At 40.4% G+C, this 72089-nt stretch overlaps 4 protein-coding genes across 4 annotated transcripts; 2 read left to right on the top strand and 2 right to left on the bottom strand.

Annotated features, from left to right (window-relative positions):
- Positions 1-29447: 29447 nt before the first annotated feature.
- Positions 29448-40707, bottom strand: tmem59l (transmembrane protein 59-like; the record flags this gene model as incomplete). The annotated part of the gene is given in 11 exon segments (XM_083887431.1): positions 29448-29606; positions 30892-31009; positions 31746-31860; positions 31954-32059; positions 37264-37416; positions 37555-37649; positions 38959-39064; positions 40331-40600; positions 40603-40653; positions 40655-40680; positions 40683-40707. Coding segments are annotated over 11 exon segments (1206 nt in total). The 5' UTR covers positions 40690-40707.
- Positions 40708-44465: 3758 nt separating this feature from the next.
- On the top strand, positions 44466-55587 carry crlf1b (cytokine receptor-like factor 1b; the record flags this gene model as incomplete). Its single annotated transcript, XM_083888215.1, has 7 exons — positions 44466-44523; positions 47566-47844; positions 49279-49408; positions 49594-49766; positions 53500-53657; positions 54033-54201; positions 55346-55587. The coding sequence occupies 7 exons, from the start codon at positions 44466-44468 to the stop codon at positions 55585-55587; spliced, it is 1209 nt and encodes a 402-aa protein (XP_083744341.1).
- Positions 55588-58389: 2802 nt separating this feature from the next.
- On the bottom strand, positions 58390-64834 carry rex1bd (required for excision 1-B domain containing). Its single transcript, XM_083887681.1, has 5 exons — positions 64699-64834; positions 64126-64208; positions 63397-63601; positions 59290-59378; positions 58390-58751 (listed from the first exon to the last, which is right to left on the bottom strand). The coding sequence occupies exons 1-5, from the start codon at positions 64768-64770 to the stop codon at positions 58679-58681; spliced, it is 522 nt and encodes a 173-aa protein (XP_083743807.1). The 5' UTR covers positions 64771-64834; the 3' UTR covers positions 58390-58678.
- A 1469-nt stretch (positions 64835-66303) lies between these two features.
- On the top strand, positions 66304-71664 carry fam78bb (family with sequence similarity 78 member Bb; the record flags this gene model as incomplete). The annotated part of the gene is made up of 2 exons (XM_083887416.1): positions 66304-66665; positions 71142-71664. The coding sequence occupies 2 exons, from the start codon at positions 66304-66306 to the stop codon at positions 71662-71664; spliced, it is 885 nt and encodes a 294-aa protein (XP_083743542.1).
- Positions 71665-72089: the final 425 nt, after the last annotated feature.

Genomic DNA, 72089 nt, shown 5'->3' with positions numbered 1-72089 from the left:
TTTTCCAACGTCTCTTATTTGCCGGCTTCCTGCAACAGCGCGAGTGAAATTGCAGTTTATATTAAATATGTAATATATATATATATAATATATATCATTTATATATTATTTGTATTTGTTCTGTGACAGACATGATACTTCTTTGTGCAGGTGCACTGAAATCTGGACTTGGCGATATGTATAAATAACCAATGCAAGGCAACCCTCAGAAATAAAACGTCTCATTTAATTAATAGAATTCAGTTAAGCTTTGTCTCGCAAAATAGCTGCTATCAAAATATTGTTTCATCTGGCCATCTGGATGCAAAAATTGACAACACATGCTGGAATGAGAACTGTGATGCGGTGATTTATCAGTTACAATATTTTGGGTGACTTGTGACAGATTGAATCCAAGCATTTTGGATTAATATTAGAGCCAGAGGCCGTGATATTGATATTTAAACCATAAGAACTCTGCGGAGAATGAAGAAGAAACTGTTTTGAAGTTGACTCACATAATCTTTGTAAATATATATAATGGTATATATCGATATGGAGATATTTTATTAACATGAGCTGTTTTTTGCCTATATGTGATGGTTAGTATTGATTTCAGGCCACATTAAAGCTCCCATAGAGTGGTCTTATCACATATATATGTTAGTTATGGAGGTCTACTTACATACATTAACTTGTTTTTATGGTCAAAAACCTCCTATTTGCTGTAAATGAGCCGATAGAAATCTCTCCTCACGGAAGCCAGCGTAGAGCCTTCCCAACTGTCTTGTGATTGGCCAATATGTGGAAGTGACGTAATTAGCACATCAGCTCTCGGAAGTGCAGCTCCCCCCTCTGGAACGGTGGATGCACTGCTACTCATTATCAAAACATTGTTTTAACAATGTTTAAAAATAGCTTCGTCATGACTCCCCGCCGCAGTCCCTTTTATGACTTTGACCGGACACAGAGTCAGAAGACACTGTCACTCGTGAAACACCTCCACAACAGACGTTCTTCTTCTTCTGCGGTTAAATGTACGCAACCGGATGTGCCCGGACTAGTGCCTGGAGCAGGAGGATCTGCTGTTGAGGAGACGGGATCCGTACGTAACGATGTCAGGCTTTTTCAGACCACTTGCAGAGCCCGAGAATACAATAAAACACAGCGTTCTCAGCAATGGCTGAACTGTTTGTTTTGAACCTTCAGGGCTTCTTAAACAAGGTAAGGACGCAGATACACACCAAAAAACAGCGTTAATTGGAACTTCCGGTCTAGGTCCGCTTTAATGGATGCCAAAAGCAATCGTCTGAAACAGGTGATTTGCAAGAGTAAAATCCTAAAAAAGTATAAATTTAGCCAAGGTCACCATGTTATCAGTTGTACAACAACCTCATTGTTACTCCACCAACACTGATCTTACTCAGACTAGGGGATTAGATTTGAGAAACAGTAAAAAACAAGAGATACGATTTAAAAACCACGACAAACAGCAGACATCTGCTAAATCTATGCTAAACCCTGTCAGCTGTGTTAAACCAGTGAAAGTACTGTCCTGGACAATGATCCACAATGCTATGTTCATCAATATGGGAAGTCACTGCTATTATGACTTGACTTTAGATGCTGTTATGAAATGTTTAGTCACCAGTTACAGAGATGTTAGCAGCATGGAAAAATGACATTAAAGTGCGTGTGAGCAGGTTGAAGAAAAACTGTAGTAGTACGGGGCTTGTGAAGTTTAGATGTGCAGTGGGATCTTATAAAGTGGCCAAAATAAAGAGTATGAAGAGCAAAATAATAATAAAAAAGTGAGCAGGAGACAACTGGAAAAAAATAAGACTGAAGCCAAATAGACGTCAGATTGGTCTGCACAAAGTGGAGAGCAGTGGGGGGGAGATGTGGAGACAGAAAACAGGGAGGACACCGAAAAGAGCAAGAGAGGCAGGAAAAGAAAGAGGGAGGCTGAGTAAAGAGGTCGTGGCGTAGTTACGAAACCAACTCTGACCTAATCTTGTGTTTTTGTTCCTCAGTGTTTTCCTTTTTTTTTTGCTCCGGTCGCTGAGATGCAGGCTGGAATTAGACAGAGCAGCAGCTTAGGGTGAGCTCAAAGAGAGGAGAGAGACGGACAGATGGAAGAATAGAACTGTCCTTTTTAGTCAGATATGCAACTCTGTATATGTGTGTGTGTGTGTGGAGGAGGGGAGATCAAATACACTCAGAAGCCCTCGAGGTTGAATCTTGCAATCATTACAATGTTTTCCAACCATTTACAGTGCATATTATTATTAGTGAACAGCGGCGGCCTCACACCTCACAGCCAGACGTTTCCTGTGTTTTCCTCAACGTCTGTGTGGGTTTTCTCCAGGTAGAGCTTCCTCACGCAGTCCAGACACATGCAGATTTGGGTCAAGTTAACTGGAGACTCTAAATGGATGTTAACTTTGAATGTCAGCGTGAATATGGTTGTGTCTCTGTAAAGCGGTGATTACACTTCTGCCCTCATAGTTCTCCGTTGCGGTGCCGGATACGCACTGCAATTTCCCTGCACGATCAGTAGGGGTCGCTACGCAAGGTTGTTGTACTTCTGGCGACAGTGAGCAATGGCGACCGGGAGGGAAAGACTGTTGTTGTTGTTGCAGCTGAATAACATTGAAACACAGATACTTTTAACACAAAAATGGAGACGTGAAAGACTTAGGAGACGTGTCCGGAGGTGGTATGTACGTCCACTAAATGTACCGAGACTGATGGCAGGCGGATTTAACAGTCTTACTGGACCGATGAAGGACATGGACGAAGAAACCCACTTCAGGTACTTCAGAATGTCGGCTGGCAAATTGGATGAACTCCTATGCCGTGTGCTACCTCATATTAATCATCAGGGCACCCACCACATGCTCGGTGATGCTGCCCAGAGACTGGCTGAGGACCAATCGCAGCCTTTGCCATCTCCGTTGTCCCTTGACCGATTTACGGACACTTAAAAAATATTTCATGCAGTCGGAGATGACGGAGAGGCTCTCCGTAACCGACGTAGAGCACTTTACGCGGGAGTATAAACTGGGCTTAAGGCCTGATTCACATCCGATATCCTCTGTCCTCAGTGATCCAGTCACACGTGTGACTGTTCACACCTGGCACCGTCCTGAACCACATGAGCTCAGATGTGATTAACCCACCCTGTATTCAAATACACACTGATGTCACGTCTGTTCAAAAAGAACAAAAATTATGTTTTTAATGAGCCTGACTGTACAGATGTGATAGGGAGAGACAAAGTGAATCAAAGCGCCGCTCACGCTCATGTCACATGAAATAAGCTTTTTACGCTTTAGAAATAGAGATTTTGTGATGATCACAGCTGCTATAGTGGCAGAGGCTACAGATAAATGAAGGTTTGTTCGCCTCTTAGAGTAAAAAAAAAATGCAGTGAAAGTTTGGATGGTCAGATGAGGAGGGCGTGCTCATGCTTTTGTTCGTGCACACTCAGGAATGTAAACACGTGCATCCTCGAACCACCTGCGAATGTGGTTTTTGTGATCAAATCTAAGGATATACTCGGGATGCAATGGGAGTGTTCAGACCTGTACTTGGCACAGTGTGCAGATGATAACTCAGCACAGATGTCAACACCAGGTCTGAAGCGGGTTCACTGTGACCTGTCCAGGGAGAAACCACCTCTCTCACCCAATGTCGGCCAGAAACGGCTCTGCCAACGACCTTCACGGGATTAAGTAGGACAGATCGCGAATAGATGTTCAGGCGTTAAAGAAAACGCAAACTTTTCTTAACAGTTACTTCACCAGACATCTGGTGGATTTACTTGGCTGACAAGGCAATGATGCAAAGCTGCCGTCTGTGGGAGGACTTCCGCCAAGACGTAACAATACACAGGTAAATCTACAGACACACTTTTGGCCTCCAAACAAGATGACCACTTCACATGTGACCTTTGCCCTTTGCAATCTTCCTTTGAGTAGTAGGTATCATTAAAAAACAACAAACATATTATTATAATCCATCGTTGTAATTTCAAGTGTGGATGTGGCTTTACATGACTGTATAGATCACAGTGCTGCTATGTGAAGGCTAAATAATCCAACTGCCATTTATTTATCACCCTGTAGCACGGCTTTACACAGGGCATTACTTTCACCCCAGTGTGTGTGTGTGTGTGTGTGTGTGTGTGTGTGTGTGTGTGTGTGTGTGTGTGTGTGTGTGTGTGTGTGTGTGTGTGTGTGTGTGTGTGTGTGTGTGTGTGCTTGAAGTGGTATGTACCGAGTTTATGCCAATTCCGTTACGGATGTTGTAGCAGGACGACCAACGTGGGTGGGATTTCTCCCTGTGCTGCCAATAGTGAGTCTTACAATGACAGACAGGTCAATGTGTTTGTACTTGTGTGTCTGAAACGAGAGAGAGTGACAGCTGGGCGAAGGGCACTGCTCTGTCTTACATATATATATACACATATATATACATACACATATATATATATATATATATATATATATACATATATACATACACATATACATACACACAAATATATATACATATATACATACACACAAATATATATACATATATACATACACATATATATACATATATACATACACATATATATACATATATACATACACACAAATATATACATACACATATACATACACATATATACATAAATATATACACACATACATATATATACACATATACACGTTTCTTAAAAACGACACTTGACTTTGATAGAAGTTAAAGTCACCTATTATAACACTCCTGAAGTTAAAAAAAACCACTTAATGGTCTATTCAGTAATACCTGAGTATTGAATCAGTGAAGCAGGGGTTTCAGACATTAAGAATAAAAAACTAAATACATTTTTATCAGCAGTGGAAAACCATACTCCACATGACCTGCTGCCACTCCACTGTCACAATGAGAAGTGTTCGCTTTTCCGCAGTAACGTCGTTGCTCTAACTAAACTACAGACACCACTGTGACACTAAGACTCATTACCTACGATAATCTTTCACTCCGACCTAAACGTGCGCGAGAGTGATCGACCCTCGCTCTGAAAGCTACAAGAATGTCGATTGGGGAAATATGCAAATCTGCGATGTTATCAAGATCTCAGGAGTTTGTCCACTGACGGTTTAATAGCAGCCTGTGAAATCTGCTATATATTACCCATTACAGAGACAGCATGCTGATTTGTGTGGGTGTGTGTGCGCTGTGTGTGTGTGTGTGTGTGTGTGTGTGTGTGTGTGTGTGTGTGTGTGTGTGTGTGTGTGTGTGTGTGTGTGTGTGTGTGGGTGTGTGTATAATTACTGGATGCAACACATTTGTGCAATAATTATGTTCACTATGTATGCACATACACAAGGAAGAGAGACAGACAAGATTGCAGAGATGGGCACAGAGTGATTTTACTTGTCACTCGTGGACATTTTTCAGATTCAACTCTTGGAGGATTTCAAATGACGCTCAGTGGAATCAGACCGAGATCGGCCGACTGCTGAGGGTTATAACCCTTTAAAACCGAGTTAATTTAACCTTTAAGAATGACACGTTTGCACAAACGCGAAGATTTCGCATGGCTGCAATTACACTACGAAAAAAATCCAGCGGTTTCTGAAAGCTGAGAAGTTGCGCGTAAAGACTGTGTGTGATTATTACAGTAATCAGCGTCTCTGTCCTCACCAGAGGAAAGAGTTGGAAAAATGCCTGTTCATAGTTTCCATTTTTTGGCCCGTTTAATTCGTTTTCTGACGTAACTGGCAACCCGCGGTTGGTCTGCAGCTGAGACTCTACTCACTGCAAGGATTGGTAGACGGCGGTAGGTGGCGCCACATGCCAAAACATGATTTCAAAACATAAACATGATTTGCAGTCCGCAAAATATTTTTTTTAATGCAAATATTTTGGCTGTACTGTTGTTGTTGGTGAGTTCAGTTTGTTATATGAACATTATTCCTGAGTCTCTGTGACATATTAGGAGGATTTTGTGGCCAGTTGCTTTAGATTTATTACATAATGCACCTTTAATATACTATTTTAACATGCAGTAAATTGTAAAGAAAGAAGTCCAGATGAACATTTTGAGGCTTAGGTGTTAAAGGGTTAACGCAAACCTCCAATTCCTTGTATTTTTACAAAGTTCTTACCAAATCAAATACACCAGACTATTCTATTCAGAAAAGCAGCACCGACTGCAACACAGGGACAGACGGAACATTGACAAACCGTTTAAGCTCAATAAAAAAAGATTTCTGGTTGTTTTAGAAATGACATTTCTATATTTTATGCTGCATTTATCTCTGAGAATAGATGTTGATTGAAACAGGAGCTTTTTACCCTTTGATAGAAGTAAATATCATCATCAGCCTGTCTGACAGGTTCCATCTACATTGTTAAATCTCTGATGATGAACTTCACTCTATAGCGTTTACTCACAGTTGACCTGTTGTCACAGACATGGGCTGTAATCTGGATTATAATGACCATGGACTGTGAACACAAACTCACCACACATTTGTGACTTAACTGTCGTCGTCCACCTGTGTTTATGATGATTTTAACTGTTAGGGTTGGTCCTCAATCTGTGTGTGTGTGAAAGAGAGTGAATAAATAGGGAAATTTTCCCATAAACTTCCATTCAAAGTTCTTTTTACGCCCTCATAACTATTCACTATACTTTTACTTTTGCTTTGGAGAAATTGGAAGACTCCATCCATGTTTTATGATATTTACTGTCCAGTCTTCACCAGTTTGTTTGATAGTCTATGTAGTAATGCTCAAGCCAACTTTGAATCAGAATCTTGTCTTTGTTTTTCCCTGTTTTCCTCTCTGCTTGCCACACCCAGCCACAAACCCAGCTTCCCTCTGATTTATCTGCCCTGGACCCCAACCCCACAGTTACTCCCCTCAGTGCACTACTACTCTCGATTTTATATTAAAAACGATTTGATTATTTTTGTGAGTCCTCCATGGTCTCAATCTTGATTTCCTTATAGTCAACCCTCACCATTGTCTTGTGTATCTGCCACATGGGTTCCCTCTGTTATTTCAAGCTTTAGCTGACCATTAACACTACATGTACTTAGAGAGCTCATATGATCACACACAACTGCAGTTTAAACTGAATCACTGGCCTTCTTCTAGATTTCATTAAAAAAAAGTAGCTGCTGCATCATCTTGGTCCTTAGTTTATCTATCTATAAAGCAAGTAGTGGCTGTGTGTCTGTGACAGGCATCTCTCGTTAGTCAGATCGCCCTAAGACTTTGAATATGGGTTGAGCATGGCCTGATGGTGTGCATCCTTGATTTTCAAATTTTTTGGCAGAATTTTAATTTTCACTGATTTATCACGCTACACCAGACAGGCAGCAGCTCATCAGCAGCAGCTGCGCTGTCTGGAGCGGGAAGGTGGGAGTGAAGAGGCTGTCCTCACGGTGGGTGAGACATTTTCACACGGTTCACCGCAGAAAAATGGTGTTATACTGAAACGACAAACTCGGTGTCCATTCGCCAATACGTGAGCACATATTTATTTTGCATTAGCATGCTGCTACTTTGCCGCTAACTTGGCGAACCCGTTTCCAAAGGTAAGCTACCGGGGCTATGATTAGCATTAGCGTAGGGATAACATAATACAAACACTGTGCAACCACATATAACACAAATCTTTTAATTTTCGATTAGCATTAGCGTTGCTAGCTGGTTTGACGGTCAGCCATGCAAGTGGCATAACCAAACCATGCATTACCATAACTGAAAAAATCTTCTTCAGCTCCCATAGGACTACATACTTCCTATGGGCACTGCACTAGTTTCTTTAAAGTTCTTATCCGTTGCTTTTGATGGCAAAAATCATCAAATGCAGTTTCTGGCTTAATTCCTCTTGCCTTGACCACTTAACCCTACCCGTCCATTTTGTGTGTTTTCATGAAGGTGTATGTACAGATTCCTTTTGAGGTAGAGGATTTAGGTGTAAGAACCAACTTAACTAACACATATTGATTGAGTTATGTTTAGTCCTCAAGCCTTAATACATTTAAAAACAGAGCCAAATAATAAATCAAGGTCAAGGGACTCAGCTGTCTCCTTTGCCCTGGGCACATTTGTCTCAGGTGATGCAACAACTCCTGGAGTTTTCTTGAACATCCCATATTGCAGCATTGTCTGCTTTTAGTACTGAAGACTTCATTCCCCAATAATGTAGAATAGCTCAAACAACAAAACAGCACTATGATGACACAAATGCTTTCTATGTAATGAGGTCATACTTAAATGATGCTGTATAATTGAAGGTTAGTTCATGCTACTAAACATTTTTTTGCCAAAGTCCTCTCCAACATCATGGTAACGGGGTTATCGCAACAGTGATATATTTTTGAAGAGGCACCAAATTTTCTGTGTTGGTGTGTCATCACAACCTCTCGTCACATTGTGATTATATCAGCAGTGGGATCAGGCCAAGCTGCTGTAATATAAACCACGTGTTGTGCCTCGTCCAGGAGCTGAAATTCATTAATAGACCCAATAGTAGAGAGAGTGTGTGCGTACGTGTGTGTGTGTGTGTGTGTGTGTGTGTGTGCGTGTGTGTGTGTGTGTGTTTGAGTATATGCCTTAATTTGACTACAGTACACAACTCCTCACAGGGCTGTGTTTGCCTGCTTCACCTTCTCAAGCATCTGTTTACAATATCTTTATGATCATATCAACATGCAGCCCCCTGCCTCACAACCTCACACTTTGATTAAAATGTTTATCATGTCTCCACGATGTGCTTTTCAGTTCACGTGTGTCATGTGTGCCGTTTACTGCAGGGGGAAAAAGGGCCACCTAACTACATTCAGGTTTTCTCTTTTCTCCCTTACAGGGCCTCTTCAACCCCCACCCCCTCTCTTCCTACATACAAACACACCAAATCTGTCTCTCTCTCTCCCTCTTCCTCTCTCACACTCACACAGATGTGCACACACACACACACACACACTTCAATGCGCACAACTTGTAAGACACACAATGACCCATGTATGCACACACACACACACGTTTGTGCTATTCTTGCACTGCATTGCACTGACTTCCATTTATTTGGGCAGCTCAAACACAATGTTATCCCTGACCTTAACCAGAACTAGTTGATCCCTAACCGTAACCTTTAACTTCACCACAATTCAAATCTCGGTCCCAAACTTAACCATCTCCTCAGAAATGATATGTTCTGCCTCATTAGGACCAGGTTTTTTGGTCTCTGTGAGGACTACTGGTACTGACAAGGTCAGTGTTTATGCCAGAAAACGTCCTAAAGAGGTAACAAATACGAGTACACACACACACACACACACACAGACAGATAAATTCCTACCCACTTGACTGAGACGGTATGTGAACAAACCACAGGCGAGGAGAGGTAGAAGACCAGGCCTCCTCTCTTTCTGATGACTGCAGGAGAAGAGAGAACAAATCTCTCTGCTGCCTGTTACACAACTGCAAGTACAAATGCAGACAACAGAACATGCAGGTTACCACACATAAAAAATGAGATGCTCACTCACAGATAATATCAGCGGATCTGTTGACTCACCCTTTCAGACACACACACACACACACACACACACACACACACACACACACACACACACACACACACACACACACACACACACACACACACACACACACACACACACACACACACACACACACACACACACACACACACCACACACATATAGGCTTAATGCATTTACAGCTCACAGTCCCCTGCTTCCACACCTCTCTGGCCTTTTAAACCCCTGTTCTAACACCCTTGTGTTTATAGAGTCATGCTAACACACACACACACTGCCACACACAGTCTCAATTCTATCATTATTTTCAAAGCTATACCACACACACCGCCGCACTCATGTCGGTACAATGTCCACTGCTTTCATGAAATAAGGGTTCCTTATAAGGGTCCTTCTACAAGGGCTGAGGTTCTACCTGGAACCATTTGCTTCTGAAAAACCCTTTCCTGAAGAAAAGGTTTTTCAAGGGTTCTTGGTAACACTGATGGTTCCAGTAAGAACCATTTTGATCCATAGAACCCTTTTAAACCCCTTTTCTGAATAAAGGATTTTAAAAAGGTTCTTGGTGGAACCCTCCAAAAGGGTTCTCCTATGAAGACAAGCCGAAGAACCTTATATGGTTATTCTTAGCACTTTTATTTCTAAGAGTGTACAGCAAGTTAATTTGCCTTGTAAACACAAAGTGAAGCAGAGGTTCTCAGATATTGTCATTTTAGTACGGAGGTTATCTTTTTGTCCAGAACTGAGGAAAAAGAGACTTCACTCTCCCACCACTGTATTTCAGTGCCGTGTCAGACTGAGTCTATGCTCCGGTCATGGAGAAAGTACTGAGCTAATCTTTTTAATTCACTGATTCTAATGATTCAGTTACACTGAAAACAACTGCTTTACAAGTCATGAGTCACTCGTTTGTGTGTGTCGCGTGTAAAACTGCAGTTTCATGCAGCCGTGCAGTGATGACTCCGCCCACATTGACTATTTTTGGTGTGGAAAACCAGCCTAAACCATGATGTGCCAAGTCGAGGCGAGCTGGGAAATGACAGCTACACAGAAACCCCACAAAAATCATGGTTAATCATGGATTTTTATTTCAAATTGTTCTCCAACAATTTATATCAATGTGCATGTTTGCATTGGTCTACAGGCATCTACACATGCTTCATATGGGAGACCACCGTGTTACAAGCTTCACAGCCAGGATAGAAGATGATGTCCGCCACTGGGTAAATCCACCATTATCCATTCCAGATAGAATAGCAATTATTAAAATGACAATACTTCCGAAAATAAATTATCTCTTTTCAATAATTCCAACCCAACCCTCTCTCACCTGGTTTAACTCTCTAAGCTCAATAATCGCTCAATTCTCCTGGGAAAAATAAAACACCAAGGATCAAACTCCACAAACCCAAATCACAATTACTGTTCTTTGGCAAATCAACTGCAGTATATATACTCCAAACACTCAGACCTCACCTGGCTAAACACAGAACAAACACTCTGTAACGACATCCAGATTTCACACATTCAACTATTTTCTGACATATCCTTACATACAAGTTTCTTTAGGACATATTTTACACCAAAATTCACTGGTGCATGGACTTTTCTTTAACTTTTTCTATTGCTTGTATAATGTCGACCTTTCTGTTTATTCCCTCGCTGAGTTGCTTTCGACACAAACAAACGTGGCTGAAAACAGAACATCCCAAAGTGTTGAGGAAGGGGAAACCCAACAGAAGAGAGCACCGCGTTCACGTCAGTCGCTCTTTCCAAATCAAACAGCAGCTGAAGGATTTTAGATGAAAGGTGCACTGTCTGTCCATGTCCAGATTGTCAAAATAAAGCGGGGGAAGAAAGCAGTGGTGTGTTCACCCGGGTGTCGTGTTTCCATCACTGCTGATTGGAGCCACAGCCAATAAAAACCTGACTATTGCAGCCGTTTGACCCAGGACTGAATGTCGATTGTATCCATTCCCTCTGCAGACAAAAGCCAGATGTTAGTGGGTGTTGGTGAGCTTTTTTTTTTTTTTTTTTTTTTTGAAACCATGAAACGGGTTCCGATGAATAAACAGCATATACCTGAATATGACCCGATAAATAGAACATCTGCTCCAGATGCATGTAATCTGATGTTCACAAACAATTCCTCATTTTCTGCATTTTTGTGTGTACATGGTCATTTTGGCCAGAATTAAAGCCACTTCCAGACTCCGGTTTATTTTCCCCTTTTAGCTGTTGACTAACAAACTGACATTTTATGGTGAAATGGTGATCATTATCGTCACTGTTTCTGATCACATGAAGACACAATGTTGCCTCGCTAGTCTCGCGAACGCAGATTTGCCTTTGCAGAGATTAGGGAAGCATTAAATTGTGGGGCAGACTAACGGAGGGAAAATGCTGAAATACAAATGTGCAGTGTTGTGTGCTTCTCTGTGTGTTGATGGCTGGAGCTTGGCATCACACAGGGTAAATGTGGCATTGAAGAAGAAAAAACATCTCCATTTGCATGTATATTGCAGACATAGCGATGCATATGGTTGAAAGGTTTCTATATTCCTCAAACACAATCTCTCTCTCTTTCATTCAGCTCTACATCACCTCACACCAACCGTCTCGAAAATATTTGCAGATTTTCTCCATTTCTGTGGTTTCTTTTCTACCTTTTGTCTAAAATATATTAACACGCTCCTGTTTCTCTCTCTCCCCCTTCTCGGGTCTTTTCCTTTTCTTTCCCTTCCTGCTTAATTTTCCTTTCCTTTTCTCCTCTAATACGGCTTTTATCTCGAGCCCTGTTTCTTTTTTATGAGCAGCCCGGAAAGCATGACATTTATGTGAATCGCTCTTGGAGTTTCTCCTCCCTCATTGTCTCTCTGTGGCGCTGCAGAAGCCTCAGCGCGCTGCGTCCACACAGGGCCAGCTCATGCCCTCTGTCGCCGCTCATAATCCTCATATCAACCAATGAAACGTCATATCTCCATATCAACCATCGCTGCCTTTTAATAAGAATATGGGAAACTGCTGGTCTAGGCCGGTGCTTGCAATTAATATATTCTGGATCTACATCAGCAGGATTCATTAAGGCAGAGGAAATAAAACCTTACAACTATCGTTTTTACGAAAACAATCATTTTGTAATTAAATGACAGTGGTGATTGTTTCTGCACACACAGCAAAAAGGCCTTTTAATGTGATTCCTCTACATTAACGCACACACTCTTTCATGTACAGTGCAGTTATGATGAGTGTGCAGGAGATTTTAATGACCACAGAATATTTCTCCTCCCACTGCAAAGTGAGCAACCTGGAGACTGAACCTGTGTGTGTGTGTGTGGGTTTATGCCGGGCACATGCACACATGAACAGACACAGCTCCTGACTGATCTGTTTAAAGACACACCAGCCACTCTGATTACCGTCTCCATAGCTGGCCATAAATAATGAGATTTAGCTCAATTAGAATCCTCTTGAGGTGTAAAACATGCGGAGAGGCTACAATCAGCCTCCAGTAATCCACACAGCTCTCGCTCAGCCTGCGAGTGGATAACAACCTCAGGGTCACTGTTTATCCTTAACGCAAACTAGCTGCTGTGCTGTGTGCGCTCGCGCTCAGCCCTGCACACAACACGGCGACCAATAGAACAGACACCTCCCCGGAACGATAGCATCTGACCTCTCTGCTACACTTGACGAACAACAGGACATTCGCAGCTTTCCACCTTCGCCCTGCAGCGGTACCATCGCTGCCAGTCCTCCATCCATCTTCCTGCTTCCTACTCTGGATCCCTGTCTCCACTGCGCACACACGGGGACTGCAAGGGCAACTCAATCTCAGTCACATAAGCTGAGAAATGGCCGACACCTTATACAGAGGGCGGTTGACCATAGGCCACATGCGTGTAACACTACACAGGAAGTGCCACACAAAGCATGACCATATAGCGTTTCTGGACCTATTCTATGTGCAGCGTTCATTCTCCCACACATCTATTGTGTTTATTCACACACTGCCTATACAGCCACAAGGAGCATTTGGGGTTAAGGGCCAGGGTCACACCTTCTGCATCCACATGTGAACACAGAATATAAGGAAACACAAAAGAGGCCGATTACCTGCTGGATCGAACCCTGACCTTTCTTGTCTGGAAGACAACTTGTTCTTCCTCATTCACAGCTGTCCTTAAAAAGGTTTTTCTTTGTGTTTTAAATCAATATGTAGTTGATGGAGGACGATTGGACTGGATGCCTGCCCAAATATGGTAACAAACCAATACTAGAAGTGCTGCATGTTGAGGTTTAATGTACACTTTGAAGTTGTAAAGAAAGGATCAAACTTCTTTGAATGAGGCTACATGTGACTGCTTTGACTGGTCTGAGTCTCAGCTGTCCAGGGTGGCCTGTCCCACTTTCTGCAGACAAGCTCAGAGTCTGAAAATCCATTGTCATGTCCAAATCAAGGTTATAATCAGCCCATGTAGGTCAAGGCAGCAGCCATGTTTGAAGCACATTTGAAACAAGCCATTTTTTTTTGTTTACTCAAAAAGCCTTTCACAAGTCAACAAAGTGCACCAGGTTAGGCAGCATGTGCACTATTGCAAATCCATGTACTCAGACGACCAGGGTAATGCAATAAACATGAGTATCAGATGACAGCGAGAAAGCCACAGTGATGACCTAATTGCAAAGATTTTATGATGACCTACGCTGAATTATCATGCAAACACAAACCACTCGACAGTCAGCGCACTCGGCAACCTCCGTGATCGACAGCAACAAGCCTTCGCAGGTGAGAAAGGCTGAAAACCTCTCGATCGATTATGTGACCGAAAACTGTAGTTTTGCACGGTCGGAGAGTGGAATGTCTCCCAGAGGGGTGTGGCCTGTCTATCTGTATGTCTGTTGGACTTTTGGGCTCCCATTTTTATAGTGTGTTGGTGAGGCCCGACGCATATATGGTTTCACTCCTCTTGGCAGAGACAGGCCCCGCTGCTGACAGCAGGTTTTATTTGATGTGGATGTCCCGTGTTGGGTTTCAGCGCTGGCTTCAACATATGATCTCCATTATGACCAGAGGAGGAACGCATGCTGGTGGATGACTGGTGACTTTGGGCAGACAGGAAAGAGAGAGGGGGGGGTAGAGGAGGAGGTAAAGCAACACATGGAGAGTATGTTGAGGTAGAGCGAGAAATGGATCAGGTGGACAAAAGTAGATGAAGAAAGAAGAGTAGAAATAAACTCAACAAGATGTGAGGGAATTTGAGTGTCAAGTATTCAGCGTGACCTACCCTTAAACTTCAACAATGGCACGACCCTGACTCTTAAAGCTGGAGTTTGTACAGTTTCATGTCAAAGAATATCTGCAAAAAAAGGTCTACTGTGTTACACCAGGTTTATTAAAGACATGCTTGAGCGTTTACTCACACAACTGATAATATATAAAGGCCAGCTTTCAGTCACCCTATTCCAATCTAAATGCCAATGATCACAGAATTTGTGTATCTGTAGACCAGAGCTTCCCAAACTGAAAAGTTTTAAAGGTGCATTATGTAATAAAACTAAAGCAACTGGCCATAAAATCCTCCTAATATGTCACAGAGACTCAGGAATAATGTTCATATAACAAACTGAACTCACCAACAACAACAGTACAGACAAAATATTTGCATTAAACAAAAATATTTTGCAGACTGCAAATCATGTTTATGTTTTGAAATCATGTTTCGGCATGTGGCGCCACCTACCGCCGTCTACCAATCATTGCAGTGAGTAGAGTCTCAGCTGCCGAGCAACCACGGGTTGCCAGATACCTCCGAGCTACAACGGCGGAGAAAACAAAACCTAAAAGACCTTGATATTTAGAATTTTAGTGTAGTGACCTTTTTTGGCCACATTCTTACATATGGCGCCTTTAAGGCCCTCGCAAAAACATCCAATGGCAACTTTCGGACGTGTACATGAGCAAAAATGTAGTGTGACATTGAAATAACAGAAATAATCCTATCTCAGTATTGATTAAATCATTGTTATAACTATATTGGTCGTAAGTGAGAAGTCAATATGACCCTTTTTTTGTCTACTAGATTGAAAGTACAGTATATGTTTAAACAAATTTGGTAAATGTGTGGATACAATACCACCAAGAACTACCAGTGAGCCTAATATATTTTTAGATAACAGATTAATAAAATCAATAACTGATGCATTATGAATAACCTCAAGGTGTAAGGAAACCATAACTGCTCAAATAAAATGCGTCTGTTCTTTCATCACATACATCATATACTATATTATATTTGTGTTATTGGTGTTTCATGACACTGAAAGATGTATCCCTTTATTTCAACTTAAATAACCCACTAATTAATTTTTTTCCTACTATTTTTAATAAGTCATTTAGTCTATCAATTTGAATATTTAATATTATAATAATATTAATATTTAATTCAAGATCCAATTTAAGAATCAAATCATTCTTCAACATTATAGCACCCCTTCCTGGAGCAGTTCCGTTTAGCGCAATGAAAATTACATATTTTAAGGCGTTTCAGTGACCAGAGATTATAGATTAAGTTTCATTTAACTGCTGCTGACTCGCTCTCTGGTCGCTGCAGAATTCAGAGATTATAAATCAAAATCTTAAACAAAAAATGTGAGGTGAATTCTTCCGACCTCAACACAAGTTCAAGTCTGGCAGTAAAACTTACGAACCACGTCGAGCATTAGTGCACACACACACACACACACACACACACACACACACACACACACACACACACACACACACACACACACACACACACACACACACACACACACACACAGAGAGAGAGAAAAAAAAAATGAACAAGTCCATGGTTCAGGATTCACTCTGATACAACATGTACTATGGTTCATGAAGCTTAATTACATGTTGGCATAATACTCAGATGTTACCTCTGAGCACAGTCCTTTCAAAGCTACAATATGTTCATGTAATAGTTTTAAGGTGTCGAGGTGGCATTTTGTTGAAAGGGTGAGAAATGAATTGCACACACATGCTCACATAGAACCTGCTGTGAAAGGTCAAAAAGATAAGTGACTGAAGCGCGGCAAACAGACGTTTTATTAATTTTGAGTAAAGACTGCTCAGAAGAATTACTTTTTCCGAAGCGCACGAAGATCTGGCGTCGCTGTGAATGCACCGTTTTCCTTTCCATACTGTCAGAATCCGTCGGAGCACAATGATAATTGACACAAATGGAAGCAGCAATCGCAGTAATATGAGCACGATATTATAATTGGTAACGACGTTAATTAGTGATTATTATTTTATTTTTATTAGCCACTTTGAAAACCTACTGCTCTTATTGTTGCAGAGCAAATTGAATCCCTTAATAATCGGGTTGAGTTGCATCTTCCTATATGTTGATAAAACTTGGGCCAACACCAATGTGTTTAATGATTTGATGGAGGAGGGATGAGGGAGGGGGAGAAAAGTCATATTTATTGGATTTAACTGTTTGTGGGGCTCTCTCTGCGTTAAATTGAGCCTGCACATCATTCTATAATTCCTTCTTATCGGCCAGAGGCTTTAGTTATTTACTTTAAAATGGACTAATTTCTTATTCCAGCAGAGGGGGGACCGGCCGCTGACTTGAACAGCTGCTTCATGACCCAAAAAACTGTCAGTCTTTCCCTGGAATAAATTGTGGAATGTTCCACTTTGCGGCGCGGGGGTGACACAGCCACGAGGACGACGCGGGTTACATCGAAAACCACCGTGTCGCTGTGTTATTTTTCGAAACGGATGATGAGGTTGAAGTATAGGTCAGTGTACACTGTGTGACACGCGGTCATATTTGGACCCGGGCGGCGGACGCACGTGCCGTTTCCCGGCGTCCTCCCCCGCGCCTGAGAGGAGAGGTTCGTGTAGGCTCATAGTAGAATCAATTCACAGAGAGGGCAACTTGAAACCGGCCGCTCATGCCTGTGCGCTTAGTTTGGAGAGAGTGGCGTGTCGGGCAGCTTGGAGTTTAATAGTCCGGGTAGCATCCGTGTTGTATGTACATGTCTGTATCACCATGTGCACGTGCATGGATGAGAGAGGGAGATGTGCGCGGAATAGTGAATTGACATGTTGTTAGAGCTCTGATTGAATCTTTGTTTCAGGCGCAGCGGACGTTCATGACAGATGTCGTGGTGAAATAAAAGTTTAGAGGATGTCTCCCTTCATGTGTGTGAGACACATCGACTCCGATAAAGAGACGGAGCGAAGAAGAAAGAGAAGATACATTCTAGCTAGGCGTGCCGTGAAGTCCACTGTGTGACATTCAGATAATTGGATATTTGCATAAACGTAGAATCATTTTTAAAATATTATTTTGTTTTAGTCCCAGAGCATATTTTTTACGTGTGCGTGTCCTCAGAGGTTTCTAGTGTCCGTGAGACTTAACAACATTTCTCTGTCCAGTTGTTGTTTTGTTCAAAAGAGCCAGCAAAATGGCGATAATAGGCTACGTGTACAATGGAACTTCCGCCTAGCAACCGAGGCTTCAGGTACGCTAGGCTGCTTTCGGGAGGTCGCGTTGTCGTCGTGATTTCCCATAGACGCTAGTGAAGTGCTAAGTCGTATAGTCAATTTTATTCATAAAAATTTGCGTATTTCGGATACAAGAGAGACGATTATCGTATAAAAAAGTCAGAACGCCAGCCCTACATTGTTGTGTACCCCTTTGTACAAATTCGTCTCAGTACAATAGTACAATAAACTTTCATAGGTTTCCGGTGGATGTGTGAGTGCGAGCCGAATGGATGGTGAGGGTACAGTGGGACGACTTCACACAAGTTTGGAGCCGGCATTTCAAAAAGGACGATTTTGTCGGGGGAAATTGACGAGGTTTAAGAAAGGTGCCGTTCCTGCTCTTTATACTTGGAACAATTCCCAAGTGCCAACACTGAGGGCGACTTTTAAAAACGTTATTCAAGGATGAGGACGTATAAACTCGGATGTCCTCGTCCCGCCGTACCCTCACATTGATTTGTATCCGAAATCCGCTAATTATTACGAATAAAATTGACTCTACGACTTAGCACTTCAATAGCATCTCACAACGACAACACGACCTACCGGAAGCAGCCCAGCTCACCGGTTGCTAGGCGGAAGTTCCATTGTGCATGTAGCCTATTGTAGACACTTCTTGAGCTTACACAAGGACAAAACCTCCACACGTGCACAACCCATCACTGACAGAGTACAAGGACAGAAAACACCACTACCGGAATGGAATGTACAATGGCATGTGCATCCCTATAATACTATAGCTGTTTCCATCAAGGTACGATGCAGTTTGGTACAGTTTGGAATATTAAAGCTCCAGGTCAGGCTTGCGTTTTTTTACTTGTGGGTGTGGGCTGTGCTCGATGGACGCATCAGCATGATACGTAGCGTGACGTCGCGAACAACAAACAATGACATCAAATACAACAGACAACAACACAACGAACAACAAAGGAGGACATCCAGTAGCTCGTTTTGTTTGTGGCTGTCTCCACAAGACATCAAGAAACAACGATCACAGGGGAGCAATGCTTTGCTCTGTCCTGGGCGGAGCCGGTCTAGCTTACCGTTACTCTAGTAAACCAAGGGAAGGGTACCGAAAAATGGAATGGTTGGGGGTGATTATGTTGGTACTATTGCTAAAGGAAACGCAAAAACAAAAAACTAGAGCGATGTGGACCCTCCTTTAGTGTGAACAGGAAAGTGGGCATGTAGAGGCATACAAAAATGCGAACTAGCTCTCCATGGATAGAAGACAACGCGATAAGTATGATCCAACCCTTACAACAAGTCTTTTTCTATAAGGTATCGCTCCTGAGCCAACATGTTTCTACAGCAGCCCAGACTTGTATTTTGAGGAACAAACTTAGTTCGCCCACATAAATCCACCATGTATAGACCAACAAAGAAAGAGGAAATGACAGAGAGAGTTGCGAGTGTGTACTCTCAGTACATTTACATGCTCACTTTAATCCAGCTAAAACCGTAGTCTGATTAAGACAGGCAACTTGCCAAGTCCGAGTATACATGCGGAGGAGAAAATCGATGTATTGGCCGTGTACGTATGACTCCGTCTACATAGGTGACGCTGTATATCTCTGTAAACTAGTGTGAAGTTTAGGGCAGCAGCTATGGAATATTTTTGTCATGGAGTATCGAGAAAGCAAAACGCGAAATTATTATTACTTTTCTTTTAAGTCTGATTACTTGATTAATCGAGGAATAATCGGTAGAATACTCTATTACAAAAATAGCTGCAGCCCTAGTAAGCTACATTAAATCAGCTAACATCAATGTTTACATTAGTGTGTGCCGACAGCGTTAGCAACTGGATGCTATCGGCTCAGATGCTGAATCACTGAGGACGTGCTGTTGTGGTACACCAGTTGTCGTTTGCCGTGGTTACACTGCACCTTGTTGGCTTCTTGTTTGAAGGTGCCATATGTAAGAATGTGGCCAAAAACGGTTACTACATTCAAATTCAAAATCTTTTAGGTTTCGTTTTCTGATGTAACTGGCAACCCGTGGTTGCTCGGCAGCTGAGACTTTACTGACTGCAATGATTGGTAGACAGCGGTAGGTGGCGCCACATGCCAAAACATAAACATGATTTGGAGTCTGCAAAATATTTATTTTAATGCAAATATTTTGACTGTACTGTTGTTGTTGGTGAGTTCAGTTTGTTATATGAATATTATTCCTGAGTCTCTGTGACATATTAGGAGGATTTTATGGCCAGTTGATTTAGATTTATTGCATAATGCACCTTTAAAATTAAATGGTTGTAATCAAGTTACTCGAATTACTCAAGTAATCGTTGCAGCCCTAGTGTGGTTTCCTGTTAATCTTTACATCACAGAAAAATAAACAGCAAACGGCGAGATGGAACGTGCTGTGTGTTGTACATGCTAATCTTGAAAAGTCAAAAAGTGGTTCTTCTTCGTAGCTTTCGTTCTGGCCAACACCATCATGTTGTTTGTTCTTTTCCGCAACAGTTTAATTTTCATTGTCTGAGTAAATTTTGTGCAGAACGCCAAGTCCAAGACCAATCTGACTAAGCATATACATGTAGGAGTAATCGGACTATGAATCATATTATCCAGGTGGTACGTTAGTCTGACTGAGACTAGCTCGTTTTTAATTGGATTAACGTATCTACTAAACCATAGTATGTATGTAAATGGACCAATTCTTTCTCGTATACCAAGACCACTATAGTTCCTTAATGCAATTCACTTACAGCTTCCGTTTAAAACAAATGAACAAGCCAGTTAAATTCTGGTCAGTTGTCACTTAAGGGAAAATGTACGCTATCGATCAAAAACATTTACATTGTCTTTTAGCAGTTAGCCCTGAGGGATTCTAACATGGCCTGAATAAAAAAGGTCAGCGATGTGACGGGAAAACAGCACAACACTGCTGTGTCCCTCTGCACAGCCTCTGCTAAATTCTATAATGCATCGCTAAATACTCTTGGTAACTTCTGCAGACGCTGAGGTGAGCAGCGGGGTCCTCTTTTGTTGTTCTCTGCAGTTTCATCCATAGATTTCACCAGTTTTCACTATAACCTTCCATGCCTGCATGTCCACTACGGTCCATGTGACAAAAGTATATTATCACACATTCAAAGCTCACATCTATTATCGTAGTAACATGTGCTTCTCCTCCTTCTCTTTGCTTTAATACCTCATCGGTCCACACACATATTTCCTCTCAACATCTCAGTCACATGTCTTGTAAACGTCACCTCTGATTTGCTGAATGCGTTGCTGAAAGTGAACCCACCTACTGTGTCCATAAAGAAGACGCTGACATGTTCACTGTAAAGCTGGTTTCCATTAAAAACCATTCCGTTGTATCACACGTTTTAACCAAAAATGTTCGAAATCTCATTCATCACGCACATACACGTTCCTTTGTAAACATAACCTTTAGGGTGAGGTTCTTGCTTTCACAAAGTTCACCATGTCACTACAACATACGCATTGTATTAACCCTTTAAGGTACTACTCAACTATTTGGTCGACCACACTTTAAGTCACTAGATCTCATTTAAAAATGCATCAGGCTGAACTCAACCTGAATGAGCCATCTCTACCATTGTGTCTGTGAGCAGTTTGCCTTCCTTCAAACTGCAAGTGACACAACGAAATTCACTCGTCTTTGATGACGCATACCGGCGGGACTTTCGAAGATAAGACTATTTTGTTGACATATTATCGTTTCAGAGGAGTTGTACAGAATTATGTAATTTAAAGGTGCATTATGTAATAAATCTAAATCAACTGGCCATAAAATCCTCCTAATATGTCACAGAGACTCAGGAATAATGTTCATGTAACAAACAGAACTCACCAACAACAACAGTACAGCCAAAATATTTGCATTAAAAAAAATATTTTGCAGACTGCAAATCATGTTTATGTTTTCAAATCATGTTTTGGCATGTGGCGCCACCTACAGCCATCTACCAATCATTGCAGGGAGTAGAGTCTCAGCTGCCGAGCAACCAAGGGTTGCCAGTTACGTCAGAAAATGAAACCTAAAAGACCTCAGTGTTTTGAATTTGAATGTAGTAACTTATTTTGGCCACATTCTTACATATGGCACCTTTAATTCAACAAAAATAAGTCTTATAAGGGTCAAATAATTTTTTCAAAACATGCTCTACCAAATGGTTGACTTGTCTTTTAATGTTAAAGGTTGAGAAGCTAGCTAATGTTGGTAAAATTAGGGGGGGGGGGGGGGGGTTAGTGTTAAAATTATTAATTTATTGATCAAGAAATTGCACATAATGTGACTTCTCTGAATGTTGTACTTCTATCATGAACAGACGTCTCAACCGTTTGGTAGAGGACTATCTGAAATATTGTAGGGTCCAATTAAAAAAAATATATATATATATATATATATATATATATATATATATATATATACATATTGATTGTCGTTATAAAAAATGCAAAGAAATTATTTTTCCTTTACTTTTTTCTTGGTGCGTACCTAAAAGGGTTAATGCGACGATGGCCTTAACTTTCACATGCTAAATAATTGATACATGAAAACATCTGTGTCCATGGAAACCTCATCAGCGAACAAACAACGCTGCCTGACGAGAGCGCACTTACAACAACAGTGACAGGAGCAGATAAGATGTAAATGTCAATATTTTAAAGTAAAAACATGTGGCAAACCCACCCAACAGTTTCCGTTATAGTAAGCAGGATCACTGGTCATAATTGAGTATTCAAACGTATTCAAATGCTAACATTGTGGGTCATTTGGCTGTCTGTTCCGAGTGTAACCATTTTTAAATACATTATGCACAAATATACACTACAATAGAGTGTCCAATCAACCCCCTAATGATTTCTGCTATTCCTTCACTGTCACTCCTCTCCCATTATTCACTTTATTTCCGTGTGTGTGTGTGCGTGTGTGCGTGTGTGTGCGTGTGTGTGCGTGTGTGTGTGTGTGTGTGTGTGTGTGTGTGTGGCTTGTTTAATGCACTGCAGGTTGGCTCCTGCAGCAGGTCTGGCCAGATAAGAGCAGCACACACAGCTTTCTGCTTAGAGAGAGAGAGAGAGAGAGAGAGAGAGAGAGAGAGAGAGACTCTTCACTCACATAAACCATTAAATTCTAATGATGGGGCCACCAGCATTTAAACTTGGATCCATAGCACCCCCTATGGGTGATTAGATGAGTGGCAGCCAAAGTGCTGGGGTGTTTGTGATGCACCCCACTGCTGAATGAGCCACTCAGGACTAGTGTTTGGAGTTAATTAGTCAAAAGATGCAGCAACAACCGTTTTCTGTGTCCAATAAAGTAGAGACAGAGGTCAGGGTCAGCAGGACAGACAGGGAAGAGAGCAGAAGAAGTGAAACCAGGAAGTGGAAGCGCTAAAGAGGGGGAGAGCAAAACTTTTAGTGACTCTTAAACCATGTAAAATGCGCGGTGAAATTCACACAAAGGTACAATTAATATATTGCTCTGCTGCATCTAACCTGTCTTTCATACCTTATGGGTTGACAGCAGATACTATGAGCTTTGTTTATGTGTGGTTATGATGAAAACCACAATACAGGCATAAAATAATTGGTATATGAGCTCTGCATGTAACCATCATGGAAGAGAGCATATGACTTCACACTCAGTCGCCAGCTTGATGGCAACATACAACAAGCTGACATGAGCTAAACATCTCTTTATAAAGATAATTCAGGGTGTGTTTTCTTGAAAGTTACAGTGATGTCAGGTAGTAGCCTGTGCTCCATCCATTCTCTGAACGTCCACACACTGTGTTCAAAGCAGAGGCTGAGCCCTCATCAGGCCATAAACGTCAGCTTGTGTGACATGTGTGCAGTGACCATAAAATCTCAGTTTATCTTCCCCCCTCCCGTGTCAACAGGGGACGGCTGATTGTTGGAGACAAGAGGAAGAGTGAGACAAAAAGTCCCATTTACATTAAATGAGTCAACATGTCAGTGTGAAAAGCACAAGCTGTTCCTTCTCCTGTTTTTTTTCCTCCTCCTCATCCTCCTCCTTTACTTCTACACACAAATAAAGGAACTATTTTTATCAAGAGCAAGATGTCGTTCTCTCACACACACACACACTGAAGTGACTGAGCTTGATACTTGAGCCATGACTGGTTTCTGATTCAGGTTTGGTTTAGACAGGTACTCACGTGGAGAAGTGAAGTCCAAACTTTGTCCGTAGTTTTTAATTGAATGGGTTTGTTGTCTTTAATGTCCATACTCTTTCCTCTGTCCATACTCTTTAATCTGTCCATTCTCTTTAATCTGTCCATACTCTTTTCTCTGTCCATACTCTTTAATCTGTCCATTCTCTTTAATCTGTCCATTCTCTTTAATCTGTCCATACTCTTTTCTCTGTCCATACTCTTTAATCTGTCCATACTCTTTAATCTGTCCATACTCTTTTCTCTGTCCATACTCTTTAATCTGTCCATACTCTTTAATCTGTCCATACTCTAATCTGTCCATACTCTTTCCTTTGTCCATACTCTTTAATCTGTCCATACTCTTTCCTCTGTCCATACCATTTAATCTGTCCATACTCTTTAATCTGTCCATTCTCTTTAATCTGTCCATACTCTTTAATCTGTCCATACTCTTTAATCTGTCCATACTCTTTAATCTGTCCATACTCTTTCCTCTGTCCATACTCTTTAATCTGTCCATTCTCTTTAATCTGTCCATACTCTTTAATCTGTCCATACTCTTTCCTCTGTCCATACTCTTTAATCTGTCCATACTCTTTAATCTGTCCATACTCTTTAATCTGTCCATACTCTTTTCTCTGTCCATACTCTTTAATCTGTCCATACTCTTTAATCTGTCCATACTCTATTTTGTCCATACTCTTTAATCTGTCCATACTCTAATCTGTCCATACTCTTTCCTTTGTCCATACTATTTAATCTGTCCATACTCTTTAATCTGTCCATACTCTTTAATCTGTCCATACTCTAATCTGTCCATACTCTTTAATCTGTCCATACTCTTTAATCTGTCCATACTCTTTAATCTGTCCATACTCTTTCCTCTGTCCATACTCTTTAATCTGTCCATACTCTTTAATCTGTCCATACTCTTTAATCTGTCCATACTCTTTTCTCTGTCCATACTCTTTAATCTGTCCATACTCTTTAATCTGTCCATACTCTATTTTGTCCATACTCTTTAATCTGTCCATACTCTAATCTTTCCATACTCTTTCCTTTGTCCATACTATTTAATCTGTCCATACTCTTTCCTCTGTCCATACTCTTTAATCTGTCCATACTCTAATCTGTCCATACTCTTTCCTCTGTCCATACTATTTAATCTGTCCATACTCTTTAATCTGTCCATACTCTTTAATCTGTCCATACTCTTTCCTCTGTCCATACTCTTTAATCTGTCCATACTCTTTAATCTGTCCATACTCTTTACTCTGTCAATACTCTTTAATCTCTCCTCTGTGCACACAGTCACAAACTGTTTGCTTCTCCCTCATCATGAACACCTGTGCAAGGCTGGCATGAACTTAAATAACCCCCATACACCTCACACACCCCCTGCTGTTCAGGAGGAATAGCAAAAACAAAAATACTAATTCATCTCTCACTGGCCAATTCATTACATACAACTGTCCAACTGCTTGTTAATTCAAATATTTAATCAGATAATCACAGGGCAACACCTCAATGCACTCAGGCCTTCTCATCAGATGATTGAATTAACTGTGGTTGGTGCCAGAGGAGCTGATCTGTGTGTTTCAGCATTTTCACGCACAATCAGCTCTGGGGTTTACAGAGAATGATCCAGAAATATCCTAAAAGAAAACATAAAAGATCCAGTGAGCAGCAGGTCTCTGCGCAGGTTGATGCCAGAGGTCAGGGGAGAATGAACAGCACATCACACACAGAGAGGACCACACCACTTCTGCCAATTTATTAGATGACCTGTGTACCTAATAAAGTGGCCGATTAGTGTGCGAGTCCTCTTCCTCTCTGTCATCAATGAGACCCTAGCTGCTGCCAGACTCATTCCATGCTCGGTGAGCGAAAGAGGCCAGCCTGGTCAAGTTCCTGAAGTGGTGCTACAGTGAGCAGTGTTTCTCTCTCTCTCTTTACCTAAAGTGTCTGAATGTATGGCCCGACGAGTCTGAGCTGTGATCCAGCCCACACTTGCAGTGAAGAGGAGGTCAAAGACTCTAACGTGCTCCTTTCACCCACACAGCAGTTTGATGAAATGACCCAAAAGACTGCAGGCTTTCATTTGTTTGTCACACTACTTCACCTGCAGAGACACAGCAGCACAGTGTAAAATCACTGCTGCCTCCACAGACGTGTATGGTGACTGACAGCAGCGCCCTTTTCTCTCCCCCCCCTGACAAATCATGGCAGGGTAATGTAATGTAGTGTAATGTAAAACCCTCTCGCTGAAAAGCGTCCTCCCTTTGATTGTGTGTCACACAGCTGACAAGAAGGAGGCATGTTTTGATATTTCCTTCTGTCGGTCTTTCACACTGCAAAGCAGCGTGCTATTTTAATGTGACACTTAAAACTGGAAGCTGCTTTGTGTTTTGAGGAGTTTGATGATTTTAATGTTATCTATAGTTTGTTTTTGATCCACTGGCAGAAAAGGCTTTTCTTTTCTTTTCTTTTCCCACAGACACAGTGCGAGGACCATGTTAGCAGCTGAAAATATTTTTCACAGTGTTGTCAAAAAGCAAAAATATGCAGAGATATAAAATCATGTAAATTATACCCCGTGGATCAAATGTTCATATGCAAATGATGTGTTTGTGTGTCACATGTCAGTGAAACTAGTGTCAGTTATGTGAACTCAAATGAGATGTAATACAGTTTGAATTCAATCTGTACAAATATGTAATTAATATGTATGCAATAGAATCCTTCAGGTTAGTGCGCAATGCATTTTGTGTCAAACTTTGCTGCCACCATGTGGTTTTTAGTGCTTATTACACATTAGAAAGGTTTTTTTTTGTGGTGGTCTTTGAACATCAGATGCATTATAGGGTTATGTGATTAAAGGTATGTGGGCACATCCACATTATTTTGTCTTTTACAATGTCTCTGTTTTGTGTCAGAGATAAAGTTGACCCTGAACTCCATGAACCCCCATCAAACACCGCTGACATGACCTGGAGAGCAGGACCTCACTGACAAAAGTGTTAGCATGAAAGCGTGGGAGCAAATCCCTGCAGCCAGATTCAAGATTATGTAGGAGCAGAGGTCATATAGTGTTCATATACTTCCACATACAGTACTGTGCAAAGGTCTCAGCGATGCTACAATGACCATACAGTGTTACATTATTCCTCTATCACTTTATTGATATACATCCAGAAAACAGGGGAAACATGTAGGAAATACTGTGCTTATGCAGGTTAAAGTGTCAAGTCTTTAGAGTGACCTACCCTTACACTTATACTATACTTATACACAATATGTGAAATGTAAATATACATTGACAGCTTGATAACTTTCAGTCCCATCATTTCAATCCAAATGCCAATAATCTCATCAAAACAACAACAAACTAACTTTTCTTAATTTCTACTTTAACTTCCTGCTTTTTATTATTATATTGTGAGGAAACAAACACAGCAAGAAGGCCCAGGTTCATGGCCCGGTCAGAACAAGGGTTTTTCTGCATGCACGTTCTCCCCATGTGTGTGCGCGTGGGTTTCCTCCCACAGTTCAAAAACATGCAGATTTAGGGATTAGGCAAACTGGACGCTCTAAATTGACAGTCATTGTGAGAGTGAATGGTTGTTTGTCTCTATGTGGCCCCTGTAATCCACTGGCTTGCCCTATGTCAGCTGGGATTGGCACCAGATAAAGTGGAAGATAGAAGATGAATGAATGCTTGAAAAGCAAAAAAAAAAAAAGTCTCTCTTGTTTATTTACAATGAAAACACTTTATTCATCATGTTGCATCATTTCGCTGAAAATATAACAGACCAGTAAAAAGGAAACGATACAGTTTGAAATTGGTGTCATATTTGGTACACCTTCAGTTTGAATCAGCACAGTAATATTATCATGTTATCGATCGGATGGCGTTTTCTGATCACAGGTCCATGAGGAGAACATGTCATCGTTCATCATAACATCATCAGAACTATTCAGTGATTACAGTAAATATATGAACACAAAAACCCACAAAGTCTATAGTAGAGTTGTGCCATGCCCGGCACGGCGGGCCATTAGAATAAAACTATCGAAGCGTCACTTATGCATGCACGGTATATTGTCGACATAACCTGGAGTAAAAGAGCAGTACAGGACATCAAAAGCACTGAGAGGGAAACGGAAAGATCTTTTCTAAGACTGTGCAACTCTGCTCAATAACAAAGGCCTATGTTAAAAGCTTTGCGTTACACATTATACACAGGTTATCCTTCAGTATGTGCTCCTAGGACATACAAAATAGTCAGCTAGTAGAAAGCGCATGACACATAGCATAACAGCTAAGTGATATATGAGCGTTGTGATGCTAATTATAGTCATATAATAATACAGCGATAGGTGCAATCTCTCTGTGTCCACTCTGAGTTTCAGTGTATTTGTACATTAGTGTGATGACAGAGCTGTAGTACATGGCACTTCAGAATCACTCGTCAACAAATGAGCTCACGTCAACGATTCTGAATAAATAGAGAAAATAAATAAACGCGTCTCAGACTGATCGCCGAGTTTTAACCGATATCCTTTTTCAAGTTCTCACAAATAAACGTGTGCTGTTTATAGATACACATGGACACACACACACACACATAAAGAAAAATAAGGTGGGAAAAAAGGTCTGTTTAAGGACAGTGGCAATACCAGAGCTGTGAATCCTCTTCATCTCCTCACCCTCACACTGCACTTCGCTCATTTTGCTTTGCTCTTAAAAAGCTATTCATTTGTCCAAACTCCCTGTGAGAATGAGGAAAATTCAATCTGAAATTAAACTTAAGTGTTTGTCTCCTCTTGATGGTAAGAAAGCTCTCAGCAGTAATCCATCCTCTCTGCTCGTCTCCAAGACAAGAGTACGGTTTTATCAGTTAGTGAGCAGCTGCAGGCCGATCACTAAGGATAACTTTAGGATGGACATATTTGGACTGTACAAGGAAGTGTAATGACAAGCGTAGCTAAGTGAAAAACCTGTCTGATGATCGACAAAAGCTTAGATAACTTCAAAAGACAGGAGGGTGCCATGCTCTTAAAAATACATTGTTAAAAATTCCGCAGATGGGCCACAGATTTCTAGACATGGTTATTACCCTGGGCCAACAAGACAGCAGCTTTCCCCATTGTTTCTTTTCTAAACACATGTTTTGTTGAGGTCAACTTTCACTGGAAGCGGCCCCGCCTCCTCGCTCTCCTCTGATTCTTTCACGGCGACGGCGATCACAGGAGTCAGGTGGTACGGGTTGACTTTGTGCGCGTTGTCCAGAAACTCTTTGTCTCCGTTGATGCTCAGCTGCGAAGACACAAAGACAAGGACAAGGTGGATGGAACATGCGGGACATGTGGGCTGTAACACTCTAGATTTAAAGCTGCTGTCACTAAAACACTGAAGTTATAGTATGAGTTATATACAGTAGGTCTATACTCTATATACAGCTTTCAGTGACCTGGAGGGTTCACTCATTGACATTCAGGCTGCATCCAAACAAAAATGATTTGCGTTTCGGCTCTGTATCAGAAGTAATCTGCGTCTGTACTGGTCATGTACTCATGTACGTGCCACTGCAGGGAATCAGGAAACTGAGTGTTTGCTTTAGAATGTACATCAAACAAACGGTGAAAAGTCAGAGCAAGGATTTCTATTATGAGAGCAGCAAAAAGGGCAATTTGAAACCAAGTATTCCTTTAACAGCTCATAGCTGAGTTGTAGCCGATATGAACCATTCAGGAAACAAATGTGCGGCTTTGTTTCAGTTTCATCCAGACTAAAACGCTGCCCTCCAATTTATTAAAATCATAATGGAGCCAGCAGCGTTTTCAATTGTTTCCATTTTTTAGGGGGCTGTAAAACGCAGAGATAATGTGGACAACAGATGTATGTGGAATTTTAAATCACTTTTACACATTAAAAATGAAGTAGTGTGGATGTAGCCTCAATGTGGGTGGTCTGGTCATAAACCTCTGAAGAAAATGAATGCTCGAGTATTCCAAGTCATGAGCCACAACTGCACAACTCTGCACCTGAGTTCAATTTCGTTGTCAGTGAATAAATGCACCCATCATCAAACTCATGTTCACGACAGAGGGGAATACTAATGTCAGCCATCGACATCAACATCAGCATCAACTGCATTAGACAATTTAAGGTCATAAACACCAAGGTGAACATGACAAATAGTCTTGAGTGAGTACATTGCAGCATGAACTGCTTGAGTGTCTTCATAATTTCTGTCAACACAAGTATAAAAATTAGGATTTTTTCTACATTGATAAGAATATACAGTAGCAACACACACACACTAAAAACAGCTACATTGCACTACAATACACCAAAGCCCTTTGCCGCACCCTGGTAGTAATATAAGATTTTAACAATGTTACCACAATCAATACAAGCTACATTATCAGGCTTTAACACAACATGTGACTCAAATTACAGACTGCAAAAAAACATGGATGGAAGTGGACAGACCTCAGACTGTGCGACTCTGGAACCTTCAGTATCCCTTAAATTTGCAGTTAAAACGTTGTGCTTCTGTTGTATAGATCTATGTACGTGTGTTAATTGTGTGTCACACCTGTGTCTTAATGTGCTGCTCAGGTGCAGTGACGAGGCTGGCACAGCTGAGCCAGAGCATGACCATGATGGACAGGAAGAGACAGGCCGCGAGAATCCACCGCGGAAGACCTGAGCGTCTGGAGGACAAAAACGTTGGTTCAGCTTAAATCACATTATATGCACTTTCAGTGAATCCAGAACACAGAGTAGCGTTTTTCAACTACAACTACCTTTAAATCCTTGACTGTATATTTTCCTTCACTTCACAGCCATGTTACAGTCAAATAAAGACCAAATAGGTGGGTTTAAAGTCTTTAAAGGTTTGTCTCCATGTTGACATTTAACTGAATTGAAAGAAGAAATTAATCATATATTGTACGCACAAAATATATGATTTAATTCAAGACAAATGTGTATACATGTTCCACAATACATAATGATATCTGTATAATAAATAGGGATGAGGCCAAACAATACTCAGTATTGTATTGTAGTATCAGTATCATCTGATAGTGGCCAAAAATCCAAAAACCCTAGACTGTGTATTGCAGGCTTTACTATGCAGACTGTAAAAATGTAAATAAAAATCAGTAACAGCATTTCAACTAAGTAAGTTACTAACTAACTTCATGGGAGAATAATATTTGTAACACAGAATTATGTCTTTGAAATAGCCTGAAATGTGTTTTAAAAGGTCTAAAATTACTGTACAAGTCTGCAATATCAATATCGGACAAGAAACATTTTTATTGTGCCATCTATGAGCCATGATGTCTCAGAAAGCAGACGTCTTAGTAGTACTTTGGTCCTGAACTATTCAGTTTTCTTCATAAACCAGTAACACTTAAACCAAAAACCAGAGTCTCAGCTCACCTTGACATGCAGCCAAGGAAGTCGTGCTCAGCTGTGGAGTCGTCTGTGTGCTGCACAGCGTGTTTCCCTTTACCTCCTGCTTTAGATGCTCCCTTCTCTCCATGTCCCCTCACACCTGCACAACACAACACATGAATTAAAGGAAATAAGACATTGCAACACACACACACACACACAGTGTAACCCTACAGTGTGTAAATATACTCACCGTGAGGTCTTTGGGTGTGGGAGTGGACCTGAGGCCAAGGTTTATCCTCCACGTTGGATCGAGGAGCCTGCAGCTCCGGCAGAGAGTACTCCACCTCCGGCTGGCTCTGAGGAGAGGGGAACAACAGGAAACATGCGCTGAGCCATCATGGCAGCAGTTACACCACATACACAACACGTCAAGGTCAAAACACAGAGGAGCTCCAACTACAAACAGTTGGCCAGGAAGCAAAGAGAAGAAGGAAAATCTTTATCCGGATCTGCTGCTTTTGTCCTTGGCTCAAAACTTTCTGCGTGACATTTGCGCAGTCGTGCTGACAAACTCGGTGGAGTTTCTTACCGATAAAAGGGGCAATACAATTTGTTCTCTACATTTTTATCACAAACCTTGGTAAAAAATAGGTCTCTACAATCATATTGTGAACACAAGGTACATGTCCACTGACATCTCACATGTTCTATACAGAGAACATCAGCTGTTGCCCTCAAACAGGCGTTCCTTCTTTTAACCACAACAGACTTAGATAGTCTTTTATACATCAATCAATCCTTTTGTTAAACCAGCAACATTAAGATGTATTTCTGTAGCCTTTTTCTTGTAATATACTGTATGTATGCTTTGTCTTCCATCATGCTTGATACTGTCATTTGTGGCTATGTCTCATGTTTTCCTGTTAATGTCCTTTATGTCCTATATGTCTTACATGGATGTACTGTTTCTGTCCTCTTATCCTTAAATGAGCTTCCCAGGGATGCAAAAAGAATTTTCAGCACAAACCGACAAATAAAGTTGTAACAAGAAGCTCACACACATGTTTTCATTCCGTTCGGAGCTGATGATATGATGTAAGTAATGACTGGACTTCATTTGTGTAGTCTGTTCCGTTCCAAATGTCTGTTTGTCTCTCAATGTGCTTCTCAAACACCTAAATCTGTTTGGAGAAACACACCCAACACACACACTCACACACACACATACACATACATATATACAGTTTTGTTTCAAACAGTATGTGTGCAGTGTTTTCGGCTCCCCTGGAGAACTCATTAAAAGAGGATTTTGGACCCTCCCTCCACTACAACAGCAGCTGTAGTTGGTTGTAACAATACTATTGCTGGCCTCAGCAAATGCGCGCGCGCACACACACACACACACACACACACACACGCACACACAAACATAGAAAAGTACAGTATATCCCTCTGGATGCTGTGTCAACCTCACAGTATTCATCGACCCAAACACTTAACCAGATCAATACACTTTGAAAGCTTTTGCTGTGTCTAACATTCTAATGCAGCAGCAGCAAAAGTTTCTTTCAATTGTTCTTTGTTTATAAAAAGAAAAGGATCGATGTGTTCTCTGCTAAATGATCTCGATCACTCATGTGGAGGAACACAAAGCGTCTGCCTGCCTGTGAGACAGTTTCTCTTCTTCACAGCCAGGTTTATTAGCCCATAGCAAGCGATGTTTTCTGACAGAGTGCATCAAAACCAGATGTGTTTTCTTTACCAGTTTAGCGTCTGGGGAGAGGCGAGGGTAGGTAAGATGTGAGAGACGGTTCTCATTGGTCGCAGACTAAAGAGATCTAACCATCAGAATGAGCCGAGCTGGATGTGCATCTGTCATGCATTATGGGAGGGAGTGCAAGAGGTGCTCTGGTTTACAGAGACTCCGAGAGAATGAAAGAAGGGTTTGAGAGAGTTCAGAAACGTCTCAGCCATAAAGAGACAGAGGAGTGGTGGACACAACCAGATAGATTCTCCCTTTATAGTATTTGACTATTTTTAAAAGAGCCCAGTGGGTAGATAAATTAATGAAAACGCAGCATTGGAAAAGACCGGCTGTGAGCATTTTTCCTTAATCTTCAACGACACAGTGAAGAAGGAACAGGAAATGCAGTGAGACAGGCGGCAAAAAGCTCTGGAGTCAAACCAGGGAACTATGTCGGTCTGCACTTAAACCATTCAGCATTCAGGATGCCCCCATTTCGCCAGATACGCTGTTTTTTACTTTGATCATGTTAAATGCTTCTTACATACATGCATGTACCAAGAAATAAATGTAATCATGTACGGAAACCAAAATGTTTTGGTCTGTTTGAGAAATATATACTGTATATAAAAATATAAGGGAATACATAATCATCACAATCTTTGATTTTCTCTGTGATTCCAGCTGGGGTTGGTGATTTTAGTTTGATTAATGGATTTTACATTATTTTGTTGTTTAATAATGACACAATTTATACTGATATATTATTTTTGAGTGCAAACATAATGTTTATGATACATTTATCTATTTATGTATTTACAGTCAGGCCGATAAATATTGGGACATCGACACAATTTAGGTCCCCTAAAAAGTGGGAGGCACATATAGCGACGAGACAGGTGAATATGGAAATCTCAAAGACAAGGTTATTCAGGTATATTTAAAGGTCCCATATTATGCAAAATCATCATCATTATTTTAATCCTTATATTTGGGACTCTGGAGGTCCTATCAGCATCGGCAAAGTGTGAAAAAAAGATGACTCACTCATGTTTTTGTGGTCCTCCTCAGAGATAAAACACGCAATGTTGACTTCCGCACCTATTGTGACAAGATGCTAAATTGAGGCTAAATTGTTGTCTCACTGAGCTCGACTTTGTCCGTAAAACACACGAGAGTGCTGGCGAGGGCAATGGTATCCGAAAACCGGATGTCCGCGAAGTCTGCGAAAAGTTCTATTCTTGGCTCCACAGTGCAGCACAGAGTTCTACACAAACTTCCAGCCTCAGAGGATTTATCTGTCCAGTGGATACATGTTATTGTTATACTGTACATGACGGCAATGTGCCTGCTAGAGCCTGCAAATGATCACTTTTCCAAAATTTGCTAACTGCTGTTAGCTCCCAGTAGCCTCTGTGGCTGATGTCATTTCCTGTCCTTTAAGTTTCGTTTTACTTGACCAAAGCATGTCACAGACATGTTCATTAGGACACCAGGGAACTAGTTTAACTTGGAGAAATGGGGTATAATATGGGACCTTTAAAGGAGGTGACATGAGATGTATAACATGTATGTGTAGAATAGACAATCAGCTCACTGTCCATATCCACATAATTTGGATTGTAGGTAATGCTGGCTTGTTTTCCTCTCTGCTGTCCCTCAACTTAGCCTGACTCCCCCCCCCCGCTCTTTCAACCCTCTTAGCATGGAGATGATGGCGGTTTGCCAGTTGCCCACTAAACACAGGCCTGATGGTCTTCTCACAGCACTGTGGCGCTCGACTTCCTCTCGATTGCCTCAGAACTGCATGTCACCGCCGTAAAGAGCAAACATCCATCACCAAGTCTGAAAGTAATGTTGATCATTTAATGTACTCCGGCTGCTGCATGTCTGTATAATGTACCATAGAGGGTGGACGCACACACAAACACACACACAAACCAGTGTGTACCAAACTATCTTATGTACATTTCAGTGTTTGTTTAACAGAGGACCTTCTGTTTGGGTTAGAGTTCTGACACACTGTCATTTCCAACTGAGGCCTTTAATTACACAGCTAAACTTGCCATCAAAGTCATATAATTCAAATGGGGGAAAACCCCAGTGACAGAGATGCAGGTTTGTGGCCAGCATTTGAAATTGAAAGGACATGGTTGGTTAGTTGGTTAGCAAATCTTATTATAGCTTTAATGTATAGGTATCACTGTCGTAATTTCAGGGATATCCTGCAAACAAACTCATTAAACAGGACCTTCCCACTGCAGGTGAGGGCCAGTCATGCGTGAGTTATTCCTTCAGAAGTGACTTCATGTGTTGGCACAGTCCACTCTGTGTTAAATCATGCAGTGTGTTTGTGTCCTGAGGCAGGTTCAACACAGAGAGAGAGAGACGCCCTGCTGCTTATCAAATATGCATGGAGCTGAGGGCAGTGACAGCATATAGAGGGACATTTATAAACAATTAACAACATATTTGCAGTGTTCTGAACTGAGATGATTGGGCAGAAAATCACGATCTGTGGCGTCGCATAGCACGAGATATGTTTCACACTCTGGACAGGAAGCTCAACCAATAATCAATACACTTGATCTCTGTTTTTTTTTTTTGATTTAGCAGAAAAGTGCTTTATCATGATGATACAAGATGATTCAAAAAGGCCATATTTTACATTTTAAATTCATTCTCACTGATGCAACACAAATATAAGAATTGTAGAAAAGTGTAAATTGTTCTGTAAATGTCTTTTTGGAAGAGGTCTCACTTTCCTCCATATATCTGTGAGCTGTCATTGCAGCCGTATTTCTGAGCCGTGTTTCCCAGACATCACTAAGCTGCTGCTATTTTTGGCAGTTCACCCTCCAGAGCAACATTTTTAAAAACAATATGATGCTGCTGCTCCTGCACAAAAACACTTAACCGAATCAAATTTAAAAAGCTTAAGGTACGGGGATTTGGGCATTTTGCCAAATGCAGAATAGAACTCCTGGAAGTCGTTTTTGGTGGCACTTTTATTGACATTTTTCCACGACTTATTCTATAACTTACAGTTTTTCATCTCTTCTTCAGCTGTGTATGTGTGTATTAAGACAGGCAGGTACGATATACCTCCCTCTCGTCATTTTCCGACACAGTGCTAAGTTGCACATTCATCTTCCAGCCAACTTGGAGCAGCAGCATATATTTTATATATTATCATTTCTGATCAATTGAAAGATTAAGGGAGAAAAGTAAAATAGATCATATAGTGACCACTGTAACATTATCACTGAACTGCACTATGTTGTTTCAGATGCATCTAGAGTCCAGCACATTCATGACGTCAGACCTGGTTCCAAGGTTACAATAGTTTGGGATTTTTCATTAGTTTTAGTTTAGATTTTTTGTTTTTAAAATTAGTTTGTTTTAATGAGCGGGTTTGCTAGTTTTTATTAGATTTTACTTTTTGTCAATGCTAAGTTTTAGTTTAGTTTTTATTAGTTTTAGTGTTCGTTTTTTTTGTAATATGGAGTATTTGCCAGGTGCAAGATTCAAAAAGGTGATGATAAGTAATTTTAGTTAGTTTTATAAACTCAGTTACAGTTATAATTTCAGTTCACGAAAATGTTTTTTGAATTTTAGTTTTCATTATTTCGTTTATAATAACCTTGCCTGGTTCACCTGGGTTCAAACATCCTGGGTATTTTTCCTCATAACACGTGTTTCCATAACGTGTGTTTGAGAAACAAATGACAGAGCTTTGAACATTTTAGCCTCCAACAGATTTGAGATGAATCTGTTTTGCCTTACTACATACACAGACACTTAATCTGGGCGTACCTGGAAAACCACAACCTTGCCGTCATCAGCCTGCAGGTAGAACGTCCAGGTGGAGGAGATGAGGCTCTGAGCGGAGCTGACGATGTCGTTGCACCAACTGGACACGGCCTCCATCACAGAGGGGGTCTTTGGGCGGAGAGTCATGGCCTTCAGCTGCAGAGCAGAGAGCAGGACTGTCTTTATGTGTGTGCGTCCTTCAGTATTTGACTGCATATGTATACTTAGTAGTGATACTAGTCATCAGAAAGTTTCAAAATGTGTGTGTGTTTACGTGTATGAGGTCTTTCTCACCTTCCTTCTCTTGATCTCAGGTTCAGAGGGTTGGCTGGCACAGCCTGTGCTGCAGGCCTCCTGCTCCAGGAGCTTAACGTACGCCTCCTGGCAGGCTGCAAAGATAAAAGAAGAAAAAAAAAAACGAAAAAAGCAGCAGAGGAGAGGGAGTTTAGAGTACAGACGGATGTGAGAAAAAGACCAATTACACACTATGAGGGTGATCACGGAGCACCACATTGAGCTGGGCAGAAGAAGAGAAGAAGGTGTTTATCTGGGAAGACAAATAAAGATGCTAGCAGGACGTATCTGTCGGCCCCTGTGGCGATGATTCAATCCACACTGCTGTTACTGAAACTGAGGGGGGGGTTAAGACGGCATCTGCTGTCTGGGCAGCAAATCACGTCATTGATTTCCAATGCAGCAGTTCAAACAGGGCCAGCAGCCTCAAACACTCAGACAATATCCACCGAGGTCTGAGGGAGAAGACCTGTGGTGCCAAGCATTTTGATCATGAACAGACCGCACCACAAGAGGAAATCACAGTCTCCATTAAAGTGAAGGTGCACACCACACTTAGTTAATGTAAACTTTTTATTTTATTAAAGGATATAGTCATGTCATTCATTAGTACCACAGTGACAACAGCTGTTTTGAAGCCTCACATTTAATTTTTAGGCAGCCATAATAATTTAAAGGAACCATACCCTGCACCTATGGGGAAAAACTAGCCATCAATTAGGGCTGAATGATCCATCCATCATTAACTACTGCTTTAACCTCCACTGGAGGGTCTTGGGGGGTGCTGTGCCTATCTCAGCTGACATAGGGCGATAAGTGGGGTACACCCTGGACAGTTGGGATGAATGGTTTTGAAAAAATATTAATTGCAATTATTTTTGACTGACATTGCGATTGCGTTATGATTCACCATATCAGAGGGAATTTTTACATAATTATTCTCATTTTTTATTTGAATAACACAATTCAAATGATTACTGTGTGATATTTGTGCAGATCTGTGAGAAACAAAACGTCAGTCTGTAGAATAAGATCTGTACAAGTCTTATATGGAATTATATAAGAAAATGGGTCATTTGACACACATTTTGGCATGAAGAGATATTGCTCAACCTGCGATTTTGAAAGCTTTAATTTCGATTAATTGTTCGGCCCTGCTGTCAATCTCAGTGTCAACACCCAGTGCATGCTGGGCCTTAGAATCATGGTAGAAACTCCTCAGGAAAATGTTGACTGAAAGTGAGAAATCATCTCATTTACACATAAAAACTATTATACGCTCTATGATTTATTCAAATACTATATTAATTGAAGTCCCAGCAGCTGCAGCTCCAACCTCCAACCAAAAACTATCAAACTCATCCCAACAGTCAAAGCCACCACAGGACGCCTGCACTGACTCACCTCCCTGACACTCCTCCCTGCTGGTGTTGAGGCCCGCGTTGCCATTGACGAACTGGCAGATGGAGTAGAGGCGACATCCACGGTGACAGGCGTTCATTATGGAGTCCTACAAACCAAACACAGAGAGAGATGATGGTGATGATGATGACGATGATGATGTGATGATGATGGGGGTGCAAAATTAGAGATGCCTCCTGCATTCCTGGATAAACTCCAGATAACCTTGATAGGAGATGTGACAGTGATTGGACATGGCATCTGTTAATGACACGGTGCAGCTGTTTCACTGCGGCCTGTCATAAACACTTTGAGCAGAAGACTTCAGTCATGGTTAAGGGAAACCTGTGATAATAAGCCCGCTGTTTAAAAACAGAGGAATGAGGTGTTGAGGCGAGGGAGGGGGATGCGCACAATGTGCCTTCTGCTCATGCAAATTGAGGAAACAGCGCCCCCTGTTGACCTCTCTGAGAACAAGAGAGACAAAGAGATTCCCCTGACCACGAATGTTTTTTTTTTTAAAGCACAGTGCCCTGACATAATCTTCACTGCGCTTGTTCCAAGGCAACAGAGGTGTTTTTTTTTTTTACAATCTCAAACCACAACAATGCATCATATAAAAGTGCATATTCGACATATGTGCAGCTGTAATAAACCTAACCCAGGTGACTGTGTGGCAGCTCTGCTACTGCTGCCCTGCAGGATGTCTGAACCACACCTGAAGGTAGCAACAGAGGAGGAGGAGGAGGAGGAAGGTGGTGAGGAGGATGAAGTGGCTAAACATAAACGACATTTACAACAAATTCAAAGCCATCATCCAACGCCCTGCTGCTGCTGCGGAGGAGGAGGAGGAGGAGGAGGAGGATGCTGAGCAAAACTGTCAATAAAGCGTCGTTGTTTCACAGCGGCCTCACTCACTCATTCTCACTCATCAACACTCGCATTCTGCTTAAATGCGTCTGCATTCGAATCTTGAAAGCGCGTAAAGGTTGAAACACATTTGGCGCAGTTGGTGAGCGTGAATGCAGAACACTTCTTGGATGAGTCTTTGAGGAGCAAGAGAGAGAGGGAGAGGGGGGAGAGAGCTGCATCAAAATGTTCGGCCTAATTGAGAACGAGCTGAGGCATCGAGGAGGAGGATCGCACCTGCCATTACGCACATATCTAAATGCTTCAAAGCCTTTATCTTGAGTCGAACATTTCTATATTAAAGTGGCTGCTTTATCCACGCTGACTCAGAGTCTGCCTTATTATTGCAGACGCTCCTGTCTGTGCGCAGCTCTGCGCTCACAGCTGATGATAATGCGCCTTCTGCTGCAGAGGCAGCAGCAGCAGCAGCAGCAGCAGCCTACAGTGCACACGAGGAGCAACTTACTTTAGCGGGGCTCTTGTTTTTGACGGTGAGCTGACATTGCTTCTTGCAGTAGCTGATGTCGCCCAGCTGGTTGTCAAACAGATCCGAGGACGACGACGCCGTCGCCGCCGCCGCCGCGAGACCAGCGAGGAGCACCGAGAGCAGGGCCGAGAAAGCGCACATCCTGCCGCCGAGCCGGAGCATCTGAAACCCGGGAGAGAAGAGGAGAGAAGGAGAGGAGGAGGAGGAGCGGAGAGTCAGTCCCTTTGTGGCTGGTGGTAGAGGTGGTGGAGGTGCGGATTATGATGATGATGATGATGCTGCTGCTGTTGCTGCCTCGAGCCGCGGTCCTGTCTGCTCCGCTGCTCTCATCTGCTCATGGCGTCACAGCCGTCATCATCGTCACCCCCCAACACACCCCACCCCCAGCACACACACACACACACACCTTCCTCCTTATTTACTTTGAATCGACTTCAGTTCATTTGCACAGCCTAATCAGTTCTTATGGTCCTAATGAGGCAACAAACACAAGCGCACACACTCACACACAAGCGTTTGCAGCTATTCTTGGGAGGACACTGCAATGACGTATTGACTTCCATTTATTTGCACAAACCAAAACTCTTCGCCATCATTCACTTCTTACCTCTAGCCTTAATCAATAACCCAGAAATGAAGTTCTGGTCCTGGGCTTTGGTCCCTATAAGGACTCCTGGGTCCTTAAATGTCATTTTTATATAGAAAAGGTGCCAAAGAGGTCACAAACGCGAGGTCTACTCACACAGAGACAGGTTTTTGACTGCACATTGACTGCATGTAAAGTGGACAGTCTAAACACTATACCTTACCAGTTAATGCTGCCTAACCATAACACAATTCAAATCTTTGCTCCCAAACTTAACCAGTTCCTCAGAAATAAGGTTCTACCTCATTAAGACCAAGTTTTGGTCTAAATGAGGACTACCTGTCCTGACAGTTCCAGTGCTGAGACCAGACAATGTCCCAAAGAGGTAAATAAAATAAAAGAACACACACGTAAGGACATCATTCTTTGTGTGGACACTCATAGTCGTAATATCTACTATTACACTACACATACTATCACATCTAACTGCCTAATCCTAACCCTTAATCTAACTTTACCTGTCCAGATTTTTTACAGGCAACTCAACGATTTCCCCTCTGGAAGACAACGCAAGTGTCTTTACGAAGTTTTATTCCAAACACTACCTAGACACTAAGTAATAGGTTGTAAACTGACAAAGTGTACGGATTCTGAATATCACTAACAGGAACAGGAACAGGAAAACATGGTTCAACATATAACAAAACAAAGCTTTGATGACAACTGCAGCAAAACAAAGCTTTGTGTTTTGAAGTTGTACATTATCCTTAACCTATTTCTAACCCTACATTAACGTGAGGACCATCAGCACAACCACTGTCACAGTATCAGGTGTTGATGAAGATGCTGCATTTATGTGGTTTATCAGTTTTATCAAAGATATGGAGACAACAACAATGTGTAGCCTTATAGAACCATGTGGTACATTGATGTCTTGTTGTGTATAGGTGTATAGCTATAACTATAACTGGGTGTTTACTGTGTATTTACTGTACGTCTTATTTGGTCTTTGGTTTATTACCTTTGCTGTCAGTAAAAGTAAAGATTCATATTGGTTGAGGTTTGGAGAAGTGGTGATACAATACAAGTATTTTACTTCAGCCCACTCCTTTTCAGACATGTGATCTAAGTAGAATGATCAGATCCCAACAAAGAAAATGAGGACAAGGAGACTTTCTATGTGGGACAATGTGTGACGCCTGTTACCGCTGCTGACAGGTAGTGCAAAATGTTGATGATAGAATGTCTATTGAACCAGTCAAGGGTTATTTATTTCCCCACACTTTTGGCCGTTTAACATAGAAATAAATAACTAATTAAGTATCTGTAACTATAAGTGCAGCTTTTTTGTAAGTTCTTCCACAGTTTGTTGATCTGTACGTCCGTCTCTCCTCAAACTGGACTTCAAAAAAATGTATATCAGGGAAAAAAATAGTCTGAAAATGTCTTTCAGCTGCTTCACCCATGTTGTGGTTAGTTTCCCTGTTCTTTGTTTGCTGTATAGTTTCCATCATTTTTCCCCCAAAACCTTTTCAATACTCTAAAAACATAATTGTGCGACTAACTCCAACTTCTCCCACAACAAGAGGGAGACGGCGCCGTGCGTTTGACAGGTTGATTGACATCAGTTTTTTTACAGTAATTCGGATGTATACATTTACTTTTAGAAAAGGATCAGTCTAGATTATAACCGATTAAAATGCAGGACATTGTCTCAATATGTGGGACAAGGGAAGCAGATTGTGTGAGGTCCTGGACAAAGTGTAAGTGCAAATACTTTACTGTTAGTGTACTTAAGTACAAAATTCACATATATGTACTTTACTTTGTCATTTGTATTTCTAGCAACTTTTACTTTTACTCCACTACATTCCCTCTCACTATCTTTGTTACTTAATACCAAATAAAATCAGAAGAAGAAGAGTTGGTATTACACTGCAAAAAGAAAAAGTTGAGAAAACTCAAAATTTCAAGGTCAATAAATTTTTGAGTTTACAGCCCAAGTTGTGCCAACTCAAAATTATGTTTTCAAACAGTTTGGCTAACTAATCTTGTTCAGATAACAATAGTAGATAATAAAGTATAAAATTACATTTTTGAAATCAAGTTTGAATTTACAGCCCAACAAAATATCTTTTTTTTAAAGTTCCATCAACTAATATTATTGTGTTAGACAACTTGTAATTTAGATAATGTAAAAAAAATTATTAAAAAAAATACAATTTTGAATTTTGAGTTGGCACAACTCAAAATTAGTTGATAAAATTAGGTTATGGAAGTCTTTTGTTGGGCTGTACACTCAAAAATTAATTGCTATAAGTTGCCTTGAAATTTTGAGTTTTCTCAACTTTTCCTTTATTTACAGTGTATAAGATCTGTATACACTGTAAAAAGAAAACTCAAAATTTCAAGGCAACTTGCTGCCATCAATTTTTGAGTTTACAGCCCAACAAAAGTTTGCGAGTTTTTAAAAAAAGTTCCACCAACTACTATTATTTTTTGTTAGACAACACAAAGAGTTGTGCCAACTCAAAATTCAAATTTTTTTTTTACATTATCTGAGCAAGATTAGTTAGGCAAACTATTTGAAAATAGAATTTTTAATTTGCACAACTCTAACTTAAAAGTTTGTCTAACAAAATAATATTAGCTGATGGAACTTTTAAAAAAAAACCTGCAGTTATTTGTTAGGCTATAAACTCAAAAAATTATTGCATCAAGTTGCCTTGAAATTTTGAGTTTTCTCAACTTTTTTACAGTGTATTTATATAGAGCTTTTCTAGTCTTGATGAGTTGCTTTACATCATAGTTTTGCCTTCTTTCATACCCATTCACACGCTACAACATGGGGTTACATGTCTTGCTCAAGGACACACAGACTAGCAGAGTCAGGAATTGAACCCACAACCTTCCAGTTGAAAGTCTTTTAAAACTTAAGTATTTAAGTAATGTATATCAGAAAATTACTTTAGATACTTAAGTACAGTTAATGTCATATACTTTAAGACTTTTACTTAAGTAATATTATAAAAAGTGACTTCAGCTTCTGTCAAAGTCATTTTCTGGTGAAGATACTCGACACTTATGGATAATTCATATCTTATTATTAAAACCTTGTAAATATTACACACTGGACCTTTAAAGGCTGCACGTTGCTTATTGTATTACACGCATACCTGTGTGTAATACAATAATGTGTGTGTGTGTGTGTGTGTGTGTGTGTGTGTGTGTGTGTGTGTGTGTGTGTGTGTGTGTGTGTGGGAGGGGGCAGACTGAAGCGCAATAATGACTTGGGACTGTGCGCAAACAGAGGAGGTGGAGCAGCGTGAAGCGGAGCGGTGTCACAATGGAGTTTAAAGGAACCGAACCTGGTGCTTTCTCTCTCCACTGCCACTGATTTCACTCAGGAGTCACTCTTTTTTCCTGCGATCAGCCGCTGCGGTTCCTCCTCCTCCTCCTAAACTTTACTCCCGTGTCTCCACGGCGCGTCTGTGGACAGTGAGAGAAGGAAAAGCAGCAGAAAGAGTCATGTTCTCCTTCATGTTCCTGCTCCTCCTTGTTCCACATGTGCTCTTCTCCTCGACGCGTAAGTACCAAACTTTGACAGATCTGCTGTGGTTCACCTCAGGAGGTGCAGAGCGCGTGTCCAACTGTGAGCAGGGCTCACTGCTTTTAATCACTTCTTTAACTTAATCAAAACCAGATGAGTCATTTCTCCTTCCCCAGGTGTCTTCAGCTCACCCACAACAATTATTATAATTAACGAACCATACAAAGCTGTCATGGTTGATCCAGCATCAACAATCCTCTGTCATAGAAGCAATATTAACTTAAAATCACATGATAAAATAGATTTGAACACGTTTTTTTTACTCAGATAAATTACAATGAATGTAAAAGGAGAAAAATTGTGTTAATTAATAAAGTCAGTTGTGCTTTTTTTATATATATATATATATATATATATATATATATATAATTTGAAAATATTAAGTGTCTACATAACTGATGAAAACATCATCAAATGTCCCTCTGAAATGAATCCAGGTGCATTTTAATGTGAGCGTATTCATCAATACTAATGGTGACTAATTATAGAGAGAAAGATGCTTATTTGACATATTGATGATGAGGAGGAAGCTGACAAGATAATCTGTCACTCACTCAACATCCATCAGCTCTGCTGCATGAAGGGAAATGTAAGAGCGATAATCTGAACGGCAGAGATTTATCATCGTGACACTGAGCAAGTAGAGCTGCTTCATGTAAACTACATTTATTTATATTAATGTTTGGAACAAAGTGTTGATGCTGGTGATGCATCTGTATTTTATTCACATAAATTCCTCGGTGAAATAACAGAAACTGACAAATAACATATTGACTAACTTTGTCTATATTCAAAACACAGTTATAAAGTGCTTTAAAGGACACATCAATTAAAACAGAATAGAATCAAGATGCTTTTTTACTTAAAAAAAAAAAGAATTCAACATAAAATAAGTGTACAAATGTATGTGAAGAAATAGTGCAGTAAATGGAAGAATGAATGACCCATAGGATCAGGTTAGGATCAAATTATAACATAAACAGATAATTAAAAAATAAGCAGAAGATCAAAATCATGTTAAAAAACATTGCACCACAGAAGCATTAAAATGATTTGAACTGTCAATTTCACACCTTGAGTCCTGGAAGTTGTGTTTTTATAATGATTTGAAATAATCATAAGATATATAAGTTAAATAAGATATTTCTTAAATATGATAATGATCTCATAATAAAACCCTCAAATAAGAGATGGTATTTTCATGAAGTAAACTTGAAGGTTTTACACAGCTTTAGTGATGTGGAACATTCTTCCACGATCAAATTCTACTTTTCCACTTTTACCACAATCACAATATCACATGTCACTAAATCCAGTGAGGATAAAACAGAAAAGACAGTAGCAGCAGCAGCAAAGTTAATGACCGTCTCCACACTGACCCGTATATCTCTGCACAAGAACCTCAGCGACACACACACACACACACACACACACACAGTTTTTGTCATGCACATCAATCACACAGGTAAACTTTAAACCTAAGAAGGGTCGCAGGATGGAAAAGCATTCAAGGTTTTTTACGGACAATCCAGGGTGACCTTTCTGAGGCTCCATAAATCCATTTCATTACAGGGTCATAAATATGTACTGAGGTGGTGCACTGTTATTGCTGCTGCTGCTCGACTACTTAGTATTTTGTTACTTTGTTGTTTTTGTTGTTGTTAGTATTTCATCTAAAGATCTGCCAGAAATGTGTTAAATTCTTCAATCAAAGGTGTAGTTTGAAAGAGGAGACATTAATGTAACATGAGGAGATTTAGCTGAGTATATAACAGAGGAAATACACAGCTAAAAATACAAATTAGATTTATCTGAAGAAACATTTAAATACATTGTTTAAATTATGTGTTGTAATCATGTAAAGAAAAGAAAATGAGTGATAGAAAGATATATCTACAGCATGGACATCGACACAGCATGCAAAAAAAACAACTCACAAAGCAACTAATGTTTTCAATTTAACTAAGATGTTACATTACAGAATAAAGGTAGTTTGAGTATTCCAGAGTTTGGTGTATAAAATGATTTCTGGCTGCAGTTATTATTGTTGGATGGAAGGAGAAGGAGAAGGAGAGCGAGAGAAACAGATCCAGTGAGTGTTGGAGGGGAGTTATTGTTGTGGATTAATGTGGATTAGATTATATAGTTGTGGAAATAGTGTGTGGAGTGTGAAAATACACTGAGATAGGAAGGTGTCTATGGATTCACATAAAGCCATTGAATAATCACCTGATTCTTTTAAAGATTTTGATTTGTTGTCAACAACAAAAACTATCAGCATAAAAATAAGAATAAAACACAAACACTAAGAAATTAAAGGGGAGGAAACCACTACTCTTAGGGGATGCAATAGGATGGATAAAATAAAAAGACACTATTTTAGCAGCAGTACTTTATTAAGTCACACAAATGCAAACAAATGCATAGATTAAAACAAACAATTACAAATTCAGCAAGTTAATTTAAAATCCACATGGACTTGGATGCATCAAAAATAGCAAAAATAGACACACATCTTAGCCTGGAAAAGCTACTAAATGCTTACTATTGGCTGTAATAAATATTTGCTTTATTTTATAATAAACTAAACAATCTGTTTTGAAAATATGGGAATTTATAAACAATGGAGTTGTATTGTTATTAATAATGACCAGTCTTATTAATGAAGCATACAGCGCTTTAGGATAAAATATTATTTTTATTATTATTATTATTATTATTATTATTATTATTATTATTAATAATAATAATAACAACAATAATAACAATAATAACAATAATAATAATAATAAGTATCAGTATGTAGTTTTTGCAAGGCCTTATTATTTAATATTTCCCTCGGTCTGCACAGGAGTGCTAATGATTTTGAAATCCTTTTTTTTTGTTGTTATTTGCTATCATTTAAAGTTCAATATCATTTACTGTTACAATTGTTGAACAGAAGTATCTAAATTATCTCTAACTGATCATGTGAAGAAAAATATCCAACCTGTTTGTCTTTGTGTGTCCATCCCTCAGACGTGGCAGTGGTCTCCCCTCAGGATCCAGTCCTGCGTATCGGCTCCAGCCTGACGATCACGTGCTCGCTGAGTCCAGAGCTCGGCGTCCACGCCGGCACGCTGTACTGGACGCTGAACGGCCTGCGTCTGTCCAGCAGCTCCTACAGCGTGGCGTCCTCCAACACCCTGAGTGTCACCCTTCACAACCTGAACGGCTCTCGGCAGAAGTCCGGAGACAACCTGGTGTGTCACGCAGCAGATGGACACGTCCTGGGTGGTTCTTGTCTCTACGTGGGCAGTAAGTGGAGGCTTTGTGTTTTTCCTTTTTCTTTTTAACAGTGCAGACAGTTGTGAACGGCTGGAGTTAGTATGATTAGATAAAATAAAATGACAATCAAATCAGGTCCTTGTATTATAACAATAAAAATGACAAGGATGCTCGAAAGAGAGGGTTTTCCACAGTTTGAGACCATAAAAAAATCTCTTGTGAGACACTTTAGGAATTTTTTAAACGCAAGGATCTGAGGATTTCTGTTTGGACATATAAAGAGAGGCGGTCACTGATGTATTAGGTGCTAAATTATTTCAGGCTTTAAAATGATAAAGGAACTTTAAAATCAATTCTGAAAGACAGGTAGCCAACACAGTGATGTGAGCAATTTAAACTGCAATATCATTTAATTAATGTCATGCTTCTGGTAAGTTTATGCTGTGTTATAGAAAACAAGACATCATCAAAATATTAAATACAGTATTAATTAAATACTGTACCCAAATGCAAGGATGAGAGCTTGAAGATCTGAACTGCTTTAACATGTAATTACATTTTTCAAAGTGGCATAATATAACAACAATAGAAAATTGGCGATTTTGCTAATTGCATTGTTTTAAATTGCTGTTTTGATTTGAAAAGGATAAATCACTAAGCCCTGATGAAGAGAGCTTGCTATAAATCATGTTTCAGCGTTTAATCATCTTTCTTACTCGTTATTCGTTTTTACTCAACCAGCGGCTACTGATGGAACTCGTGGATGAGTCGAGGACCTTGACTCAAGGTCACTGTGACCTAACTAACCTGTGAATATTTGTATTTAAAGAAGAATCCTCTCAAATCTGGCTCAAATGTTCACCTTGACTGACGGATTAACTGTAGGTCAAAGGGTGAGCTCACAAATCATGTGTTTGGCATCTTGATCTTAAAATTCCTCCCAAGTCAAAATGTGCATATTATAAGAGTGTGCGGGAAAAGACGCACAACCACTGCACAGTATACTCCGTTTTATCTTATCTGTTTGTGTGTGGCGTTTTATGACTAATCCACATTCATTTTATTGTAGTTTTGATTGCTTTATTGTCCATGTAAGTGTAAATGGACTCATACATGATGGAGGTGGTTTATATAAATAAATAAATATATATATATATATATATATATACACACACACATGTTAATGTTTTATTGCTGTTGTGTGGTGATGCACCACCATTTGTTTTAAATGAACAAATGAAGCTTGACTGAAAAATCACAAATCAAATCGCTACATCATAAAAATGCCAATTAAAATGTTTTCCCCACATGGTTCAGCTTCAGTTTTGACTTGAAAATGTAGCTTCTTGCTGTTTTTCACTCTCTCTCGCAATCAACATCATTCTGTGCTACGATTCAAAGTTGTATTCAAATTATCTTCTGTTGCTGTTTTACAATCTCCCGTCGTTCTTTTTCCCCCACCAGCGCCTCCAGAAAAACCATTCAATTTATCGTGTTGGTCTCGCAACGCCAAGGACTTGAGCTGCAAGTGGAGCCCGGGCAGCCGCGGTGAAACCCACATCCGAACGAAATACTCGCTCAAGTACAAACTGAGGTGAGCGTCCCAGACCTGCTGCAGCTCACAGGTGATCACTCAGGGAGAGTGTGTGACACACGTACAGTTACACTCAGCGGCTGCAGACTGTTGCTTTTACTTGTGGACATTAAAAATAGCAGAGACACATACTGTGATTCAGTTATGTTGTCATCTATATAGTTATTCTGTTTGCTTTGGTTCAGGTGGTACGGCAGAGAGAAGGAGTGTGAAAATTACAGCACGGGTAAGCAGCGTTACTCCTGCTACATCCCCCGCAACCTCGCCCTCTTCACCCCGTATGAGATCTGGGTTGAAGCGACCAATCAGCTGGGCTCGACGTCCTCTGACATCACCACCCTGGACATCCTGGATGTAGGTGAGTAAGACTGATAGTGTAGTGCAGTGCATAATCTTTTTCATGCTACATCCTTCAAACAAGCTCTGTCAAGCAGTGCTATTAGACCTGACTGAGGGAGAATTTGTGTGTATACAGCAGCAGTGCAGAGGCTGTCAAACTGTTTCTAAAAGTTTTCGCGAGGGCCTCTTTGTCTTTTCAAACTCTCTTTACTAGAGTAAAGTTGCTCGACATAAAGCAAATAACTTGTTTTACGCAGTGCGGGAATGTCGCCGGGGCGACACAAGATCTAGAGTGATTATGGTGAAGGGAAAGCAGGAAGAGAAGAAAAGTGTGTGTGTGTTTGCTGTCCACAATCACTGACTGTTGTCGTCGTCAAAATAAAATAACAAAAGTTGTTGTTGTGTCCTGGAGGAAGAATAACAAAATTAAAGACACATCAATAACAGCAATCAGTTCCTCTTCATTAACTCTTGTTGAACTGTAACCACAGATAACTATTTACATAATGCAACCGTGACGGTTTATTATGAGTTGTGGGGGGGAAAGAATCGCATGGATGGCTTTAATAACCTGTGTGTGTTGCATTCTAAACAGAAACACAAGTACAAACACATCAGGTTCTACTTATTATCACTTAATTTTAATCGTTACACATCTATTTATTGAATATTTACACCATATTTTCAATAAAGCAATAGCAAAAACGCAAATTTTACTCTTTGTTTCCCTAAAAGAATTTTAAATAACCATGTCAGTTGACGTCACTAATCCCAGCCCGAGCCCCACAATTATTTCTGGATTTTTGTTTTGGTCCTGTAGGGTCGGGTGTCCATGCTCTCGTCATCTGACAATGGTTTGAATCCAGCGGACATTTGTTTGTATTTAAAAGTTGCGCATTACAGCTTTAACTCTTGGAGGTTAATCAACAGAACTATTTCCCTTTTTCTTTTGTATACGTCCCTCGTCTTCCCTTCCCTCTCCTCTCCTCCCTGCCTGCAGATCTCCTGCATATGGCTACCACACATCTCCAGGGAGAGGGGATTTATTTTTATGGTGGACTCTCTCCAGCTCGATGCTTAACTGCGTTATAGGTTCAGGCTGTGACTCTTCAAGTTTGTTTTCGTTGGAAAGAGTTTTTCAAAAAATACAACGGTTGCCTTTCAGGTGATTTTCTCGATGGTTTCTCAATGAAAGTGAATGTTTGTGATGTTCATTTATAACTCAGTGTTGATTTTGTGACTGAGCATCTTCTCTCCCTCCATCCATCCTCAGTACACACTGACAAACCAATAACCTGAGTCTGATGATCTGCCTCAATACACATAATAAACTTTTAGAATATTTGTTACGACTTGGCTTTTCTGCTCTACCTCAAGTTTAATGTAGTCGAAGAAATAAAGTACATCAGCTTGCACATCGGCTAAAAGTAACAAACAGAAAACACTTTTACAAGACTAGTTCCTTCCTTTGTCTCCCTTCTTTTATCTTCACCTCGATCTTTGTCTCTCCTTCAAAGCACTTAATTTGTTTGCACACTTGAATGTAGTGGGTTCAGTTTTATTTCTCCACAGAGTACAGAGACGAAAGAAAGACTCATCAAAACCAACAAAGTTTTTTTATTAATATATAAAAATGAAAACACTTTAGGAGCCTCTCTACAAGAAATAACAAAAATATAGATAGATAAAAGAAAATACTATGTAATAGACTCTTATATATATACATATATGTGTATATATACATATATATATACAAATGTATATACATATGTATACATATGTATATACATATATATATGTATATATATATATGTGTGTATATATATATATATATATATATATATATATATATATATATATATATATATACATATATATATATATAAACCCCCTTTTTATTTTATGTGCTCTGGAAAAGCGCAAACATCACAAACGCCCAAAGAACATGCTTATGTAGTTGTGTAGTTAGTGACATATACGACACATTGTTACCATAAATTGTAAACAGAAACAACTGAGATAAGCCATACCTGTTGACGTGTGAATAAATATGTGAAGCTGCTGCGTCACGGGAGCCAGTGTCTTCAACAGGTGACGAAACCTTGTGTTCTCAACAACAGAATAAGGCCGTAGATCCTTGGCTATGAAAGCTGCCACAGATTGGTTACTCTCTTCGCTTTCTCTGAGTTGGGTGGCAGAGTTAGCAGCTTGGTCTGCTGTCCCTTTGGCAGCCGCTAACGTTGACGTTGGCCTCTCCGGGTGAAAACAGGATATGACGTCGTCTTTGGCGCGCGCCCGGCACATACGGCGACTATAAACCTAGCTTAACGGGGTTTGACATCTTTCTCCCAACTCTGTTTCTTCTCCTCGTTCACTTGTTGTTTGTTTACATTCGCGACGCCATCAACATGGCCGCCACGTCCCAGAATGCAACGCGGTGGCCGAGGTATTTTTTTTATTTTTGTGTGAAACACTTTACACACCGCGTGTGTCTTGTCCAGTTCGTGCCATAAAGTAAGTGTCTAAAAAATGCAAAATGTGTACAGGCATTGCATTTTTAATCACCTTTTCCTGAGCTATGTCGCACAACGAATGAGGTGACGTCAGTCAGATGAGACGCATTTACCGTAATTACTATGAAGCGCGGGAAAGAGTAGACAATAGAGAACAGAGAGTGGTTTGAAACAGTGCAGGACCGAAAATCATCAAGTTACGATAGTAGGTTAAAATCGATTATGGCAGGGGTCTCAAACTCAAATGACCTGGAGGCCAATGCGCATCTATTGTGGTCAAGAGGGGGCCGGCCTGTGGGAAAAAAGCCAACTGTTCACAATATTGCATCATGATATCACATGTATACTTAATAATACTATTTATGATGCAAAATGAATGTATTATTATCAAAAACAGACATTTATTTTAAATTACATTAAGAATAGTGTGGACAACTGTAATTAAAATTCGTACCAGCAGCCGTTTCAGCCACGGCCATTCGTGGCTCGGGCCCTAACAAGTGTATTTATATATGTAACTGAATGTTGTATATGACACATTTAATAATGGGATAATTATGACCAAATGTCTTATTATTACTGTTATAAAAACATTGCTAGCAAACATATTCTGTCACCTTGCTGGCAGCTGTGCCTCAGCTACACACTGTTTAAAAGACGCTGATCATGGGCCATGTTTTCATTATAACATCATATTAAGTGGGGGGCCGCATGTGGCCCCCGGGCCGCCAGTTTGAGACCCCTGGATTATGGTGTGTCCCTTGCATCAATGCATAATCGTCCATATACGCATCCCGATGCATCGAACAAACGATTAATTTTCAACACCCCTAATATACACACAGTTTGAGTCAGGATTCAGGACCTATCACCTACACAAAGTTAAAAAGCTAGATTTAGGGGATATAATCTTTTAGGGGGATTCAAAGTTTTACACAAAGCTTTAGTATTTGTTTTATTTTTGTAAGTATTTTGGGGGGAAATCAACTTTTTCTTTCGTTCAAGATACTGAACTCCTACTCTCAATAATGCAGTTTCATTAAAATGTGTATTCGACCCTCAATGCACTAAATGCTTACAGTCACTTTGTAATGGGTTTTTTTTCAGAGGCACTAGTTTTTTTTCTGTAATAATCTTTTAGAGACAGTTTCCTGATTATGGTTTAGACAGAGGTCTCTCTGCATACATCTGTACATCTGCTGGAATCTAACCTTCTAACACTTGTCCTCGTGCGTCCAGTGACCACAGACCCTCCTGCCAACGTCCAGGTCAGTCGCGTCGGGGACCTGGAAGACCAGCTGACAGTCCGCTGGGCGAGCCCCCCCGAGCTCAAGGACATCCTGTTTCAGGCCAAGTATCAGATCCGCTACAGGCTGGAGGACAGCACTGAATGGAAGGTAGGACAAACACAGAGATACTGAAACGCACTCAAAGCTGCACACGTATAAACAGGACACTGCATTCTTTGATTCATTTGGACAGTCTAAACAATGTCTAACCCTAACTTTAAACTAACCACAGTTCAAAATTAGCCCTACGTTTAACCAGTTCCTACGAAATGAGGTTCTGACTCATTAGGACCAGGTTTTGGTCTCCATGAGATCCTAAAGAGGTAACTAATTCAATCACACACACATACTGAGATACTGCAGTGAAGCCACTTTTATCCAAAGTGTGATGATTTACGGGGATAAAAAGTTGCAGCAGATCCCTTTTTCCATTTTTTTGTGGTGTATTTTGACTCTGTGCCGTTTTGTGTGCGTCTCATGCAGGTGGTGGACGATGTTGGGAACCAGACCTCATGTCGGCTGGCAGGTCTCCAACCTGGAACAGTCTATTTTGTCCAGGTTAGGTGCAACCCAGTGGGCATCTATGGTTCGAGGAAGGCCGGCATCTGGAGTGACTGGAGTCACCCGACTGCAGCCTCAACTCCGAGCACTGGTACACACTAAAACATGGCTGTACAATGATAAAAATAGCAACGTGTTTAGAACAATACTACATAAAACAGGCTTTACTTTGTAGACAGCCCAGACACAGTTCACCAAATGTTTAAATGTATAATCATAGTCTTTCCTTCCCTTTGCTGTCTCACATTTTAAACTGCCTTTAAATGTGACCCAAATGTCTGCGATGCCCACAAATCTTGACCATTTTTTCCCCCAGTTCTCAAAAAAATCCACCTTTATCTGCCAATTTAAGTCAGGATAACAATGTCCCCTATCCCTGATTCAACATCCTGGACAAGCAGATGTAAACCGCATGTGACGCAGTCGAGAGCAAACATCACATACCTTGATATAGATCTCCCAGTAGAGGATGAGAAGGAACTGCAGAGAGAGCCAGGGGGACCTCTGATAGATTTTTGTTGTTGGCTTCAAAGATTGATCAAGTTAAAAAGCTGGTTGTCTGTTAGAGGCACACACAGGACCTATAAAGCCTGAGTGGAAGCAGGTTTGTGAGCAGCAGGAGGAGATAATGAGTTACATAGGTTATGTGGTATTTACTCTCCAGAGGGAGGAAGTTGTTATCGGAGCTCTGTTGTTTGCCATAAAGAGCTGATCATGGCAGTCTTATGACTTTCAGTAGCCGGGTTTCCACAGGCACTACATCACCTCCACTGTTTGAGACGTTAAAGTGAGAAAACATCTCCACCGTCCACTGTACATAATTGTTTTGTGGGAAATTAAACAACATTAATCTTCATAAAAGCTTACACTGAGATTCCTCCAAGCTACACAAGCAGATGAGTTCTCTCAGATCTGTCAATATGTGAGTGTTGAAAAGCAATTTCGTCCCTGATAATAGGAAAAAATTAATTTCCCTTTTTTTTAAATGAAAATCCACAAAGAAACGTTTCTCACCGTTTTGACATTTTATTATCTTAAGAGGTGTTTGGTTAATAAAACAAGTCTTCAGGCATGTTTGCCACTATATAAGGCTGACAAATATGTGAACTAAATGTGATCGACAATCCATTTCTGAGACGTGCTGTTTTACAAAGATTATAAAGATTTATTCAGTTTTTCACTAGCACTTGTCCTCACTATAACCCTTTTCTTTATCTCTCTCTCTCGGCTCCCAGAGCGTTTGCAGAGCGGCTCCTGCGACTCGAAGCCCAGCGAGCAGAACTCCACCCTGCGGCGGGAGCTCAAGCAGTTCTTCGGCTGGGTCCGGAAGCACGCGTACGGCTGCAGCGGCATGTCAATCAAACTGTACGACCAGTGGAGGGTGTGGCTGCAGAAATCGCACAAAACGCGCAACCAGGTAGGTAAGCGGAATCTCCACTTTCTAAATACACACAGTAAAAGTTCAAGTTTGTACTGAAGAGAAATGTTGTTTCATCTTTTGAGAATAAAGTTGTAATATTATGATTCTTTTTTTTAATCATTATCTAATGTATTATTATTAGTAGTAGTAGTAGTAGTATTATATTATTCTGTGATACTGTCTTCCAAACAACTCTTGCACAATCTTTTGCTAAATATAACTGAATTGAATTGAATTGAAATGTATTTATTCAAACAAACAGCAAGAATATATACAACCAACAGTAACAGAAACAGACAAGTTCGAAAGTGAGTAGGAAGAAGTATAGACTTATTTAATCCTACCCCCAAAATGTAACATATTGTTATCAAAATAAATAAGTCAATAAATAAATAAAATGTACCTATGTATAAACATACACATATATACACATGTTTATATATATATATATATATATATATATATATGTACATATATATATACACATGTAATTGCATTCATATATAGACCTATATAGATATATATATCTTCAAAGCATTCCAAAATTATACATACATATAATGTGGCGCTAATGAGCTAAAAAATATTTGTTTATTTTTTAATCCCCAATCAAAATGTAACTCATCTTGACGCAGGTTTGCATCTGATCATCTGAGATTTTTAGCGTGAATAACAATTACCACTTTATTCTGCAAAGATCACGACAAGTTTGGCCCTAATGCTCCGTCGTGGCACGACTGTAACACATGCAGACCAGGTGAAAGCACGCTCTGGTTTGTCTGTTTGGAGAAACTGCTGGAGAAACGATGATGGTGACCACCTATGTACATCAAGGCCCCCCGGGGCCTAAAATAAGCTTTGAAAACCAGATTATTTTGTTATTTTAGAGCAATTACACACTTGTAAAACCCTACATAAACATACATAAATCTGGACTCAATATGGAGCTCACTTTGTCTGCGCTTCATCATCAAAGACTCCTCCCATTGCTGGGAATAATTGGCATAAGGCATGCGATGAAAACATTATATTTGACATGGAATATTTAATATCCTTACAGGTGTAATTAAATTACACTAATGTTATACTATTTGTTATACTTGGTATTTTCTAATTTTATGTGGGTGAGCTCTGTAATGTCATTGTTTTCTCTTCTTTTATTAACAGCAACAATAAAGCTCGACTGTACATTCAATTTCTGCCAACGAGCAGTGGTAAATGTTACTCGCTGGACCGTTAAACAGCCGCCGCTGCGCTCACGACCTCCGCCGAACCTCTGACAGAGCCCTTTGTTATGCCATGTGGTCAGCATTTTTACAAACACGAGCAGGGCTGACTTCTCTCAGGCTGATTGTCTTTGTGATCAGGTAAAAAAAAAAAAATGTGCGGTTTCAAATTTACTGGCTCAAGTGATCGAGGCAGAAAAGTGGATACGCCGTTAAGTCGCGAGACTCTGATTGTATTACGTATTTTTAACAATGTATACGTCTGATCTTAAGCTGATGACCACAACAAAGAGAGACGAACACGCAAATGTAATTAACAGCCCACTGTGATGGGTTCCGTTTGTGTTTTGTTCCCCTCTTGGCACCAAGAAACCCCCTTTCACGAAAATAACTCGGGCCAAATGGCACACAGAGCCTTGGCATCTCCTCTGTGTTTATGTGACTGCAAGGAGTTCAGAGCCCTCAGCCTCTTCCTCTGCTGTTCACTCGCTGAACTCTCACTTCACCTGACTCGGTCTCTGAATATTGTTGTTTTTTGGGTTGAATAATGTGCTTGTTCTCAAAGTGTGACAGCTTCCCACTGATTAGAGATGATGAGAAAAGTGTCAGGGGAGTGGGAAAGAGAGGATGGGGAGAAAAATGTGGAATCCAGACACAGAGCAATTATCTTGATTACTGTAAATTACCCAATTTTCTGCTTTTGTATTTTCAGATTCTTCAAGATGATAATTCATAGCACCGCCAGTGTTTGTTTTGGTTTTTTTTTAAATTCAAGAACAGCCTCACCAAACACTGATAGACAACTGGCCTGGAGCGTCCCAGCTGTGGGAGAGGTCCACCGCCCTGGCTGAGGGATACTGCAGCGTTTAGTCTCATCCGTAGCAAGTTTAAAGGGCCCGAGTGGAAGATAACTGAAGTGAGACAATGAAGCCTTTTCTCTCATATTTCCGCTGGTCTTTGCACACACACACTTACATGTATGCCCTCAGTAACTGCACTTTTTTAGTCCATGTATAAAGAATGAAGTTATGGTTATAGTTCAGGCTTCTTACCGAGTTAAACGAAGTTTTAAATGCTACTATGATGTCAAATGGTAACTATTACTCAAGCATGTTAAAAACATAACATATGATGTATTTCAGTGGCAATAACATGACATGGGTGTCTGTGTTTGCGGGTCAATAATTGTATTTTTTTGTAAAGCAGTGATTAACAAACATTAGTACTTTTGTAGAGGTTGTTAGTTTAGCAATATCCCTATTGATCAATTTGATGAGAACCTATAAAACATCAAATATACAGTTTTGTAATATTAGTGTAGTCTTTTTAAACCCCAGTACATAAAGTCTCTACTATCTGTTAAGTGCACATATCAAAGAGTGTCTGAACATACATTTCGATACTATATATTTTTATAAATGTATATTTAAGCAATGTGGATTTTTCTTCTTTTTTTTTTTTAAGTTATACACTTTACTTGTGGTTAATTCTGAAACATTCTACAGTCTATGAAATGTATATAAAAGAGTAGAAAATATCTTGTTATGCGTTTTTATTTAAAAAAAATATAACATTGAGTACACAAATACGTCTCATACTTTGTAATATTATTAAACTTTTTTTCCACCCCATTTCATAATTTTTATTGAATTGTAAGCATTTTCTTGACTTTTCCTTTTGCTGCGGCAGGCATTAACACAAACGCACAACTCCTGACAGAAGCACACACACACGCACACAGAGAGATTGTGAAAAGCCCCCTGGGTGGAATAAGACTGCAGCAGCAAGCAGGGTGGAGCCAGAGGGCAGGTGGGGGTGAGGGAGTCGATAATTGCAGCTGAGGAATCCGAGATGAAAGTTGCGGCAGGGCTGAGTGAACCTGTCATCCCCACTGTGTGGTGATATGGGAGGGAAGTCACCTGTCAATCACTCTCCTCTGAGTCATACTTAAAGTCCAGCATGATCTCACTGATTGCCTCTTTATTCTTGATGATTCTGGAGAAGACAAGAATACAGACGTACATTTATTTGGAAGCTTATGTAAAAAAGAATTTGTGTTTTTGTGTAAATCTACAACCTTTCAACACAATCAAATTACAGTGGTTACAAAGGACGGGCTGTTAAATTAGACACATGTTAGAACATGAGCTTTTGAGCTCAGGCTGGGCATAGAGTAAAAATGTAGATTAAATGTATATTAAACAATAAAGTCAAATTAGTTCCTTTAAGCTAGCCTGGTCATCTTCTTGCAATCAAACATTGAGCAACGTTCATGTCATTTTAGATCTTTGTGACGTACTCTGTGTGCGCATTGGCTCACTGTTGCTCATAACATTGACTCCTTAGGTGCCAAAAACATTTTTTGATAATAGGGGATACAGAGGAAGTTCAATACCCAGTTAAAGTACTGCAGTGTGATACCCAGCCCTGTTGTAAGCAGCTCTACAGCTGACAGCAGGTTGAAAGTGAGTGAGTAAATGGGTCAGTGGGGAGTCAACACATTAAACGCAGGGGTTACAATGGCTGCTCTTACTCGTGCTTGATCTCCTGAATCTTTTCTTGACAGCCTTCCTCCTCCGGGTGATCCTGGGCCCGCTGCCTGGCCAGCTGCAGCTTGGCCGTCTGTTGAGAAGGCACATCAGACAAGATTTATGCAAACCATTCATCAGCAGAGACAGAGGAAGAACTCCGAGATAATAAAAGCTTGATAAAAAGCTTTATGTAAAACGATACAAAAGTGCTACACATCAACGCTGAGCGCCAGATGTAGGAGACGTGGAGTCTTCAAGAATGAGGAGAACCACCGGGGCTTGTTAACCTTGTAACACCAGTCAGACTGGAACTGTCTCTGTAGCCACGGTAAGCAACAAGCAGAACTGAACTCAGACTTCAACTGAACTGAAATGGTGTTTAATAAGCACTTAAACACAAATATGTCTAATCAGAAGAACCAGGCACAGTTTGGTGATAATCAAAAAATTTTGAGTTAGCCGAGTTTTTCAAAACATCACTTAACTAACCAATATCTATACATAATGTAGTATTATATACAAAACATATCATTTAGTCATTGCCTTAACCACCCACTATAAAAACGATAATTTTTTTGAGTCTGCAGAGCTGATGTGATTACTGCAGTGTAGCGGATTTGCAGCCCTCACTCACATTCTGGTCACACAACAGCAGTGGCACATGTGCCTAGTAAAGCATTTACGTGACATTTAGGGTTTTACAGATTGGAACTGATTTGACTTTTTTTTTCTTTTTACAATACCTGATCCATGATTTTGAAATGTGCATCTTTGTGCATTTAGAACAGCACAGCTGTCTCTATTATTTAAGAAGCTAAATTAACTTAATGTCCACCCTTTCATCAGTAAAAGGTAGTGCTCCCTGATTTGGATTAATGTTGATGGGACCATTTTAAAACCTAGAACTTTCAGCGCAGGAGGCTTGTGTGGAATTCACACTGTCACAGGGTAATCAGTGGCCACAGGATCGTGGTCATCTACAATGAAACCATCTCACAGCTCTGTGAATACATTGATGCTTTTATTGACAACTCATTTCCCTGGAGCACCCGTGGGGACAGATTCTGTAACAGATTACAGAAGAAGACTGCACTTCCTACTTTCGACTTTTATGTTAGTCTCTATCCGGTCCTTTTAGTGAGCTTTATCAGATAAGGCATCGCAGCTTGGTGCAGCTAATGTTCAAAGTGGTCAAACGGATGTAGACTGCGTCAGTTTACAAACAGGCCCCTAAGCCTCAGGCATGACAAGAGGATACCAAATGAGCCACTGTCAGGTTCCTTAAGTTGGCTTCTGTACAAGCACACAATCTGGTTCGATTATATTGTCTTACATCTAAACTTTTACTTCAAATTCAACATTTTACACATGCACATCCTAACTTTACAGATCCCCTATTATGAACATTTAATTTGACATCCTAGAATTAATTAAAATATATTCTTTAAATGTTATTCCCGGTTTTGCTGTGACCTCCTGACATTTCACTGGCCATGTAGAACTCCTGCCTCTGGTAAGAGAATCACAGGCTCTTCAAGAAGGTAAAGCAGTTTTTAAAAGACATTTTCATGACCGTGTCAGTATGATGAATAAAGCCTGTAGCAATTTTCCACACGAATGGCATCTTTCATCTTTGCTGTACTGTTTAACTGAAGAATTCTGCCCCCTTGTGATGAAACTAGGGAACTGTACACTGTAAAAACTGAGACTGGGCTTAATTAATGTTCACCAAATAAATTCAAATCAAATATACATAATAAAATAAACTGGGGGCTGTTTCGATTTATGGTTTGTTAAATTGAACAAATATTTAGAAATTATTAGTAACATTTCACAGCGACTGAGTGTGTGTTTCTGTGTGTAAAACCAACTTTGAAAAATCATGTTAAATATAATTATTTTTGGATTGGAACATGAAAAATGCAAAACAATGATACATTTTAATTAAGAGGAGGTCTTTGGTTTCAGACAATTTAAATGTATTTCTTCTTCACGGAGTGACCTTCATGTCAGTTACCACTCTACATTTGCCACACGCTGAAGACTCGGCTACTTTTTCCAAAGGTAAGACCTGCTTTCCTGATGTTAGTCAACAGTTTGGGACCAAGTGCTTTTAGAATTTGAATATGTTTTAGGCGAGTTACTAAATAACAACCTACAACTTTAATTCCCTGTTTAGTCACAAAATGACTATCTTTGCCCGAAGTTAGCCTGCCTTAACTTTGAATTAACATGAGACAAGGACTTCAATATGGGTATCTAAATGACTTTATGTTGTATGACAGTGTTTCAGTGCAATATGAATATAACGCTAACGTAGTTCTAAACAAGCTACGTCGGCACATGTCACCAAGGTTGCTTCAATGTCCAATCCCCCACACCTAATCATGCAAATAATGATAAGATTTTGGGTGTCCTGTTGTTTATAAAATGTAAGAACAAAATTTACACTTCAAATACTTGAGGGTTAAAAACTGATGTCTTGTTTGTGTCCCAGCTTCAGGATGAGTTTCTTAGGATCACAGTGGTTAGCCTTGAATCACAGTTCATGTTCAAGCCTGATGAATACACACCCAGACTGATGAAAATATTCAACTCCAAGGGTGAAAGTATGGGTTTGAAGTTACAGTCCATTCTACTCAAGGTATACTCAAACAATTTTTATGTTAGGCCAAACTGATGTTTAGACATTTTGTGGTCAAATGACTTCAACATGAGCAGTTTTATAGGAGTTGTAAAATATATGTGCTCTAATACTTCTGTGCATGCTCAATAATCACATTGCAAGAGTATCCAATGTCTTTTTTGTTTTGTTTTTCATTTTAGGTTCCCAGCAGTCCCACCATTGATATGAGCAGAGAGGCCGTCATTTATTGTTTGATGGTTTATCTTGGGGAGTCTACTGATCAGCTCTTGAAAGAGTACACAAAGGTGAACCAATAAATGTTTATGTACTGTCCTTAAATGCTCTGTGATATTTTGTTGTGGTATTAAGTAAAGTTTACTACGAAAAAGCCAAAGTATTTAGCAGATTGTGCTTAGAAAATGTATGGCAACAAAGTGACAATCAAATGTAATGAATAGATTTAAAGCATTGTGATACCTAATGAAGCATATGTTTGACCAATTATTCTAGGTTAAAACAATTAGGAAAAGATGTGTAAATGTCTTGAATTGATTGTTTTTATTAATGTTACTAATTGATTCCAAAATGTTTTATTTAGATTATCCATAGAACGAGGTACATTTTTATTCAACAATTAGTAAATTAAAATACATTTCTACCAAATATTAAGTACATATTAATAAGTGTACTCTGTATTTTTAGTAAATTTAAATCAATTTCTTCCAAATATATAATTCAAAAGAAATTACATTTCCTCAGTTACCTCATACATATAAATAGCTTATTCTTGAGAAATTGTGTTGGATTTACTTAATTTTCTTTTGCTATATAACTCATCTTTTAGCATAATATTACTTAATTCAACCCATTTGAACACATTTTTCAACTGTGTTCTAATTTAGTTTGTTTTAATTTGGTAAAATAATTAAGTAATTTTTATTTAAAGTTGAAGAACTTTAAATCTACTTAATAATGTTGTGTGTCACTTTGTTGCCTTAATTATTTTGAGTAACTAATAGTCAAACTTTTTACGGTGTACCACCAAAAATAACAACTCCTGTGAACTGCATAACATCAGGACACCTAAAACATCAGTTATGGTAGGTTAAGAGGATTTCATTCTTTATTGTCATTTTCTTCATGACAATGCATTATTATTACCAGTAATTAAAATAAACTTTAGTTAAAATTGAAAGAACTAAATTGAAATCTAAAAAAAATCGAATAAATTCAATATTTCAGTAAAGAGTAGGTAGTTGTTTATGAGGGTGAATTTTCTTACTTTTACACCATAACCAATAAAACCACATTTAAAATATAAAAGGTGTGAAATAAAGATAATATTAAGTCATCTGTGCACTATCAAGCAATGATACATATTATGCATGTTCATTGTGTCATGTCCTCTGTTCTCTCTGTCAGCTTCTGACCCTGAGAGAATATAAATGCATGCTTTAAAAAGAATAAACAAAGAGTTTCATACCAGCTCCAGTTTCTGCTTCTCTTTGCTCTGCAGTTTCTCAATGTGCTCAGAGAGGTCTGGCCTGTTAAGCTCATGGTGCAGCTTCCCCTTGATGTTCAGCACTTCCTTAGAGATGCCACAGAAGGCCAGTGTTATCTCGTGAACCAGCTGCTTGTAGTGGTCAAAGTCATAATGGGGCCCAGTCCTCAAGTAGGCCTCATGTCCTCTGGAAGACAGCCATCAGCCAAAACAACAAAAACAGACAAGAGGAGAAATGTATGAGGCCAAGGATTTAGATTCTGCTATTTATTTGCAGATATTTGACAATAAAACAGCGTGTGCATCATAGTAGTTGAGTCACTAGGCCTGCATAACGGACTCTTGATTTGAGTCCAAAAGGGTTGCAAATTTGCATCACAAAAGGCAGCTGGTGTAAAATCTATGCCAAATTAAAAAGGCTGGATAATAAATATGTTGAGCAAGGCAATATTGCAGTGGTAAAGACACTCCCCGAGAAGAGATGCAGAGTTTGATGAGGATGGAGCTGCCACGCAAAAGATAATGAGTTACAGCTGAAGAGAAGGGACATGGATGTGCTAAGAAGGTACATGGAAGTGGCAGGAGTGATGGAGAAGGATGTAGAGGCAAAAATAAAACCTAATCAGGAGCAACCAAAGGAAGACGATTGTGACAAACAATAATCTACACAACAGCACTAACTCATTACATCATTACTAAATCCAAACTTACTCGTCAAAAAGCCGATATGTCTCGACTCGCTCAGACTGAAGATGATAAAACCTCTGGATTAAGCCTTTAAAATCTGTAGAGACCTGCACACAGATGATCACATTTCAGAGTTATAACAGAACATTTTACAGCTTTACTGGGTGGAAATTTAGAATATTAAAAACATACAACACTTTGAATATTTTATAACAATATTATTTTATTTATTCATTTATTTTTTAAATTACATTTTATCGATGCAAACTGTGATTTTTAGGCTGCATCTGAACTTCCATGGTCGTTTTATAACAATTCATCACTGAAACTGATCTAAAACTGACGTATTATTGATGCTTAATGTCATTAAACGTAATTATATTAAGTAGAGCTAAACTGGACGTTTATTTACGGGCACATTTAGATATAAAATAAGTCAGTAACACACAGTAAACTACACCTGCATATGAACAGTTGCCAGGTTACCGTTAGCTTAGCGTAGCTTGTAGTTTAGATTAGCCTAGCTAAGCACATGTGAAGTGTCAGTTCTCAGTCTAGGAGACGGTAAAAGCTGAATAACAAACTTAAAACACTTACCATAATAAACTGTTGGGGAATACTGCTGTTGGGTTTACGGAGACTGGACACTTTCCTGTGTTTTTTAGTCATTGAACGATGTTTTCATTCTGTGTGTGAATCAGCATCACGAGAGCCCGCCTACCCGGAATTGACGGAAGAGCACGACGGCACACACAGGAGTCGGCTTCAAAATAAAGGTTTGACATTGAATTATTAACCAGGGCAGCTTACACACTCTCACAAGGTAAATGCAAGTTCACCTGACGCCGATATTTAAGATATTCCATTTTTGATCTGTTGATCTTTCAGCAGTGATTTGATTTTATCTCTCTCATCTTGAACATACAGTTGATGCTACTTTTATTTTGAAACGTATCATAACGTTACTGGCGTCTGACGGGCACCAACCAATGAAATACTCTGCTGCACAAAATAGGCAGCAGATCACTACTTATTTCTGATTCCATATTATTCTAATAACCTTTATTATGAAAGAATATCAGTGACAAACAATGACGTGATGTTCTGTGAGGACAGGACGAGTTCTTAGTGGTTAAACATGATTGATGACGATGATGATGATGATGATGACTTGTTGCACCTCGATAACACTGGGCGTCTTCTCTGGTTTACATATAGGATAATAAAGCATTGTACCAACATGGGGGGGGGGGGACTGAGTCTCGCGCAGCTACTACAGCACTATACAGTGCAGAAACGCGGGCACTCCCACGCCTCGAGACTCCCTCTGCCGCCCATTGGTCCACTCAGCATCTTCAGCACCACGCAGTCTGAACAGCGACACTCAGCCATGCAGCTTCTATCGGAGGGGGATGCTGCACAGTTACTATGACAATGTTTATCTCATCCTCATCCTCTTCAACCGTGATGGCATTGTTTGATCCGTGTGTGTCAGCTGTTAACTGTCGGTACATTTGTTAAAGCTCATTGTCTCGAACAGAGGAAGCTGTTTGTTTTTCGGGATTTTTTTTCCACCACCACCAGCAGCAGCAGCAGCAGCAGCAGCAGCACAGATGCTCGGGCTCGGGGGTTTGCGTTTCTTCACCTGGTTTTCCCTCCGGTCGAGTCCACAGGCATGACGGTCTGTGACACCGGAACCGCTCGGGCTATAGGAAGCAGCAGCAGCAGCAGCAGCATCTCATGTTCTGTGCCGCATTCACGAGTCTCGCCGCCCGACCACCGGGTTCCCCGGTGTCCGCCGGTTCCACGAAGGCTCTTGTGACATGACAGCTCGCGGGAAGAAGAGGAGGATTAAAGACTGCGGGCAGGGGTTGGAGAAGGAGAGGAAGGAAGAGGGGAAACTGAAACAGAGACGACACAACATCCCTCTGTGATTCTTCCTCCATATCTGCAGCACGTTTCTCTCTCTGTGGTCCTCAGTGAGGTCAGATCACGGGGTCAGTCACAGAGTCGGACTCCAGGAGCCGCTTCATGTGCCCACACAACATCATCATCATCATCAGAGCAGGTGCCAGCTGACACACATGGACCACACCTGGATCCTGGTCTCATCAGAGCCATCTAAGGCTTTATTGTGATTCAGTGTGGGGCCTTTAGTGGAGGGTGGCAGCCACCTTTGCCTCGGTCTCACAGTCTCAGCTGATGCACAGCCTCGCCGTGTTGACACTACAGTCAGCAGCCGCTGCTCCGGTCAGGCTCACCTGGCTGCTCCTGACCATCACCTACACCTGCACAGACATGGGCTGCATCCAGAGCATCGCCTGTAACAAGTCACGCATCAAACGGGAGAACATCGTGGTGTACGACCTGTCTGCCACCATCGACCACTGCCCCACTGTCATCGAGGAGAACTCGCCCATAGTGCTTCGGTACAAGACGCCCTATTTCAAAGCCTCGGCGCGGATTGTGATGCCGCCCATCCCGCGCAATGAGACATGGGTGGTGGGCTGGATCCAAGCCTGCACACAGATGGAATTTTACAACACCTATGGAGACATCGGCATGTGAGTTCACACCAGTGTCAGCTGTGACATATGCTGTTAGATCAACGCGTCATTACAGCCTGTATACATATAGATATATATAAATATACAGTGTATGCTGATAATACAAAAAATATATATATGTGCAGCAGGAACCAGAGAACAGAGCTGGTTTTGCATAATGATCAGTAATCAAAAATGTATTTCAAAGTAGGGCTTGGTAATAATTAAATAGCAATATGTATATATCATTATAATGTTAATGCACTTTGAGTCACAACACATACTTGTTATGAATGTTTTACCCAAGATTAGTGAAACATTTCCAGGGTTAAATGTACCACCTAATTTAACACTCGGGTGCAAAACCCAGTTTTGTTTTGTTTTTACATCATTTTTAGCGACTGATTTTAAAGTTTTTAGTTGTGATTGTCACGTCCATGCCTCAGGGGAAAACCTGGATGCAACAAAACAACAACCACAACAACAAAAAACCTCTACAACACAAATTAAAAACACAAACATAAGTCTCTCTCTCTTCTGTCTATAAATGGTTCAAGGGCTTTTATACTGAAACCTGCTGTGCAGGACCAATCAGCTCCCAGGATCCGCCAACACACCCACACACCTCCAATCATGCACACCTGCAACCTATAATACATTCACACACCCGCAGAGAGAGATAAACACACACACACACACACACACACACACACACACACACACACACACACACACACAAGCAAGCAAACTTGTTTTTATATCTTAGTGAGGACACACCGCTGACAATGCATTCCTTATTCCAGGGGTCTGCAATCTTAAGAATGAAAAGAGATATATTTTTTGTCCCCTATTAATTTTCCAGTTCTTATTATCTATCTAGTTATCTATAATGTTGACATTTCATTGCTGTCTATACCCAACCTTTTACAAAGTGGAGGGGGGGGGGGGTCAAACCTAGTGGAAAACATTGTGGAAAATGAACCCACTTTGAAATAAATAAAGCACTATTCGGATTTCAACTGGCATAAGTCTGTGGATCCAAAGATGAACAGGACTCTAAATTGCCTTCCCAACAACTTTTTTCAGGATTTGGGTTGGTTTTCAGTATCGCATTTGACATTGCAGACACTGGATGTCATGCAAACCACAGGTTGCAGACCCCTGCCTTAACCCTTTATTCTGACCTTAACCATCACAACTAAGTGCCTATAACCTTAGCCCTTACCCTAACCCTAAAACCAGGTCTTAACCCTGAAAAGCCCTTTTAATTTGTGGCGCCCATACAAAAATGTCCTCACTAAGATTTTTTTTTTTTTTTTGGACCTCACAAAGATACAGTACACACACAAAGACGACGCTGGGATGGTAACAGTAAAGCTTTGACCATATTGCCCAGGCTTACTACTGAGTATTTACTATCCAACAAACACATCTACAAGAAAATATAAATAAAGATGTAAAGGATCAATGAAGATTCAAGCAGATTAAATGAGGGGAAGAGAAGTTACTGAACAGAAGATAGAGTAAGAAAATAGCGATAAAGCATTACAAGTGTCCAAGGAAGATCACTAATACTAAAGACTTCTCAGCAGAATCACAGGGTAAACAATTGACTCAATAGAATAAGTGACACCTGTGCTGTATCTACTGTAACATGTACAAACTGATGCACAAAGGAAAACACGTCTCACTTCATGAGTGTTTTTTCTCATACATGAGACAGTTACCGGTTTCAACAGAGAGAGAGAGATTCCTTTTGAATCGAGTGGAAAATGTGGACAAACGCTCCGTAAAAGGTGAGGTGACGATGGCAGAGCATTTGCAAACACAGCAGGTTAAACTGCGCTCGTCAGCCGTCTTCATTTAAACGCCCACCAACAGTTTCTGTTCCTGTGACTTTGGCACCTAAATAGGAGAGCTGCTATTAGAGGAGCTTAACAACAGTTGCTGCTCTCGCGCTCAAATTGTACCCACAGAGACATGTCCCCCCCCCCCCATCCTCTTCCTCCTCCTCCTCCTCCTCATCCACACCCCCTGGAAGACATGTATGAGGGGGTGTTTAATCCCGCTGGGTTTAGGGAGTGGGAGTACGGGGTGAGAGGATGACACTTTGAGGTACAGTGTCATCACAGTGGCCACAAAAAGCACAACAGAGAGATGGAAGGGAGCCACGCGATGACAAAACTGTTGGCTAAAACACAGAGATGATGAGAATCCGCTGATACAATCACAAGCTGCCGTTTACAGGCTGCTCGTTGTCAGCTTGTGTCTGGATTCACATTTTGATCTTGTTGAAACCGTCTTAGCTTCCTCGTAAACAAAGATTGTACAACTTTGCAAATACATTTTAGTCATTATTTCTTGATGCTTTTGTGTCTGTTTCTGTGGAAAAATAGCAAAAGCACAAACAGGAATCGTGGGTTATCATTTCCGAACTATTCGCCGTTTGTTGCATAATTTTCCCCCTTTGACAATGAAATGAAAAGTTATTCAAAATGCACAAAATTGAATCTTGAAATGTTCAGCAATGTTGTAATTTTTCAGGCTTTCTGAAATGAAATATAGTCAACTTCCAAAGACATTTGAATTCAAACAGTATTTCTATGACATACTGGTTCCACATACTTCAGCGTACAAACTTCATCCTAACATCTACAACAAGTCTTGCAGTTAAAAATTCACTGAATTTACTGCAATTTACATTGGTGTGTATTGCACAAATTTCACTCATCATTCATGATTTTCTACCACAATGTAGACAAATTTGTCTAATTTCAGTGACTTACATCAAGGTTTCTCAGTCCTGGTCCTGGTGAACCAATGTCAGGTATGTTGGAGCAGGAAAACACCTAAAACATGCAGGACCAGGATTGAGAAACACAGACTTACAGACTTTGAACTGTGTTCAGCTCTTCCATAGAGCTCAATATAAACTGACCTCTACCACTTCTGAACAAAAGCAATTTTAAAAAACGACTTCTTTCTCACCCATTTTTGACACTATCGTCACAAAATCTATATCGAGGTCTTCAGTCAAGCATCGTGGCACTCACAATGAAGACATTTCAGCAGTTTAAATGATGGTCTTTGCTTTACAACGACTTTAGAAGTCAGTGGTGATCTCATGAGGTGCTTCAGATCAGCAGATTAGACTGTTCACAGGTAAACACACAGTGATAGTGAATATTTTGCTCATTTAGGACATTATTGACTGTGTGATTGCCTCCGTCTTCCGTCTCTAATATCTCCTCCTTCAGTGAGATTGTGTAACTGTGGTTTGACTTCACTCACATGAGACTCACCCCCTAATCTATCTATTCACATTTTGGACATATTTTCTATACTTTCCATCCCTCATTTTGCACAAACGTTCTAAACATTCAGACATTCAGTTCATCATTTCAACTTCTCATTGTTAGCCTTCCAACAATGCAAGCGTGTCAGACTCGCTTGAGCTCAGGCACACGGCAACAATCCCTGTGATATTTCTTCAGAAATTCAGTCTTTTGTAGTTAGACGACAAAATGCATTTTCCAGCTCATGAATTATGGAAAGAAATATAAACAGTGGCTGTGATTTATATTAGTAATAAATTAAAAAACAGCAGCAGAAAATTCGGGAACACTTGAGAGTAGGGAACACGTATTCACCATTAAAGGTGCCATATGTCAAAATACCGAGGTCTTTTAGGTTTCTTTTTCTGACGTAACTGGCAACCCGCGGTTGCTCGGCAGCTGAGACTCTACTGACTGCAATGATCGGTAGACGGTGGTAGGTGGCGTCGCATGCCAAAACATGATTTCAAAACATAAACATGATTTGCAGTCTGCAAAATATTTTTTTTAATGCAAATATTTTGTCTGTACTGTTGTTGTTGGTGAGTTCAGTTTGTTATATGAACATTATTCCTGAGTCTCTGTGACATATTAGGAGGATTTTATGGCCAGTTGCTTTAGATTTATTACATAATGCACCTTTAATTAGGTGCTTAACTAACATGCATATAAGTCGCATACTAGTCCTTTTAGTAAATATTAAGCGGGTATGAACACCTTATGTTAATCAATCTTAATTCATGTTGTAATAGAGGTAGAATAAGGTGTTAATGATTACTAATAAAGGGCTAGTATGCTACTTGTTAATAAGCACCAGTTAATGGTGAATGTGTTCCCTAATCTACTCGAATAAATGATCATCCTGAAAACAGCCGGTCACTTCAGTTTTTTTTTTTTTACTGTAACATGATTAATGCTTTTGTTGTTTTCCAGCTGCAGACGCAGTGATCTAATGAAACTGTGGAATCAACTAAAAATAGCCACAATGGATCACGATCTGGACATGTATTTATTTATTTATTTGCCAAACTACACGGCAGCATAAATCTGTATGAGGTACTAAGATTTGAATTGTGTGATAGGTTAAACTAGGGATAGGTGTAAGTTAACTGGTTGGGATTTCGGTTCAGGCTAAACTGATTGGTTGGTTCATTCATAGGTCGAGCTGGGAGCTGCCTCAGCTGCGAGAAGGTCTGGTGAGGGCCATCAGTGACTCCGACGGCGTGAGCTACCCTTGGTATGGAAACACAACGGAGACCGTCACCATCGTGGGACCCACCTCCAAGCCGTCCCGATTCATTGTCAGCATGAACGACAACTTCTACCCGAGCGTCACCTGGGCCGTGCCAATCAGCGAATCCAACACGCCCTTACTGACTAACATCAAACGGGACCAGAGCTTCACCACCTGGCTCGTGGCGCTCAACACCACGTCCAGGGAAAAGATCCTGCTCCACACCATCAAGTGGAGGATGAGGGTCGATATCGCAGTGGATCCGTCCCTGCCTCTGGGCTCCAGAGCCAGGCTGGTGGGCCGCGTGCATCAGGACCAGCCTCGGGTGCTGACCCGCATGGAGCCCATCCCCCCTAACGCCATGGGGAGGCCCAACGCCAACGACGCACAGGTCCTGATGTGGAGGCCGAGGAGAGGGCCTCCGCTTGTTGTTATACCGCCCAAATAGAGGGCGCTTTCATCACGTCACAGTGGGCCACTGCTGCAGTGAAACAGCCAGACAAAAACACACACTGTCACAACGGCATAAATAAGAATGAAATCTTTGGCGTGTAACATCTTGAGGGGACAACTGCCTTAATTAACCCACTGCTGCCTTTGACGAGCCAGAAAGTATGTCAGTCTCGACGCCAGTTGCTGTTGAGCTGCTGGGTCTTCAGGCATTTATTTCAGTCTCAGCACAACTGAGCAAAGAATTGTACACCTTTGAAAAAAAAAAATGAAAAAAAATGGCCACCAGTGCTGGGATGTAACACGACTCTGTGCCGTAGTGTGGCCCAGAAAAGAAAGGAATGATGAATCAAGCCTGAGCGCAGCATGTTTTTTTTTTGTTGTTTTTGTTCTTTTTTTTTGTTTTTTTTAAAAAAAAGGTTG

Source organism: Microchirus variegatus (genome assembly GCF_963457635.1).
Source record: "Microchirus variegatus genome assembly, chromosome: 4".
Lineage (NCBI taxonomy): Eukaryota > Metazoa > Chordata > Actinopteri > Pleuronectiformes > Soleidae > Microchirus > Microchirus variegatus.
Note: the sequence above shows the minus strand (reverse complement) of the source record. Positions and strands in the feature narration are given on the sequence as shown.

Excerpts from the sequence above, each read along its gene's own strand:
- rex1bd (XM_083887681.1), bottom strand. The coding sequence starts at position 64,770 with ATGACTAAAAAACACAGGAAAGTGTCCAGTCTCCGTAAACCCAACAGC. Across the intron at positions 63,602-64,125 it reads ACATATCGGCTTTTTGACGA|AGGACATGAGGCCTACTTGA; the intron begins GTAAGTTTGGAT and ends GCTGTCTTCCAG. Across the intron at positions 58,752-59,289 it reads ATTCAGGAGATCAAGCACGA|AATCATCAAGAATAAAGAGG; the intron begins GTAAGAGCAGCC and ends TGTCTTCTCCAG.